The sequence below is a fragment of the Oncorhynchus mykiss genome, chromosome 12 (genome assembly GCF_057628025.1).
Source record: "Oncorhynchus mykiss isolate SJ-2025 chromosome 12, ASM5762802v1, whole genome shotgun sequence".
NCBI classification, from domain to species: domain Eukaryota; kingdom Metazoa; phylum Chordata; class Actinopteri; order Salmoniformes; family Salmonidae; genus Oncorhynchus; species Oncorhynchus mykiss.
In genome coordinates, this window is record NC_143033.1 from 63,026,918 (window position 1) to 63,083,984 (window position 57,067).

General features: G+C 41.1%; 2 protein-coding genes and 2 pseudogenes across 6 annotated transcripts; all 4 read left to right on the top strand.

Annotated features, from left to right (window-relative positions):
• Window positions 1-8,331: 8,331 nt before the first annotated feature.
• atp6v0ca (ATPase H+ transporting V0 subunit ca) lies at window positions 8,332-22,304 on the top strand. Its single transcript, XM_021624346.3, has 3 exons — window positions 8,332-8,900; window positions 20,128-20,311; window positions 20,667-22,304. The coding sequence occupies exons 1-3, from the start codon at window positions 8,828-8,830 to the stop codon at window positions 20,869-20,871; spliced, it is 462 nt and encodes a 153-aa protein (XP_021480021.1). The 5' UTR covers window positions 8,332-8,827; the 3' UTR covers window positions 20,872-22,304.
• A 314-nt stretch (window positions 22,305-22,618) lies between these two features.
• Window positions 22,619-28,472, top strand: LOC110537889 (uncharacterized; annotated as a pseudogene). Its single transcript, XR_002475686.3, has 3 exons — window positions 22,619-22,648; window positions 26,698-27,357; window positions 27,745-28,472. The product of XR_002475686.3 is annotated as an uncharacterized LOC110537889 (transcript).
• Window positions 28,473-30,424: 1,952 nt separating this feature from the next.
• spsb3a (splA/ryanodine receptor domain and SOCS box containing 3a) lies at window positions 30,425-46,651 on the top strand. 4 transcript variants are annotated; one of them, XR_016485172.1, is made up of 7 exons: window positions 30,425-30,692; window positions 38,763-38,901; window positions 39,233-39,410; window positions 39,694-39,881; window positions 40,247-40,349; window positions 42,046-43,240; window positions 43,800-46,651. XR_016485172.1 is itself a non-coding variant. In XM_021624335.3 (7 exons), the coding sequence occupies exons 2-7, from the start codon at window positions 38,776-38,778 to the stop codon at window positions 44,207-44,209; spliced, it is 1,131 nt and encodes a 376-aa protein (XP_021480010.2). In that variant the 5' UTR covers window positions 30,425-30,692; window positions 38,763-38,775; the 3' UTR covers window positions 44,210-46,651. The 4 variants fall into 4 exon arrangements, 3 of the variants coding, with proteins under 3 accessions (XP_021480010.2, XP_021480012.2, XP_090049037.1); XM_021624335.3 differs by having other exon boundaries at window positions 42,046-42,171; XM_021624337.3 differs by having other exon boundaries at window positions 30,482-31,040; window positions 42,046-42,171.
• Window positions 46,652-52,148: 5,497 nt separating this feature from the next.
• On the top strand, window positions 52,149-52,964 carry LOC149979239 (zinc finger BED domain-containing protein 4-like; annotated as a pseudogene).
• The last annotated feature ends 4,103 nt before the right edge of the window (window positions 52,965-57,067 follow it).

Consider the following 57,067-nt stretch of genomic DNA (forward strand, 5'->3'; position numbering starts at 1 on the left):
TGCTGTATTCGTTGACAGTCTTTCTTTAAAAGTTTATAAATGTCACAGTATCAACTTTGCTGTAGCTTTCTTTAATGTCTGCTACAGTATGTTACTGCAGACACGGTAATCTGAGCCATCTGATTGGCCAGTGGTAGGTCTACATGCACTTGATTTGCTCCGCCCAGGCCCTCTGGGAAGGCAGTTTGTACCTTGAGAACAGCTGTTGGTGACCACTGCTCTACAGAGAGGATGGAGTCCATCCAAATCATCATGATGCCTGTCCTCGCATTTCAAGGCTGCACTGAGACATTGATTTATCAACATCCCAAGTCCTGCTCAGGTAATCCTAAACATAAATTACCAGCATTATCATCATACTGCAGGCCGGCAAACAGGATATTATCATTGACTCTTGTTTTAACCCACGTCCTCGCTCAAGGCATAGCCCCAATGGTACAGTTCTGTTCTGGACTGATTCATGTAAATGCCATTAGTTTGATCTCGAAAATTGACTTTATTATAACCTCTCAAACTAATATGTACATTCTGGTAATATCTGATTATAATTATGTGCAGGATACTGATGTGTCTCTGACTGGTTCTAATGTTTTTAGATCTGACAGAGTTGGCAGAGGTGGAGGTGTCACCATATTTACAAAGGACAACTTAAAGATGTTCAAATAAAATACAATTTTATTGGCTACATACACAAGATTAGCAAATGTTAATGCAAGTGTAGCGAAATACTTGTGATTCTAGTTCCCGACAGTTCAGTAATATCTAACAAGTAATCTAACAATTAACCAACAACTACTGTACCTAATACACACAAATCTAAAAAGGGGTGAATGAGAATATGTACATATAAATATATGGATGAAAGATGGATGAGCGGCATAGGCAAGGTGCAATAGAAGGTATAAAATACAGTATATACATATGATATGAGTAATGTAGGATATGTGAACATGGGTAAAATGGCATTATTTAAAGTGATTAGTGATCCATTTATTAAAGTGGCCAGTGATTTGGTCTCAATGTAGGCAGCAGCCTCTGTGAGTTAGTGATTGCTGTTTAGCAGTCTGAAGGCCTTGAGATAGAAGCTGTTTTTCAGTCTCTCGATCCCAGCTTTGATGCACCTGTACTGACCTCGCCTTCTAGATGGTAGCGGTGTGAACAGGCAGTGGCTCGGGTGCTTGTTGTCCTTGATGATCTTTTTAGCCTTCCTGTGACATCGGGTGCTGTAGGTGTCATGGAGGGCAAGTAGTTTGCCCCCGGTGTTGCGTTGTGCAGACCGCACCACCCTCTGGAGAGCCTTGCGGTTGAGGGCGGTGCAGTTGCCATACCAGGCTGTGATAGAGGCAGACAGGATGCTCTCGATTGTGCATCTGTAAAAGTTTGTCAGGGTATTGGGTGACAAGCCAAATTTCTTCAGCTTCCAGAGGTTGTTCAAGGCGCTGTTGCTCCTTCTTCACCACACTGTCTGTCTGGGTGGACCATTTCAGTTTGTCTGTGAAGTGTACGCTGAGGAACTTTCCAAATTCTCCACTACTGTTCCTTCGATGTGGATAGGGGGGTGCTCCCTCTGCGGTTTCCTGAAGTCCACGATCATCTCCTTTGTTTTGTTGATGTTAAGTGAGAGGTTGTTTTCCTGCCCTCACCTCCTCCCTGTAGGCTGTCTTGTCGTTGTTGGTAATCAAGCCTACTACCGTTGCGTCGTCTGCAAACTTGATGATTGAGTTGGAGGCGTGCATGGCTACGCAGTCGTGGGTGAACAGGGAGTAAAGGAGGGGGCTGAGCACGCACCCTTGTGGGGCCCCAGTGTGAGGGTCAGCGAAGTGGAGATGTTGTTTCCTGCCTTCACCACCTTGGGGGCGGCCCGTCAAAGTCCAGGACCCAATTACACAGGGCGGTGTTAAGACCCAAGGGCCTCCAGCTTGATGATGAGCTTGGAGGGTACTATGGTGTTGAATGCTGAGCTGTAGTCAATGAACAGCATTCTTTCATAGGTATTCCTCTTGTCCAGATGGGATAGGGCAGTGTGTAGTTTGATGGTGATTGCATCGTCTGTGGACTTGTTGGGGCGGTATGCAAACTGAAGTGGGTCTAGGGTGGCCGGTAAGGTGGAGGTGATTTGATCCTTGACTCAAAGCACTTCATGATGACAGAAGTGATTTCTACGGGACGGTTGTCATTTAGTTCAGTTATCTTTTTATTCTTGGGTACAGGAACAATGGTGGCCATCTTGAAGCATTTGGGGACAGCAGACTGGTATAGGGAGCGATTGAATATGTCCGTAAACACACCAGCCAGCTGGTCTGCGCATGCTCTGAGGACGCGGCTAGGGATGCCATCTGGGACAGCAGTCTTGCGAGAATTAACACGTTTAAATGTTTTACCCCCGCGGCCACGGCGAAGGAGTGGTCATAGTCCTTTATCCGGCTCCAGTATGCTGACAATGGTGTTTGGTATGGTGGGCTGTGGAAGCTGAGACTCCTTGTGCTTATGGCGAATGGTCTTGTCCGAAAGGAATGGTCCGGTGTACAGCCAGCTGACCTTAACCATGAACTGTTTGGACCTCTTGCAGAAGATTTATTCCAACAAAGGTGTGTTGCCCTACGTCCCTTCCACAAAAAGTGTAAAATAGTAACACCACAACCATGTCTTTCCAGGAGACGTGCAGTGCCAGCAAGTGTCAACAGATTCGGACCTAAGTGTTTATAAACAGACTAGAGTATTGCTTAGGGATAATGAGGGATATTGGGAGCTGCTTTTGAGAGGAAAGATCAGTCAACCAAGTGAATGGGCTAAGGGGCTGCAGAAGGTGTGAAAAGTCTTAGGATGGCAGTTCTTACACAGCATAAATTGTTGTGTATGGAACAATACAACAATACATTTACTGTAGCTCAATAAGGTCAATAACAAAAGTTTATCTCAATCTGGGATTTTTGCTCACCGTTCTTGTGATCATTTTGACCCCACGGGGTGAGATCTTGCGTGGAGCCCCAGATCGAGGGAGATTATCAGTGGTCTTGTATGTCTTCCATTTCCTAATAATTGCTCCCACAGTTGATTTCTTCAAACCAAGCTGCTTACCTATTGCAGATTCAGTCTTCCCAGCCTGGTGCAGGTCTACAATTTTGTTTCTGGTGTCCTTTGACAGCTCTTTGATCTTGGCCATAGTGGAGTTTGGAGTGTGACTGTTTGAGGTTGTGGACAGGTGTATTTTATACTGATAACAAGTTCAAACAGGTGCCATTAATACAGGTAACGAGTGGAGGACAGAGGAGCCTCTCAAAGAAGAAGTTACAGGTCTGTGAGAGCCAGAAATCTTGCTTGTTTGTAGGTGACCAAATACTTATTTTCCACCATAATTTGCAAATAAATTCAGTAAAAATCCTACAATGTGAATTTCTGGATTTTTTTCCTCATTTTGTCTGTCATGGTTGAAGTGTACCTATGATGAAAATTACAGGCCTCTCTCATCTTTTTAAGTGGGAGAACTTGCACAATTGGTGGCTGACTAAATACTTTTTTGCCCCACTGTATAGGGGCCGATTCCGACCCGAGTAACACGCGCTGTACTTAAGCATGAGAATATCATGCTATTCACCTGCTAATCGTTCGGGGTGGAGATCCAAGAAATGAAGGTGTGGCGGCGGTGTGTATTCAGATATGCTGTATTCTGACCTTGACTTAATTCACTAAATTTAAAATCACATCAACATGGCATGATATGTATTGCGTCCCTTTTTCCACAGTGAAGTAGGCTATAAATAGTTGTGCCGTTCTCCAGCATTTTATTTGTGTGCCCTCATAATTTGCGTGGAGGAAATTTGGAGAGGCTTCTGTAGGGCTGAACCTGCCGGGTTGATGTATGCGCTTTAGAATGTTTTAATTATATACCCAGGCTTTTCTCGGTTTTATTTTACAATTTGTATCTTGTTAAATATTAGCTACTATTGGGAGCCACTGTCAGTAATACACACATACATTTATGACTGTCACTTTAGTATTTGTAGCTTCAATTTTGCATCATTTCATTCCATTATGTTTACCTTTTTTTCCTCTGTCAGATTTGTGTAGTTGTTCCTGAGGGTCGCTAGCGTTAGTGGATTTAATTAGGCTAACGTTGTGAAATAATTTGGAAAATTGTAGCCTATTTGAATCATTATGGAACTCAGACCACAAGTAGCAGGTTAAACCTGGAGCCTGGCACACGGTTCACGACACCTGGACCGTTGTCATACAGTTCCATGGATTAGGGTAGATTTATAGTACTATTGTTCACCCTTATTGTACACCTTTTTCCACCTTCCAACTTTTAGGATTAATCAAACCACTTTATTTTTGATTCATCAATATATTTCATGGGTGAAGGCTCTCCAGACCTATTTTTTTATGATTCATACATACTTTCCTAACAAAAATATTTTCCTAAATAATCTACAAGATCAGAGTATTTTTAAATTGACTAGTTGGTGCTGAAATGGATGGCTTTTGTGATGGAAATGTTATTGTGTGTATGTTTAGTTTAGCACAATGCTGCTTTTGTAATAACCTGTATTGGTTGGGTTCATGCGAGTGGCGAGTTGACTGTGCAAAGGATTAAAGCAATTTGGCAGTATGCCCAGCACATTGCTCTGGTAACTAGAAGGAGTGATACAATGTCTCGGTTTCAAAGTAAGAAACCTGATGTGGTATCAGTCAGGACCCAACCACATGCAGGACCCAACCATGCTTATATGACTTGTTTGTGTCACAGTATAAAGGAACTGAAAGGGAACCTCCCCTTTGGAGTTTTCATTAAGCTTGTATTGAGTTTGTGAACCGCGATATTAAAGATTGCTTCATTTACTTTGAGTCCTTAGTGGTGAATTTCCACAACACTTTCTTTCGTTGATCCCAATATTCTGAACCCATTCTCCCTGTGTATTCTCTAGATAAAATTATATTTAAAGGTACATTGTATTTAAAAGGATGGCTTAAGATAAATTTACTGAAAATCCTATTGAATGAAGAGAGAAAATCGGTTGGCCAGCAAGTGGGTTTCCAGCGGTTGAATTGAATGTATTTTTATTGAGACCTACAGTATATTTGGAAAATATTCAGACCCATTCACTTTTTCACCATTTTGTTATGTTACAGCTGTTGGGTTTTGAGAATGTGAAATATACTTATTCATGTCACTGTTTGAGTGCTAAGGTTTAGAGGGTCTACACCAGAAGTTAAGGGTTAGAGGAGGAAGGTATATAGTGTGTGCAACTAAGCTTGGAATGTGTTGAGTTCAGGGAAGCGATTACATGTGGCAGACATTGATAAGGGGAGACGGGTGGAGATCTTAGAAACTAACAATGTCACTGAGGGATAGAGGGTAATGTATAACGTTTACATTATGTCAGGATATGTTATTGTTAGCCATCAGGGATCCTCTGGGAGGAGAAGAGACACAGTCTGGTATCAATAACCATGACAGCCTTGAGTTAGGGAGGAGTAAGCACTTTGGGGTAGAGGTCAGGTTAGATGAAGTGAGGAAGAACAGTGTCACGTTCGTGATAAAAGACGGACCAAGGCACAGCGTGATTAGTGTTCCACATCTATTATTTAAGTGAAACTTCTACAAAACAATAATCCAACAACGAAATGTGAAAGTAGTGGTGTAACATGCACATACACAAAACAATATCCCACAAAGCAGGTGGGAACAGGGACACCTTAAGTATGATTCCCATTAGAGACAATGAACATCAGCTGCCTCTAATTGGGAACCATACCAAGAGCACCAACATAGAAATGAAAAGACTAGAACACCCCCTAGTCACGCCCTGACCTACAACACCATAGAGAACCAAGGGCTCTCTATGGTCAGGGTGTGAGACAGATATCACTATGGTCTAGCAACAGAGATAAATTGACTGTTCAGTTGTGGAGGAGGAGACTCAGCCTAGGAGAACGGGTTAAATATCAGTGCTTGTGTGAAATGTCGGTTGTCTGAATTACAGCTGTATCGACCCTTTGGGAAGAATTAAGCTTGGTTAAGCTTCTCTAGTGCCCGTGAGTTATTTACTATGAAAATTAGAACCTAACATAGCCTTATTTTAAAATTGATTAAATAAAGTTGTTTTCCCTCATCAAGCTACACACAATACCACATAATGACAAAGAAAAAACAGGTTAAAAAAAATAATAATCATAATAACTGAAATAACCTTATTTACATAAGTATTCAGACCATTTGCTATGAGACTCAAAATCGCGTCTTGTTTCCATTGATAATCCTTGAGCTGTTTCTACAACTTGATTGGAGTTCAACTGTGGTCTATTCAATTGATTGGGCATGATTTGGAAAGGTACATAACTGTCTATATACGTTCCCACATTTGACAGTGAATGAGGTCTAAGGAATTGTCAGTAGAGCTCTGAGACAGGATTGTGTCGAGGCACATATCTGGGGAAGGGTACCAAAAAATGTCTGCAGCATTGAAGGTCCCCAGAACACAGCGGCCTACATCATTCTTAAATGGAAGAAGTTTTAAACCACCAAGACTCTTCCTAGAGCTGGCCACCCGGCCAAACTGAGCAATCGGGGGAGAAGGGTCTTGGTCAGCGTGGTAACCAAGAACCCTATGATCATTCTGACAGAGCTCCAGTGTTCCTCTCTCTGCAGCACTCCACCAATCAGGCCTTTATGGTAGAGTGGCCAGACGGAAGCCACTCCTCAGTAAAAGGCACATGACAGCTAGCTTGGAGTTTTTCCAAAAGGAGTTTTTCCAAAAGATTCTCTGGTCTGATGAAACCAAGATTGAACTCTTTGGCCTGAATGCCAAGTGTCACGTTTGGAGGAAACCAGGCACCGCTCATCACCTGGTCAATACCATCCCTATAGTGAAGCATGGTGGTGGCAGCATCATGCTGTGGGGTTGTTTTTAAGTGGCAGGGACTGGCAGAACTTAATAAGATCTGCAGAGAAGAATGGGAGAAACTCTCCAAATACAGGTGTGCCAAGCTTGTAGCGTCACACCCAAGAAGACTCTAGGCTGTAATCGCTGCCATTTGCTTATTTGCCTCAATCACTGTACACAACCGGCGCTTATTAGGGGCTGGCTTCTATTTGAGCCAGGCATCTATTTCCTTAATGCACACAGATTTTGCTCAATAAAATATTGAAAAGACTACCACACTGTTTATTGTGACCAGTATTGTGACATTATAACACCAAATCCATCGCATATCAGACTTACACACCTGATTTTGCGCTTCTGCACTATTCTCTCAGTCTTTGCGCCTTGTATCCCTGTTGTTGCTAGGAGATCACAACAGATAGATCTCAGTATTCAACGTTTGTCTAGATGCCTTCAATACCATCCACGAGGGGCAACATGAGCACGTATTAATTTCTGCTTAAGAGTTAAGATTTTTATGTTTTAACAACCTTAACTTATCCTATCCCGCGGCTCAACTTACCCCATACCCAGACACCACTTGGCACAACTTGAATGAATTCTGATTATTTCCATGGATACACAGCATCCTAACATATACTCTATGTAGATATCTTTGTTAGAGAGAATAATATATTTCCCTTGACGGAGTGATGCTGAATGTAGAAGTGTCTAAACTTACTCCACTCTCCCCTACCTACTTTCATGTCACCCATAGACATGTATCCCTCAGAAGAGTCTTTCTATGGAAGCCTTCACCCTGTGCGTGCGGCTGGCCACCGAGCTGGTACGGCTGGCCACCGAGCTGGTACAGGCAGCCGTGAGATCATCCTGTTCACCTACCGCACAGAGTACTATGACAGCCTCAACGTGTGGAGAAAGGCTGACGGCACCTACGGTCTGTGCATGAGTGAGGCCGGGCATCCAGTACTAGGAAGGTGGTTCGTGGTTCCAAACTTCTTCATTTTGAGAATGATGGAGGCCATTGTGTTGTTGGGGACCTTGAATGCCGCAGAAATGTTAAATAAGGTATTTGTGTTTTATTTGCTCAAAAACATTTTTATCTTTGTCATTATGGGGTATTGTGTGTAGGTTGCTGATTTAAATAAAATAAAACATATCTATATTTTAAAATAAGGCTGTAACGTAACAAAATGTGGAAAAAGTCAAGGGGTCTGAATACTTTCCGAAGGCACTCTGTGTCCTTCAATCGATTACTTTAAAATCACACACAGACGAAGTCGCTAATGGCAGCCTGCAGTACCTCGGTCGGCCTTCAATTTGATATACTCAATAAGACGGGGCAGCACTGACCTAGCCTGCAACGTCACTTCCTAAAGTAGCTCAAACTGTGCATGCGATGAATCCAAAAACTCCTCCTTTTAGCAAGATGACACGCTGAAACGATACTTCATTGATCTTCAGATGCGCCACTGAGCCTTCTCATAGTAAACAATGGGGCAGGCATGAACCTGGCAGGCATAGAACATAGACAGCCTTCAGCGGACCATACCACTATTAAGATCAAATGAGGGATATCATCTAATTTAATTTATTTTGGGTGTTCTGCCATCTTTAGTCTCTTCTTTCACACTAACTGGTACATTTTGTACCTTTCTTGGCAACAAATTATATTATTTTAATTCTTACGTGAACGAAATGGACATGAAATGACACGCAGGATGTTTTGGATGCCCCCTACATTGACATAATGGGACATGCCCAGTGGACTGATCATGTGACATTTTCCATGTCGCCATTTTCTACCGCTACACCACTGTTCCTGTAAAGAGGTGGATTCTTCGACTGTCGTCCTTGTGCTGCATGAAAGGGCCTTGCAATTGACAGTGTTGAGAATCGACAGAAACATTTACGCTTTCTCTGTCAGTAGCTTTCCTGTAAGAATGTCGTCAGAAAGCCCCGAATACTCCCCGTTCTTCGCAGTGATGGGAGCCTCTGCGGCTATGGTCTTCAGCGGTAACGTTAACTATCACAACACCCTCGTTCAGTCATATGTCTTGTTCAATCATAAAGTGTGTGTGTGTGTGTGTGTGTGTGTGTGTGTGTGTGTGTGTGTGTGTGTGTGTGTGTGTGTGTGTGTGTGTGTGTGTGTGTGTGTGTGTGTGTGTGTGTGTGTGTGTGTGTGTGTGTGTGTGTGTGTGTGTGTGTGTGTGTGTGTGTGTGTGTGTGTGTGTGTGTGTGTGTGTGTGTGTGTGTGTGTTTTACACTCGCCCGAAATGTCTACTACTAAGGAATTTTGTGTTGAATATAGAGCGGGCAAGTCAAAAAAGCCTAGAGGATGCGGTTGCATGTTAGATAACTGATGTGAGAGACCGTGGCGGTTCTAGACCATTTAATCTCGGGGAGGGGGGGCAGTTACAATATACGTTATTTTTTGTCATATCGTTTTCTTCACACAAAATACCATGTTCATAATCATCATCATTGCCACTGTCTAATAACGGATGTAAAAAAAGAACAATAGCAAAAACGTGTTATGTAAAACTGATTTCATACTCTACAATTAGGGAGCCACAAGGGGGTCCAAAATTGCCTTGAGATTTCCATCGTAACATGTGACGTTGCCATTGACGTAAGAAGCTGGCCAATTTCTATGGATACAGTTTGATGTAGGTATTTATGTGTTAACTAATAGTTCAATGGAGACATTCGATACATTAAATAATGACGTTTGGCGCATGAGGTTGGTCATCATGTCGACTAGCAGCAAGATGCCTAACTTTAACTAGCTTGCTCACCTAGGCTACTCAACCACAGATAGAACAATGTGCCATATGTTTCACCGGATGTATACATCTGAAGCTTCCAGTTATAATTTCCTCTCACAACCAAATATGGTGATTAAAAAATATATATTTTAAATCAATTTTATTTAACCTGCACTTTATCAGGTAGTCAAACTTGGACCAATGTCTATTTTACAGATGAGCCCAGAATTACAGGAAATGCATATCAATATAAATACAAAATGCATGCCGAAAGAACATGGTCATAAAATAACACATTCATCAGTAATAAGGTCCTCAATCAGCCTTTTGAATTGCACCATAACATCAAATTTGAAGAAAATTGAGGATTGTTTCACAAATATGATCAAATCAAATTTGACATGTGTTGTCACCTTACAGTGAAATGCTTACTTACAAGCCCTTAACCTTTCTAGCGGAACCCCTCGACAACATTCCGCTGAAAAGGCAGTGCACGAAATTCAAAAATATTTTTACGGAATATGTAACTTTCACACATTAACAAGTCCAATACAGCAAATGAAAGATAAACATCTTGTTAATCTACCCATCGTGTCCGATTTCAAAAATGCTTTACAGCTAAAGCACAACATATGATTGTTAGATCACCGCCAAGTCGAAAAAACACAGCCATTTTTCCAGATAAAGATAGGAGTCACAAAAAGCAGAAATATAGATACAATTAATCACTAACCTTTGATCTTCATCAGATGACACTCATAGGACATTGTGTTACACAATACATGTATGGTTTGTTCGATAATGCGCATATTTATATCCAAAAATCTGTTTAGATTGGATGTTTGATTCCAAAACATCCTGTGATTTTGCAGAAATACTCATAATAAACATTGATAAAAGATATGAGTGTTATTCACAGAATTAAAGATAGACTTCTCCTTAATGCAACCACTGTGTCAGATTTTAAAAAAACTTTACGGAAAAAGCATAATCTGAGAACGGTGCTCAGAACCCAAATCAGCTAGAGGAATATCCGCCATTTCGAAATCAGCAAAGTTAGAAACAACACCATAAATATTCACTTACCTTTGATCTTCATCAGAAGGCACTTCCAGGAATCCCAGTTCGACAAGAAATGACTGATCTGTTCCATAAAGTTCCATCATTTATGTCCAAATAGCCACTTGTTGTTAGCGTGTTCAGCCCAGTAATCCATCTTCATGAGGCGCAGGCACTTCATCCAGACAAAAACTTGAAAAGTTTCGTTACATCGTTTGACATGTTTCTAAAGGACTGTATGGAATCAATCTTTAGGATGTTTTTAACATAAAACATCAATGTTCCAACCGGAGAATTCCTTTGTCTTCAGAAAAGCACTGCAACGCGAGGTAACTCTGTTGGGAGCACGTGTCATGAGACCAAGGCTCTCTGCCAGACCACTGACTGAGGTCTCATGAGCCCCTCCTTTATAGTAGAATCCTCATTCAAGTTTCAAAAGACTGTGACATCATACAGATGTCATAGTATATAGTATAGGACAGATGGGAACATAGTATAGGACAGATAGGAACATGGACTGAATCAATCATCTACTTTCTAGTATTTAGCGAGAGGCAGGACCTATTTCTATAGAAGAAGCCCATTTTTATTCTCAGGTTCTTCACTCATGAATATGCTTTTTAAAAGACAGCTTTTCATCTAACCAGATGCCCAGATATTTGTAAGCAGGGACACAATCAATATGGACAACATCCAAAGTACATATGCTTAAATCATCAGACTTATTTTTATGCACTCTAGAGAACATAGTTTTACATTTGTGGTGCACCAATATGACATTTTTGGTCAATACCGATATAAAATATTTTCCTTGCCAAAAAACCCGATATCCGATATTTACCATTTTAGCGGCCTTTTAAGCATTCTTCTATAGTTAACACACATACGGACACAGCGGTCTATGGCACTGTATCTCAGTGCAAGAGGTGTCACTACAGTCCCTGGTTCGAATCCGTATCACATCCGGCCGTGATTGGGAGTCCCATAGGGCGGCGGACAATTGCCCCAGCGTTGTCCGGGTTTGGCCGGGGTAGGCCGTCATTGTAAATAGGAATTTGTTCTTGACTGACTTGCCTAGTCAAATAAAGGTCACACACACCACACTGATTAAAAAGTTATTTTGATGGCATTTACATATGTCCCCATTACCAGTAAAACATAATCAAAACCAATTTCTTTCACTTACTTGCTGTTTCGTTGTTCATTTGTTCAGTCGTTTCATTCTCATGCAGGATTTCTATGGAACGCTGTTTGGGTCTTTGCATGTCAAAAAAGATACACGTCAAATAACACTATTTGCCGTGTCAAATAAGCTTGTTGACCAATCAGGACCTGATAATGACTGCATGTCACATAATAATTGTAACTCGTTCATACATTTTTAGTAGTAGTAGTTATTACACATTGATTACACTATCACTCGTATTTCGTATGTCACAATGATTCATCGATACGTATGCTATGATGCTGGTAAGTTGTCTTGCACATCTACAGTGCTGGTCATAAAAAAAGCTAGCTAGCTCATGGATGCAAACAATGTTCTTCCCCAAAAACGTAGCAAAACAACAATCTGTTTCAGTTAGCTAGCTACTATATAGCTAGGTCATCATCTAAAATAACCTTAATTTATAAGACAGTTCTTATTTGATTAGTGGTGGTAAGTTGTGGTAAGTTGTCTTGCGCATCTACAGTGCTGGTCATTAAAAAAGCTAGCTAGCTCATGGATGCAAACAATGTTCTTCCCCAAAAACGTAGCAAAACAACAATCTGTTTCAGTTAGCTAGCTAACTATATAGCTAGGTCATCATCTAAAATAACCTTAATTTATAAGACAGTTCTTATTTGATTAGGGGTGGTTGGACCCATCTATGTGAAGTTTGCCACTATGGATTAGCCACAATAGTGGACTTTGGTTAACCTTCAAAATGAAAGTATGTCATTGACAGTGATTCAAATTAATACAAATAGTAGAATTATGCAATAATTAAATAGGTCATGCTAAACGAGTGTGGAATGTTATATAAAATCAACAAAAGACTAATTTGTTAATTTGACTAATCGGTTGAAATCACACTGATGTATTATACTTTAGAATTGCATTGGGGCCATACTTATTTCACTGGTACAGCCTTTACGCATGGATTGTGGATCAATGACATGGCATCAGTCTACTCAGTGACACCAAGAGTACATTAGCATTGCAGCTCTTATTGCGGGACTGTGAATTGAGCCACATTTGTCAAACTATGTGAATTGAACACTATTCCTGAGGAAAAACGGTACTGCGTGGATGTTGTGGAGTCTAACTCTGAGGACGTTGGGGAAAAATATATTGGGTATTGAGTAGACTGATAACCCATTTCATTGATCCCCAATCCTTAGGTAAAGCTGTACAGTGCAATTTGAATGTCAATACACACAATAGGTTGACCGGAGAGGTGATTTCAGTCACAGTCCCGCGATAAGAGCTACAAGACACATTTTTGCATAAACTTCACAGTTGTGTTCTGTGGGTGTCACCGAGTAGACTGATACCCCATTTCATTGCTTTACATTTCAATCTTGTTTAACATTATTTAGTCTAAATATGGCATGATTCCACCAATTGTAACCTTCTGCAGCACTTTCAAGAGGTACTTTTATTTTGAGGGCAAACTGAAAATCCCACTATTGTGCCTTATCCTTATTGTGGCTAGCTTCACAACACATAACCTGGTCAGGTCGAGCCTCACTAGCCAGATGAAGCTAGCTGGCTGCTTATAACGTTAGCTTTTGGCAACAGGGTTAAGTAGCTGGCTAGCTATTTATTTTCATGAAGTTCAATTTCAATAGGCAAACAAATGGCTACCTAGCTAATAATTACTCACAAGGATTCCTAAATCATTGTTAAGAATAGTGAAAATGACTGCAGTTTCTACTGGTCATTGTTTTCAGGCTGGTTCTATTGGTGCTAGCTTGGTACCTAGCTTAAGCTAGCTAGCTACTCCAGAAGTTGCTGTCGAACAAATAATGCTTTATTACCAATGTGGTATTGTAAACACATCGTTCGTGGCCGGTGTTTGTTTGTTAGCAGACTTCTTTGTACAGCTTTGACATTGCTACTGATAGTAGTGGTGGCGCTTGGCTTGCACATGCAAATTCAGAACATACAACATTCTATAATAGAACAGTGTTATTTGACGTGTCATATTAAAAGCTCATTTAACGCATCAAATAGTGTTATTTGACGTGTTTTTTTTGACAAGCAAAGACCCAAACTGCCTTCCATAGTATGTCATGAAGCTAATAGCAGTGACGTTGTTACTGTGTAACTCCGGTAGAGAAACATTTGAACAATAGTGTACTTGGTAACGTTAGTGTGTACCGGTGCTCGACCAGTCGCGAAAACATCACCCACGACAGAGAAGGGTTGATTGTCAAGGGCAATGAATCCCATTATCTAGGCGTTAACCTCTTGCATCTACCCATCACGGATCCGGGAGAATTGTCATCAACTGACACTAAGTAGCATAACGCAACGGACAAAAAATCTTACTAGAAAGTATTCATATTCATGAATTCACATTTGAAATATATTCAAACACAGCTTAGCCTTTTGTTAATCACCCTGTCATCTCAGATTTCGAAAATATGCTTTACAGCCAAAGCAAGACAAGCATTTGTGTAAGTTTATCGATAGCCTAGCATAGCATTATGCCTAGCTAGCAGCAGGCAATCTGTTCACGAAAATCAGAAAAGCAATCAAATTAAATCGTTTACCTTTGATGAGCTTCGGATGTTTTCACTCACGAGACTCCCAGTTAGATAGCAAATGTTCCTTTTTTCCAAAAAAAATATTTTTGTAGCCAAAAATAGCTCCGTTAGTTCTTCATGTTTGGCTGAGAAAACGGCCGCAAATTGCGGTCACGACAACTCCGAAAAATATTCCAAATTAGCTCCATAATATGGACAGAAACATGGCAAACGTTGTTTATAATCAATCCTCAGGGTGTTTTTCAAATATCTATTCGATAATATATCAACCGGGACAGGTGGCTTCTTAGTAGGAAAGAGAGAAACAATGGCCGCATTTGTCTTATACGCACGCACAAAACACTTTGAGAGCCACCAGCTGACCACTGATGCAATGTTGACGTTCAGCCTCATTTTTCAAAATAAAAGCCTGAAACTATGCACTGTGACACTAGACACTAGGGAAGCCATAGAAAAAGGAACCTGGTTGAGATCTCATTCACTGCTCAATAGGGACGCATAGGAACGCAGAGCTTTCAAAACATGAGTCAATTCCCGGATTGGATTTTTCTCAGGCTTTCGCCTGCAATATCAGTTCTGTTATACTCACAGACAATATTTTTACAGTTTTGGAGACGTTAGAGTGTTTTCTATCCTAAGCTGTCAATTATATGCATATTCTAGCATCTTGTCCTGACAAAATAGCCTGTTTACTTTGGGAATGTTATTTTTCCAAAAATGAAAATAATGCCCCCTAGATTCAACAGGTTAATGGATTTTGCCTTTCAGTTGTTTCGCTGAAATGTTCTTACTCTTTCAAATGACTGCACGACTTGTTGACTCCTCGATCCACACAGCAGACATTGTGGGCTAGGTTAGGAATGCTGTGTTGCACGTGTAGCGCAACATTTTACGTGGCATCATTACGTCATGTACCTACGTTTATATAGGTATCCACGTCAGCCTCGACATCGGCGTTAAACTAGATGGGCCGATACCTATGTTGGTATATTTAGCTAATATCGGACAATTCCGATATGTTCACCAATATATCGTTCCCTAGTGGAAAGTCCCTGGCCGCCGTTAAGCTTATGAGTCCTATGACTGCGGGTGAATGACTGGTTCTGGCGAGTGGGTCAAAGGCAACAGGGAGGTCAAGGCAACAGGGAGCTCAAAGTTCCCAAATCATGACATCAGTAATCTTCACGTCGGAAAGTCGGAGCTCTAGAAAGATGCCAGAGTTTCTGACTTGGATGAACGTTCCAATATATATTTTTATGAGTTCACATTTGTCTTGAGTGCTCGGAAGTCTGAGATATCAGAGTTCAGTTGTTTTGAACGTGGCAGAAGGGCAACGTTATAAACCATCTTTGGTGTTGTCGTATACAGAGGCCTTTTTTGGTTAATGCTACAATGTTCCATCGCTGACCTTGGAAAATAAAGTGTTGTAGATTTACATTTGAGTCATTTAGCAGACACTTTTATCCAGAGCGACTTACAGTAGAGTGCATACATTTTTGTACTTTTCACAAAGTCTGCTGCCTTAGTGTCTAGATATTTTTGTCAGATGTTACTATGGAATACTGAAGTATAATTACAAGCATTTCATACGTGTCAAAGGCTTTTATTGACAATTACATGAAGTTGTTGCAAAGAGTCAATATTTGCAGTGTAGACCCCTCTTTTTCAAGACCTCTGCAATCTGCTCTGGCATGCTGTCAATTAACTTCTGATTCACACTGATGGCAGCCCATTCTCGCATAATCAATGCTTGGAGTTTGTCAGAATTTGTGGGTTTTTGTTTGTCCACCTGCCTCTTGAGGATTGACCACAAGTTCTCAATGGGATTAAGGTCTGGGAAGTTTCCTGGCCATGGACCCAAAATATCGATGTTTTGTTCCCCGAGCCACTTAGTTATAGTTTTTACCTTATGGCAAGGTGCTCCATCATGCTGGAAAATGCATTGTTCGTCACCAAACTGTTCCTGGATGGTTGGGAGAAGTTGCTCTCGGAGGATGTGTTGGTACCATTCTTTATTCATGGCTGTGTTCTTAAGGACAAAATTGTGAGTGAGCCCACTCCCTTGGCTGAGAAGCAACCCCACACATGAATGGTCTCAGGATGCTTTACTGTTAGCATGACACAGGACTGATGGTAGCACTCACCTTGTCTTCTCCGGACAAGCTTTTTTCCGGATGCTCCAAACAACCGTAAAGGTGATTCATCAGAGATAGTGACCTTACCCCAGTCCTCAGCAATCCAATCCCTGTACCTTTTGCAGAATATCAGTCTGTCCCTGATGTTTTTTCTGGAGAGAAGTGGCTTATTTGCTGCCCTTCTTGACACCAGGCCATCCTCCAAAAGTCTTTGCCTCACTGTGTGTGCAGATTAGAGGTTGGCCGATTTATGGTTTTTCAACGGCGATACAGATTATTGGAGGACCAAAAAAGCCGATACCGATTGATCAGACGATTTTATTTTAATTTTTAACATTTGCAATAATGACAATTACAACAATACTGAATTAACACATATTTTAACTTAATATAAAACATCAATAAAATAAATTTAGCCTCAAATAAATGAAACGTGTTCAATTTGGTTTAAATAATGCAAAAACAAAGTGTTGGAGAAGAAAGTAATATGTGCCATGTAAAAATATGTGCCATGTAAAAAAGCTAACGTTTAAGTTTCTTGCTCAGAACATGAGAACATATAAAAGTTGGTGGTTCCTTTTAACATGAGACTTCAATATTCCAAGGTAAGAGGTTTTAGGTTGTAGTTAATATGGTATTTATAGGACTATTTCTCTCTATACCATTTGTATTTCATATACCTTTGACTATTGGATGTTCTTATAGGCACTATAATATTGCCAGTGTAACAGTATAGCTTCTGTCCCTCTCCTCGCTCCTCCCTGGGCTCCAACCAGCAACACAACGACAACAGCCACCATCGAAGCATCGTTACCCATGCAGAGCAAGGGGAACAACTACTAGAAGGCTCAGAGCGAGTGACGTTTGAAACGCTATTAGCGCGCGCTAACTAGCTACCCATTTCACTTCGGTTACACCAGCCTCATCTCGGGAGTTGATAGGCTTGAAGTCATAAACAGCGCAATGCTTGACGCACAACGAAGAGCTGCTTGCAAAACGCACGAAAGTGCTGTTTGAATGAATGTTTACACGCCTGCTTCTGCCTACCACCGCTCAGTTCGATACTTGAATGCTTAGTCAGATTATATGCAACGCAGGACACGCTAGGTAATATCTAGTAATATCATCAACCATGTGTAGTTAACTGGTGATTATAATTGTTTTTTATAAGATAAGTTTAATGCTAGCTAGCAACTTACCTTGGCTTACTGCATTCGCGTAACAGGCAGTCTCCTTGTGAAGTGCAACGAGAGAGAGGCAGGTCGTTATTGCGTTGGACTAGTTAACTGTAAGGTTGCAAGATTGGATCCCCCGAGCTGACAAGGTGAACATCTGTCGTTCTGCCCCTGAACGAGGCAGTTAACCTTCCGTTCCTAGGCCGTCATTGAAAATACGAATGTGTTCTTACCCGACTTGCCTAGTTAAATAAAAGGTATTTAAAAAAATAAATAATAATAATCGGAAATCGGCGCCCAAAAATACCGATTTCCGATTGTTATGAAAACTTGAAATCGGCCCTAATTAATCGGCCATTCCAATTAATCGGTCGACCTCTAATGTGAAGAGCTGAGTTGAAAGATTCATTTTTAGAAGCGTTGCACACAGGCATAAAAGTTTATCTAATTTACTTAAAACAAAACTCTTCTGAAGGGAGACTTTGTCCTTTTGTGGCTATTTACACTGAAAAAAAATATAAATGCAACATGCAATGTGTTTGTCCCATGTTTCATGAGCTGAAATACAAGATCCCAGAAATGTTCCATATGCACAAAAAGCTTGTTTCTCTCAAATTTTGGGCACAAATGTGTTTGTCATTTCTAAGTCTTTTCTAGGTAAAGCCCTGCTTTATCTCAGCTTACTTGTCACCATAGCACACGCTCCAGCAGGTATATTTCACTGGTTATCCCCAAAGCCAACATTTCCTTTGGCTGTCTTTCCTTCCAGTTCTCTGCTGCCAATGACTGGAACGAATTGCAAAAATCACTGAAGCTCGAGAGTCATATGTCCCTCTCTAACTTTAAGCATCAGCTGTCAGAGCAGCTCACTGATCACTGTACCTGTATACAGCCAATCTGTAAATAGCACACACAACTACCTCATCCCCATATTATTACTTACCCTCTTGCTCTTTTGCACCCCAGTATCTCTACTTGCACATCATCATCTGCACATCTATCACTCCAGTGTTAATGCTAAATTGTAATTATTTCGCCTCTATGGCCTATTTATTGCCTACCTCCCTACTCTTCTACATTTGCATACACTGTACATAAATAGAAAAATCTTTCTCTATTGTGTTATTGACTGTACGCTTGTTTGTAACTCTGTTGTTTTTGTCGCACTGCTTTGCTTTATCCTGGACAGGTAGCAGTTGTAAATGAGAACTTGTTCTCAACTGGCCTACCTGGTTAAATAAAGGTGAAAAAATAAATGTCCCTGTTAGTGAGAGGCCACTTTTGTCACACAACACAATGCCACAGATGTCTCCGGTTTAATTGAATGTTAATTTCTCTACCATAATACTTTTTTTTAAATCCCCAATTTCGTGATATCCAATTTCAATTGACTGATTTCCTTCTATGAACTGTAACTCAGTAAAATCTTTGAAGTTGTTACATTTATTTTTGTTCAGTTTACCTCTTTCCCATGCCTCTTAAGACGATGCTCCTTTTTAAATGTTTTTCCTTAAATCCTCGCTGAAAGAACGGACCAGGTGAAAGCCATCCTAATGATGAGCTGAATTGTTTACCTGTCAACTCTTTGGCAATCAGTACAGTTGAAGGGGAGAAAATGACTGATTTTTAAGCTATTAAGGTAGCCATATAGGCTCTCAAGAATTTGGGAACCTTTGCAATCACAGATGGGTGTGAGCCTCAGAGTTAAAGGGATAGTTTGGGATGTTGGCAAGGAAGCCCTTTATCTACTTCCCCAAAGTCAGATGAACTTGTGGATATCATTTTTATGTCTCTGCATTCAGTTTGAAGGGAGTTGTTAACTAGCGTTAGACTTAACATTAGTTACCAATTATGCTATGGGAACAGTCATTCCAGTCATTGCACTAACGCTAGTTAGCATTGGCTCGTGACTGTACCTTCATACTGGATGCAGAGACATAAAAATGATATCCACATGTAAATCTGACTCTGAGGAAGTAATTAAAGGGCTTCTTTGCCAAAATCCCAAACTATCCCTTTAAACGCACACAAACTCCTGAAACCATTGTGATGGGCATTACCATTGTGCTAATGCATTTGTTGATCTATTGAGTTCTCCTCATAGATTTCAGTTTTTCCTAGAGCTACGAAGCATTGAAAGGGAGGCTTACCTGTGACAAACGGGCTTTGATCAATAAGCTCACACTGTACTGTCAACTCCATTGCTTTTAATACCCCCACGCTCTATAACAATCTAATCTCTGGTTCTCATGTTTTTGTTTTTTTCATGTTTCAAGTGTGTTCTGTTGACCAACTAGGATGGTCTTGGAATTCTGTGTTTTTGAAATTCAAAATGCAAAATTCTCTCCTCCAGCATTGGGGGCGGCCTATGGCACGGCTAAGAGCGGAACGGGCATCGCTGCCATGTCGGTGATGCGGCCGGAGCTCATCATGAAGTCTATCATTCCTGTGGTCATGGCGGGTATCATCGCCATCTACGGGCTGGTGGTGGCGGTGCTCATCGCCAACAACATTTCAGAGAAAGTCACCCTCTACAAGTAAGAGCGCAGACATTGCAGATGCTAGTTACCCATTCTCAAGTCTACCGCTAGGCACTGCGTGTCTGAAACAATCTGATTGGTAGTAATATGGTATTGGCTCCACTTGATAGTGGTGGATTTTTCACTATTGTTTTTTTAGAAGTATTTTAGTGATGTACTACATCTGTAAACTGATGGTCTGCCATCTCTTTGGGATGCTATGACTGCAATTGTTTTGAATAAATCTTCCTCTCTTTCCCTCCCCATCTCTTTCTCCATCTCTCCCAACCATCCATCTCTCCCATCTTTCTATCCCTCCTCACTTTTTCTACCCTCTCTCCATCTTTCTCTATCCCTCACCTCTCTCCTGTAGGAGTTTCCTCCACCTGGGTGCTGGGCTGAGTGTGGGGCTGAGTGGGCTGGCGGCTGGTTTCGCCATCGGCATTGTGGGCGATGCAGGTGTTCGGGGCACGGCCCAGCAGCCCAGGCTCTTCGTGGGCATGATCCTCATCCTGATCTTTGCAGAGGTCCTGGGGCTCTACGGTCTTATTGTGGCTCTCATCCTCTCCACAAAATAGAGAGAGCAAAGTCCATCTGTCCGTCTGTGTACGTCGAGTCAACGCTACGTCATCCATTCCATATATAAACATCTAAGAAATAAAGAACAAATTGGAGAGCATGCCTTTACGCCTGGTTCCAAATCGACTCCCTTTAGCCACTTCTTTCCTAGTGACACTACCGAGTCCTTTGTAGATCTAATAGGTTTGAATGAGTGTTAGCCATCTCTTGGTCTGCCATCTCTTTGGGACGCCAGGGTAGCCTAGTGGTTAGAGCGTTGGGCTAGTAACCGGAAGGTTGCAAGTTCAAATCCCCGAGCTGACAAGGTACAAATCTGCCCTGAACAGGCAGTTAACCCAGTTAACCCTAGGCCGTCATTGAAAATAAGAATTTGTATCTATCTGACTTGCCTGGTTAAATAAAGGTTAAAAAAATATATAAAAAAATAAAATGGTAAAGCCACTCCTACATTCATGCCTGTCAGATCTACGAGGGAGGCATCTTGAGGTGTTAAGGGCTGTGTCCCAAATGGCACCATATTCTTCTCTAAATAGTGCACTATTGACCAGAGTTATATTGTGCTCTGGTCAAACTCAAGATTTGGGACACGGCGTGATTTGAGATTGGGCGTGAAGTGAAAAGCGTCTCCTATTCCAGTCTTTTCCTGTACAGTCGTCAACTAGCCAAACCCTTATAAATGCGCTTTGTAAATGTAGTGACGCTTTCGTCCTGTGTGTGCTTGAGTATTGGTTTACCTCCTTCCTCCCAATTTCCTCTCATTTATGTGTCTGCTAAATGGCTTTTATTATTATTGTTCCTTTTGTTTGTTTTTTTCTTTAAATGTCCGAAGAACGGACTGTTGGACAAATAATTTTATTTTTCTGGGGACCATTTTCACATTAAAGGACCTAACTAATACGAGGACATGGATAACTCTTTTTTTTGGTTTGGTTGTTTTTTTCACTAATTATTTATGAAGATTTTGAAATGTTAATAAAACTGTTTTATCGAGTTCCCAATGAGATGGAGAGGTGTGTGCGTGTGTATATATATCTCTATCTAATAAATATCTGTATAGCTAGATTAATTGCACTGTGGGTAATTGTTCTAAGGGCTTTGAATTCCTCTGGATGCATGTGTCCAGTGGAGACTGTCTCTGATGTGCAGATGTTGGAGTGGGAGTTAACTCTTTATGGTGGCTGGCATGTAAAAGTGTGTGTCTGTTAACTCTAAGACATCATTCTCATTTGTACTGTTGACCTGTAGTACTGGGGTGTAATCAATATTCCAAATGAAAACTAGACAGATTCTATTGGACAGATTCAGGTAGGTCCCCCATTTGATTCGTAAATTGTTTCCATTGCAAGATGTAATGAGTAAACCCCAGCCATGTGGTTGCAGTTGCTCACTGGCGGGCCTCGTCTGTCTAATATCCAATTAAATCTCAACCTCATCTTTTGTTGCATTATTTAATGATTTTCTGAAACAATGTCAGAATAGCTCTATCCATTTGCACTTTATCCATTCTGTTCTCGTACTCAACCTGGAAGCAGCACAGGGTTAATTGCGTTCACCATCTTCACATCTATACAACTGCTCTATAGTTGGAGGGGAAAACATGTCACGGCAGTTGCATGACAATACAAGTGTCTAATCGTTGGTGCGGCTAGGGTTTGACAATGTATTGTTTTATGTCAGTGTCCTGAAAGTAAATCATGATCGTGAAAGACAGAACAATGAGCCAGAAATTGCACCGGATGTATAAATATGAAGCATTTCCGCTCACTACTCAACAAGGTAATGAGAAGGTGTAGCGAGATGGATTTGGGCCGAAATTCTTCACATTTTCTCATTGATGAAACATTTCATCTCCATACAGTTTTCTGTTTCCAAAACTAAAATATGTAAGAGTGGACTGCGTTTTGCAGGCTTGACCCTTTTCAAGTTTCAAAAAATTGGTTTAGGAGTGCCAAGGCGAATCGAGTTGCTGCACACGCGCACTTCAGAGTGGGCGTCCCCTAACGGAAAAATTGAAATACGTGCTAGAACGCGCCAGTAGGATTTCACTAGCTGATGCTTGGCTCTGCCCATCTCTTTGCTTGTTCCGCTCACTCGGATTAATTTATTCCCATTGGACACGACAGGCTCTGGTCTATCTTGATGTAGCTATAAAAAATCTTAGGTATGAAGTTGGGCAGAAACTGAAAGGGCTTGTGAAGAAAAATGTTATTGCAAGAACTGGGAGCTCTTTACATTTGAGGTGTCCAAATACCTTAGAAAATGTGGTAGTAATCTTGCTAAAACCAGAAGAGCTGAGGAGGAAAAGGTGATCATTAAGATAACTTCCCTTTCTCAGAGGTCCCCAGCTGACCTCTCGGGGAGGAGAAGCTGGAACTAATTGAGTTCCAAAATAAACTGGATAATATATAGAAATTAAAAGCAGACAGAGCCTTTATTAGATTGAGGAAAAAATGGATTGAGGAGGGAGAACAGAATTCATCCTATTTCTTTAGACTTGAGAAATTTCACTCTAAAAATAACACTATCCATCAATTAAACATTGATGGTGTTATTACAGATTACCAAAAATGAATCTCTAAATACTGTAGCAATTTTTACAGAAAATTGTATAGCTCTACTTACTGTCAGGAATCCACAGATATGTTTTTTTTAACTCACTGAATAATGTTCACTCTATCAGTTATATAGAATCTTAACAGTGTGATGAACCCATCAAAGTTGAAGAGATTATAGAGTCTATCAAACATCTAAAGAAAAATAAATCACCAGGTGTTGATGGAATTACATCAGAATTTGACAAATTATTTTCTGAACAAGGTGCTCCCTTCCTATTTGAAGTCTTTTTTAGAGAGTATTAAAAACAATGTTCTCCCTCCTACAATGAGTCAGGGGTTAATAACACTGATACCTAAGCATAAAAAATAAGTGCTGCTCATCGATAACTGCCGTAATTGTCTTTTAATAATGACTATAAGATTACTACTTGCAACAAGAATTAAAGTCCTGGATGCAATCATTGATGAAACACAGTCTGGCTTCATGAGGAACATACATATTTCTAACAATGTCAGACTAGTATTAGACATACTTGACTACTCAGACCTAATAACTGAGGATAGCTTCATATTATTTTTAGATTTTTATAAAGCATTTGACACAGTAGAGCATCAGTTTCTCTTCCACTCCTTTGAGAGACTTGGCTTTGGGGATTTTTTCTGTAAGGCTATTAAGACTCTCTATGCAAATGGTAACAGCTCTATCAAATTGAAATATGGCACCTCACCTAGATTTGAGTTCAAGAGAGGAATTAGGCAAGGTTGTCCTGTCTCTCCGTACCGGTTTTTATTAATCACCCAACTTCTTGCAAATTCTTTAAATAATAGTCCTGTAGAAGGTATTTCCATAGCTGGTAAAGAAATTACTATAAGCCATGGCTGATGATACTACACTTTTTCTGAAAGACGCTAACCAAATTCCCATATCGATCAATGTGATACAATCCTTTTCCAAAGCGTCTGGTCTATATTTGAAAATTAATAAATGTGAACTCTTAGCTGTCAAAGATTGTGTGACACCTTCATATTATGGTATTCCAGTAAAAGAAGAACTTACATATTTAGGCATAACCATTACAAAGGATCAAAAGTCTAGAGGCTTACTAAATTTGAACCCTCTTATTAAAAATACCCAGAAGAAGCTAAATCAATGGCTACAGAGGGACTTATCTTTAAAAGGTAGAGTCCTAATAACCAAGGCCGAATGTATCTCTAGACTAACATATGGCGCTCTGTCTTTATATCTTGACAGTAAAATAAGCAAGGAGATAGACCAGATGCTTTTCAACTTACTTTGGAGAAACCATACCCATTACATTAGGAAAACTGTTGTAATGAACACTTATGAGAATGGTGGACTGAATTTTCTGGACTTTACTACTTTAGATAATAGTTTTAAGATCAATTGGATAAAACAATTCCGAAGAAGACCCACTTCTATCTGGAATTGTATTCCTCATCATGTCTTCTCTACTTTTGGTGGCCTTAACTTCATGTTGTTTTGCAGTTATAATATTGACATGATTCCAGTGAAACTTTCTGCTTTTCATCGGCAGGTTTTCTTGTCATGGTCATTAATTTATAAACACTATTTTTCTCCACACAGATATTATATATGGAATAATCTGGATATATTGTATAAAAATACTTCTTTGTTTTTAGAATATTGGTCCCGAAATAATATCCTATTGGTGAGCCAACTGGTAAATGCAGAGGGTCTTTTACTCAGTTATAAGGAATTCTTATCACTTTACATGGTACCTGTAACACCTAAACATTTTGCAATTGTTTTAGACGCCATTCCCTCAGGTGTTGCTCTGTTATTCAGGAATGTGTCAAGACCTGACCCTCAGAGCCTACCTCCCATTACCCCTGTTGACTCATCCGTAGGAAAGATTTGTTTCTCTTTTGGTCCATTCAACAACAGAGCGATACGAACCATGTTATGTCATGCCTTATTGGAATGGATTTATTGATAATATCTGTTGGGAAAAAGTTTGGATGTAGCCACACACATACCTACTTGTTAACAAAATTAAGGAAGTGTCCTTTAAAATTATTCATAAATATTATCCTGCCAACCACTATATGAAGAAGTTTAAGGAAAACATAAACTCAAATTGCTCCTTTTGTAATGACCACCCAGAAACAGTGTTGCATCTTTTTTTGGCATTGTATTCATGTAAGAAAACTGTGGCAAGACATCAGTAGATTTATAATTGAACACATTTATGAAGATTTTACACTATTGTGGAGAGATGTACTGCTTGGATTCTTTACATACGATAGAAATAAGCTGAAACATTTTTATGTAATTAATGTAATTATTCTTTTGGCCAAATTTCATATACACAAATATAAATTTACAAACAAAAAAACACATTTTCTTACCCTACAAAAAGAAATTGAACTGCATTTTAAGACAGTTAAATACTCGCCCCCCCCAAAAAGCTGTTAGAATTGTAAGTGTATGTATGTCCCTTAAGGTCCTTGTGTAATTGTAATGTGATATTGTACCCCCTAGCTCGATTGTTTATAATCTATATATACTTGTGTTCCCTCATGTACTTTCTGTATTGATTTGTTGTTAATAAAAAAAGTTTAAAAAAAAAGTTGGGCAGAGACTGCTTCTCCTATAGAAATCCCGGATCACACTTGTAGGGATGTCGTGGCGACGTTGGCATGCGTAGGAACACGGCATCGAACACACCGACTGCGTCGTTGCATCACTGCAGCATAACATTTTGCGCAGCTAGGCAACTATACTGATGCAAGTACCTTTTGCAAATGGTCGCATGCAGTTGGACACATGGAGGAGAGAATCATTTTTGCAGTATCCTCAAAACCGTGTCTTTTTGACACAACTGCTGACAGCTACAGGGACATAAACACAAAAAATGCTACTTGGAGACAAGTGTCCACGATAGTAGGATTGCCAGGTCAGTTTAGTAGTGAGCTTGTGCTAGATGTGGCTAGTTAGCGTTAGCTAGCTAACTAACCTAGCCAAGAGGTGTGTGTGAAATAAATAGTAAAATAAATTTTGCTAGCTACTACCCTTTAACTTTCCCAAATAATCATGTTTGAAAGAGTGTGAATGTCAGATAAATAGTAATATAAATGGTAGATACTACTGTACCCTGATAATTTGGTCAGATAACCGTGTGTGTGTGTGTGTGTATGTGTACAGTAGGCGACATGTCCATGATAGCTATCTAATAACTATAGTTATGCTAGGTAATGGTTTGGCTTATCATGTTCATGTCTATGTAGAAGAAGACTGTAGGAGGAGGTGGAGAGGACTCAGGGACAGGTATCAGAGAGAGAGAAGGGCAGAGAAAGATAAGAGGTCTGGGTCATCAGCTTCAGGCCACCAGCCTTCTGCCACATTCTTTCTTTTCTGGATCCATTTATTGTGCCTAGGGCAACGAGTGGCAATTTTACAGCCAGACTACGTCATCCACAAGTGTTGTCGCCACTGGTGCATCAAGACCCTCAACGTCACCTACAAATGCGACCATCACCTCCACCGGTGGAGTGAGACCCTCTACAACATCATCCACGAGTATGACCACTACCGGTGCAGCCATGGAAGATGATGAAATGGAGGAAGCACCTCTAGATCTAGGACCACCTGAGATTATTATGAACCTCACGGAAGTGACCACTGAGGACCTCGTTGAACAGGATGTGGCCGTGGAGAGAAACAGAGAGAGAAACGAAGAGGAACAACGTCACACCAGGCGTCATCGGAGGTACCAGCCCCCAGATCCACTCAACTCATTTCAGCCCAACCTGATGCTAACAGGAAGGAGGATGAAGAGACCCTCTTTGCCATGAGCCTGGTGCCAACACTGAAGAGGCTGCCTCAGCAAAGAAAAGCAGCAGTCAAGGTTAAAATGTATCAGCTGCTTTTCGAAGCCGAGTTCAATGGTAGGTTTTTTTTCTCTCCACATCACAGGTAGTGTCATAAGTGTGCGACAGTGAAGTAAAGTAGGTCATTTTTACAGTATAGTCATGTGGGTTAATTGGTATTTCAGATCAAAGTATTAATATGAGGCAAATGTATAGCTGTTGTTTCTGGGTTAGAAAATATTCTAAAACAGTTTGCTGTCGAAATATCTGCCTGTCATATTCATCTTTTGATCTGAAATACAAATTATATGAGTAAACAGCAAGTATTACCAACTTTACCACACTGTTCCTATATTTATGCCACTAACTACACTATGCAAGCAGTATTTAGTTAACATAAATCTCACCTTTTATTGTGTCATATTATGTTAAGTTTGTATGTGTTGTCTTTCTCTTCCCTTTCAGAAATGGAGTCAATTTAGCTGACCAGCTCACAGGAAGGACAGGAAGAGGAGAGGAGTTGTCTAGTTGTTGTTTTGACCTCCCTCATTGTACCTTTCTTTTCACACACGTCAGTTCCGTTTAAATTCAGTCAATTCATAAAGTCATTTGTTTATAAAGTCTTAGGATAGCATTCATTATTAGTGTTACATAGATTTCTGAATTGAAACTCATACGGAGTTTTCACAGATGCTCTTGGTCTCTTACGAGACTAAAGGTCAATATATTTCTTTCATTTAAAACCACTTGAAAACCAGGGTGTTGAAACTTTTTGTGAAGTTATGTTCCATCGACTGGTCCATGACGTCCAGGGGCCATTTGTTTGTTTAGCTGTGTTATGGCTACATATTATTCCCTTTTTCTCAGAGACAGAGATACACACACACCTCTTCGTACCTCAGATCTCCAGTGCCCTGCCCTCTCTCTCTTTATGGTCATATCTGAAGTTCCCCTACTACGTCTAGGCTTTATGAGTAGTCCCTGTATCGGTCTGCAGTTGTACCAAAAATACATGCTCTTGCTGTTCTCTTACAGATTACAGGCTACACATTAATTAAAAAAAAATAATAATAATTTACACGCACGCACACACCTATTTCAATAGTTTTATTTTTTAAAACATTTTTACAACACACATACCTGTCATGTTCTTTCCTGTACTTGAATACTTATTAAATTATAATGTTTTCATAGTCAGTTGTTTATTAATATCTAATTTAGACTTAATCTGCTTATTTCTTCCCTACACCTTTGCTGATCTAAGACAAGATGAAAGTAAAAACACACATTCTCTTCCTAATTAGTTTTTTTTCCACCTGTATTTTGTCAGGCCAGTGAACATGGTGGTAAACTGTACTATTTGTATGGACCCTAGGTTACCCTTTCCCTTTGTTATCATACTAACTGTATGTCGTATAACCTTAATTAGTGCTCCCGCTCACCTGACGTACCATGCCAGGTGTGTATAATACTGACGTTAATGTCAGTGCCTGTCTGGGGGCGTTGTTGGCACCTGCCCTGGTAACATCAGGAAGGTGACCATTTGGCGTGCCCATCTCCATCCGGAGCGGCTCCTGGAATGACCTCCGCAGGTAGTTGTGGAGAACACATGTGGCCTTCACGCAGGCATCAACATTTGAGGGGCTGAGACCAAGCACTCTCCAATACATTCTCCATCGGGCTGCCAGAATCCCAAAGGCGCATTCAACAACTAACCTTGCCCTGGACAGTCGTTTGTTAAAGATCCTTACGGGCTTTGGCAATGGCAGCTGGCGTCCAGCGTAGGGCCTCATGAGGTTGGGTCTTAAAGGGAAGGCCTCATCACCGACGAAGACGTGGTGAACAGGTCCCAGGTCTTCAGCCCCAGGGAGTGATGCAGGTAGTGGAATATCCAGGGTGCCATCCTGAAGTGCCTGGCCAAAGGCAGTCTCGGAGGGTCACGACATCACTTCACTTGCCGTAAGCACCAACATCGACAACACGGAAACAGTAGATGGCATCTACTACAGCCAAGAGTACAACTGAATATGTACCCTTGTAGTTGTAGAACTGCGAACCTGAGCACGGTGGAGCCTGGATTACTACATGTTTCCCGTCAATGGAGCCAAGACAGTTGGGGAAATTCCACCTCCAGGAACTCGGCAGCGATGGCCCTCCAGTCTTCCTCCTTGGGGACAGGCATGTTTTCACCAACCAGACAGTCCCAAATGGCTTGTGCCACAGAGGGGACAATGCCTGCCACCGTGGACCGTCCAACTCGGAAGCTGAATCCTATGGTCCTGTAGGAGTCCCCTGTCGTCAAGAATCTAAAATATAATTCAAAATAATGATCAATATTGTGTATAACTTGAATTCCACCCACATATTATATCTACTCATATAGCTACCTCATTACTGTTTATTATGCTTTACTAATTATATTGTAATACTCATCAACCATCATTAACAATGCCTTGAAACAGTACAATTCAGTCTATGACTATATCAATAAACTGTAGTCCAGGCCAACTCTACTCTTAGAAAGAATGGTACTATCTACTTAAAAGGGTTCTCTGGCTGTCCCCATAGGAAATCCCTTTTAGGTTCCAGGTAGTACCCCTTTTGGTTCCAAGTAGAACCCTATTGGGTTCCATGTATTAAGTATTATACCTGGAACTAAAAATGGTTATCCTATGGGGAAAGCAGAAGGACACTTTTGGAACCTTTTTCACTAAGAGTGTATGCGAGTCCAATAAGAATGTCATGAATGACTAACTGTCTTGAACAACAATGGGTCCTGGAGAAGACTAGCCTACCTTTATCAGGGCAGGAGGCACCTTTCTTTTCATTTGGTAACATTTTATATTTCAAAAAGGATTATAAACCAATTTTGGGAAAAGTTATAGTCCCAATGAACATTCTGTAAAAGTACATCTAATGTCAAATATGGACTATTAACTAGAGCCCTTTAGCTAGTTAGGTTGCACATAAAAACAATGCATCAAATATCAATCAATTATGGTATCAAAGGCTTTAAAAATGTACTAGAGTGTAGTTTACCGGAGACAAAAGGCCAGGCGTTCAACTGGGCTGATGGACTCCCGGTAGTTGGTGTCCATCCGGGTGAGTCGGAGTGTTCGAAGCGTAAGGGGGAAAAAATGTACGTATCCCATTGTAGTCTCAAACCCAGGCCTGGTCTGTTTTGCAAGTGTTCCCGGAAGTCTCGCGATGTTGCGCCTCTGGGCTGAGAAACTCTTATTACTCTGTTGGCCGACTAGCATGTACTGAACTGCAAATGTACTGTACTTAACTGCAAATGTTTGATTAAGATGTTGACGTATTCAGTCCTGTGATGTTTAACGAAAACCGAGGGATTATTTTTAAGTGTAAGACAGGAAGCGGACGACTGGCAAGCTGGTAACGTTACAGTACAGGTACATTAGCAATCGCGCTAACGCTATCCAGCTAGGTACTTGCTAGCTAACGTCAACAAAAACATGTTGGAGAAAGGTTACTAACTGTAGATATGTAACTAGTTATGATGCATATTATTTCCACAATTTTTGCCATGATGTATTTGTAGTTCTTGACCAAGGAGGCACAGCTAGCCGGTTAACGTTAGTTAAATTGACAACATGTTGCAGCACGTTATGGCTGTTCCGCTAGCCGGCTAACGTTAGGCCCAAAACGTACCCGACGAAATGCACGAGATGATTGATTGCATGATCTAATCAGTGGCCTCGTCACTTAATTTGATCAGATATTTTATGCACAGCAACTAGGTAAGTAAAATATGTGCATGTGTGTGAAGTGTACAGTAGGCAGGGTTGCCAGGTGAAGCTAAAATGTTTAGCCCAATTACCACTCAAATCCCATCCAAAAGGCTTGGAAAACGAATCCACATTTTTTCCACCCAGCAAGAGAGTTGCCAAATTTCGACGACAAACCATTTTTCCATAACGTTATCGAGACAATTAGGAGGATTGTCATAGTAACGTGAAACGACGTTAGAAGCATAATTCGTGTTTCCTCAAAATAATTATCGGAAGTTATGATATTGCTTAATCATAGCAGTCAAACCGACATCCATTGGTGGAAAATGATCTGCCGAGTTTAATAAGGGTTAATTATATTTTCTCTTGCCACATTCAAATTCCTTTATTATGTCATAAGGTATGGTATATGGCCAATATACCATGGCCAAGGGCTGTTCTTACGCACTAAACAACGGGGAGTGCCTGCAGACAGCCGTTAGCCATGGTATATTGGCCAAATACCACAAACCCTCAGAGTGCCTTATTGCTATTATAAACTGGTTACCACTTATTAGAACAGTAAAAAGTAATGTTTTGTCATACCTGTGGTATAGGGTATGATATACCACAGCTTTCAGCCAATCAGCATTCAGGCCTTGAACCTGGTTTATTTTATGTAAATAAATCCCCTTTTTGCATGTGCGTAACTATAGATTAATCCGACAGGAGAGTTTGAGTGATGAAAGTTAGACAGAGGATCTCAATCTCTGAGCAAGAAACACTTGGATGAACATAAAACAACTGTTAGACTATTTTCTGGCAATTGTGCTTTTATGTGCCAAATATTAAGACTGCAAACCATTATAAATGGCCCATTTGCGAGATTGACTTGTCATTTCAATAGGCATAGGCTACAGACACAAATCTGGATTTATGAATGCAATGACAGTTTGCTTAGCTAAAGGCTGGTATCCTATAGCCCCGTATAGGCCTACATCTAATTTCAGATAGTCTACAGTATACTAGATAAGATGTAGGCAAGCTGTAAACTGAACGATTTAGCAGTTTACTAAATTCAAATTAAGACTAATTAATGAATAGCGAGGCGATTTCGTCATAAGTGCTTGTTTCCCAAATAGCCTGCTGGTATAGGCTACTGAGGATGGGTCATAATTTCAATCACTCAGTTAAATATGAACAATATGCATATGAACTGAATATACTTGTCAACAACAGCCAGTGTTTCATTTTTATTTGTTTTACCTGTAGCCTAATCTGACAACTGTTACCGTCAATCAAATGTGTTCATAATAACACAAGGCTACATCAACAAACTGAAGTCATAGGCTATTTATTAAATTGCTTTGCCAGGTCCAGGTAGGCTACACAAGTGGCACAAATTGATTTGCAATGACTCCAGTGATATCGTCATTTAATTTCAGCATATTTATTGTATCAAATGGTAGCCTACGATGGCATATACATGAATAGGGTACTTGATGGCCAACAGAGGCAAATTTGTAATTCTCCACATTTAGCTCAAGTCAGTTTCAATGAGAACTTTTCCCCATAAAAGGAACCACATGAGGGAGTTTCATAACTTCCATTTCAAATTTCCACTCGGGTAGCCCCCGAGACCCAAGAACTGAGCATGCATAAAGCACTGCGCTTGATACCTTTTTCTTTAAGTAGTCAACGTTGGAATGGAGTTTAAACCACCTCCGAGTGAATTTATGTAATGCGCTCTAGTGCGTTTTCCACTACTTTTGTAACAGGTTCTGTACTGGTACCTTTTTGCGTTGTGTTCTGGTATTTTTCGTAGCTGTCTACTTACCACAACAGACCGATGCTGGCACAAATTCAATGAGCTGTATACCAGCATAAGCAAACAGGAAAACGCTCATCCAGCGGCGGCGCTCCTAGTGGCCGGGGACTTTAATGTAGGGAAACTCAAATTCATTTTACCTAATTTCTATCAGCATGTTAAATGTGCAACCAGATGGGAAAACATTTCTAGACCACATTTACTCCACACACAGATGTGTACAAAGCTCTCCCTCGCCCTCCATTTGGCAAATATGGCTGTAATTCTATCCTCCTGATTCCTGCTTATAAGCAAAAATGAAAGCAGGAAGCACCAGTGACTCGGTCAATAAACAAGTGGTCAGATTAAGCAGATGCTAAACTACAGGACCGTTTTGCTAGCACAGACTGGATTATGTTCCGGGATTCTTCCAATGGCATTGAGGAATACACCACCTCAGTCACTGGCTTCATCAATAAGTGCATCGATGACGTCGTCCCCACAGGGACCTCAACCAGATGTCATGGATTCCAGGCAACATTCGCACTGAGCTAAAGGGTAGAGCTGCCACTTTCAAGGAGCGGAACTCCTTGAAGCTTATAAGAAATCACGCTATGCCCTCCGACAAACCATCAAACAGGCAAAGCGTCAATACATGATTAAGATCGAATCATACTACACCGACTCCAATGCTCGTCGGATCTGGCATGGCTTGCAAACTATTACAGACTACAAAGGGAAGCACAGTCGAGAGCTGCCCAGTGACACTAGCTTACCAGACGAGCTAAATAACTTCTATGCTCGTTTCGAGGCAAGTAACACTGAAACATGCATAAGAGTATCAGCTATTCCGGATGACTGTGTGATCACGCTCTCTGCAGCGGATGTGAGTAAGATCTTTAAACAGGACAACGTTCACAAGGCAGCAGTGCCAGACGGATTACCAGGACGTGTACTCCGAGCATGTGCTGACCAACTGGCAAGTGTCTTCACTGACATTTTCAACCTCTACATGTTTGTCCGTCATACCAACATGGTTCAAGCAGACTACCATAGTCCCTGTGTCCAAGAGCACTATGGTAACCTGCCTAAATGACTACCGACCTGTAGCACTCACATCTGTAGCCATGAAATGCTTTGAAAGGCTGGTCATGGCTCACATCAACACCATTTTCCCAGAAACCCTAGACCCACTAAGCTAAGGACCCTGGGACTAAACACCTCCCTCTGCAACTGGATCCTGGATTCCTGATGGGCAGCCCCCAGGTGGTAAGAGTAGGTAACAACACATCTGCCACACAGATCCTCAACACGGGGGCCCCTCAGGTGCGTGCTCAGTCTCCTCCTGTACTCCCTGTTCACTCATGACTGCATAGCCAACCACGACTCCAACACCATCATTAAAGTTTGCAGATGACAAAACAGTGGTAGGCCTAATCACAGACAATGATGAGACAACCTATAGAGAGGTGGTCAGAGACCTGACCGCGTGGTGCAAGGACAACAACCTTTCAATGTGACCAAGACAAAGATTATTGTGGACTACAGGAAAATGGGGACCGAGCATGACCCCATTCTCATCGACGGAGCTGTAGTGGAGAAGATTGAGAGCTTCAAGTTCCTTGGCGTCCACATCACCAACAAACTAACATGGTCCTAACGCACCAAGACAGTCATGAAGTAGGCACAACAAAACCTATTCCCCCCTCAGGAGACTGAAAAGATTTGGCATGGGTCCTCAGATCCTCAAAAGGTTTTACAGCTGCACCATCGAGAGCATCCTGACGGTTTGCATCTCTGCCTGGTATGGCAACTGCTCAGCCTCCGACCGCAAGGCACTTCAGAGGGTAGTGCGTACAGCCCAGTACATCACCGGGGCCAAGCTTCCTGCCATCCAGGACCTCTATACTTGGCGGTGTCAGAGGATGACCCTATAAATTGTCAGAAAGACTCCAGCCAAGTCATAGACTGTTCTCTATGCTACCGCACGGGAAACGGTACCGGAGTGCCAAGTCTAGGTACAAAGAGGTTTCTATAAACAGCTTCTACCCCCAAGCCATAAAACTCCTGAACATCTAATCAAATGTCTACCCAGACTATTTGCATTGCCCCCTCCCTTCTTCGCCGCTGCTACACTCTTATCTATGCATAGTCACTTTAATAATTACCTACATGTACATATTACCTCAATTACCTCGTCACCGGTGTTATTCTGTACCGGTATCCCCTGTATAAAGCCCCGCTATTGTTATTTACTGCTGCTACTCTTTTTAATTATTTGTTATTCTTATCTCTTACTTTTTTTTGGGGGGGGGGGTATTTTCTTATCTGCATTGTTGGTTAAGGGCTTGTAAGTAAGCATTTCACTGTAAGGTCTACACCTGTGGCAAATACAATTTGATTTGAAGGTGGGAGGGAAATGAAAGCTCTGGACACAATTCTGCGGTTTGTCTCTTTTAATGACTGCATGGAATGCAAACGTTAATGCTGCCGTCTGGACTCATGCACAAGTGTAATTGCCTCTCCTCAACACGCTTTGAGAAAACTCACATCAACAAAAAAAATACATTGTACATTATATTATACATGTTAATATTTTCAAAAGACTAAAATTTCATTTAATAAATGTTGTACACTAATAATTTTCTAATATGTGCAAAATATTTATTTTAATGTACTATTATACCCGAGGCATACTAATGAGGCAACAATGCCATATACCCTGATGGGGACAGCTTGGCTGTCGAAACGTTGGTATTAAGTTTTTGCATCTGAGCTCCTAGAGTGTGCGGCTCTCTTTTATTTTCAACAATGCCATTCCTGGCGTGACCGGACAGGTAACAAAATGAACGACAGCTAACTAGGCACAACATGAAATACAAAAACCTCACATTTCACAACATACCTGCGTGGAATGGCTACAAATCCAAGGCAAACGTTAATGCTGCCGTCAGCAAAGAGACTCTCTCCCGCACCCTAAGCTAACGGTAGCTGGGCTAGCCTTGTAAAGTTGCACACAAATTATCCCCATTCATGCTAATATATATTCCTACCGACAGTAGTGCAACAACATTTGTGAACATTTGCTAACATGTACATTCAACACATACCTCTCCTCATCACACTTTGAGCAAACTGAGGAGTAAAAGCATGGCTCCTGTTGATGACATCACAACATCACAATTTAGAAAATAAATACAATATAAAATGGTTCACTCTTGAAAGTAGTGTAATGCATCTCAAAATAGCTTTAAGATAAATTATGAATTTTTGGTGAAAATATATTTTACACCTGTTGCACTTTGTCTCCATTATTTCTTGATGTGCATTCTAGCGTATTATTATATGATTATGGATAAAGGGATAGAAATTGCTGTCTCCATGACAATCTAAATGGCCTACCTACAACTGGTAAAAAGTTGTCACAACGTACACACGTGCTGCTCTCTCCTTTCGCACTACATGACTGTAGTGCTCTCTCAACAAACAAACATACAACCTCCTCTGGCCCTCCCCACCAATCACTCACTCCGCATCAGCCTGACTCATTGCCTAACAGCCAGCAACAGGTCACACTGAAATATATATATATATATATTTTTTTTAAGAGAAATGCCTGAAGATGAAACAACCGCTCTAGTAATAGGGCTATAATAGGGCTACGACCGAATAGGGCTATAACATGGCAAAGAACAGGTTTATCAGTGTAGTGCACTGCATCATCCCATGGGATCTGTCAAGGCTGCACACAGATAAATATCACAGAAATATTCTAGTTCCTACACATCACCTTATATATTCAAACAAAATGGGACTTTTATAGGCAAGTGGGCAGCATCATGCTCATGTCAGTCCTCTAGAACGCAAATGTAATCTTCCTAGTAAGGACTGCAATCATTTTGGGAGTCGAGCAAGAGTTGACTACATTCGACTCCAAAAATCCTGGAGTCGTGTACTACTAGTTTTGCAATGGGAGTAAAATAGTTATAGTGGGCAGAACAAGCAAGGAGGTGGGCAGAGCCAAGCACAAGCTAATGAGATCCTATTGCCGCGTTCTAGCATTTTATTTGCACATTTATGTTGGGGAACGGCCTACTCGGAAGTGCGTGTGCAATAAGTAAATTCGCTCTTGTACTTCTAAACAATGCAATTTTTTAAAACTCTGGCAAAGGGTGAAGTCTACAAAACAGTCTATTCTGTTAAAGATTTTAGTTTTGGAAACAAAGCTGTATGGTGATCAAATGTTTAATCGATGAGAAAATTAGCAGAATGATGGCCAAAATCCATCTTGCGCCATCTTCTCACACTGCTGGCCACTGGACTTCCTCTCATCACCATATTTGGTAGTGAGTGGAAACAGCAACTGGATGCTTCATATTTATACAGCCGGTGAAATATCTGGCTCATCATTCTATCCGTTGCATTGGTGCCCCTTTAGCAAACCGGAACTGTGACAATTTGTTTAAAACTTAAACGGCCTGAATGGGAAATCTTAATTTATGCATTATGTTTGGTGTGGCTAGACATCAGTTAGCCCTAGATGTACTGTTAACCCCCCTAGTCGATTGATGCACCCGTGCATCAGTCTAACATAATAAAAATGTCCCCATCAAAATCTGTCTAAGATAAACATGTTTGTTTTTTAAAATTTTACATAGGCTCAATCCACCACATCCACCTATGTCGGCCTTCTGCATCTGCTGTGAAATGTGGCAGAGCTACATCACTGTTTGTCAGACCAGGAGAAATCCAGAAAATCGGTCTTCTCACAAAGACATGCGTCTGTAGCATCCAAACGGTTTGGCCTACAAACTAATAGACGGGTTGGTTGTTTAGCAACAAAACCAACACGTGCGCAACTATGAGGCAAAACAGAAAGGGTTGGCTTAGATTGTTGACAACATGTAAACTGTATTTCGTCTCCAATGTTTGTTAAAAACATAAATACATTTGCACAATGAGCACCTGTTGTCTCACATGGTTACGATTGTTGGTTAGCTAGCTAGCAAATTTTTGCAGTCTGCAAATCCACCCAAGAAAAAAATCTTCCCACGGCTGAATCTATTTGATGATCCCTGGCTTAGACTTTGAGGTTAAGGAGCCTACCGTTACTCCTTAAGGTCCAAGGACCTTCACAGTATCTTAAGAGGTAGACTGGCTTTGGCAGCCAAAACAGCCAAATACTCTTATCTAAACCTGAATTTATTCTAAATTGCGATATGGTTCTAGAAACATAAAGCCCTTTACTTTGGTATCGCGTCAGTATCATTTCACAAATGCGAAGTATACACTTTTAACTGGCTTTATCACAGTTGCAGCCTCCAGTGTTTTTCAGTGACAACACGTTTCTGGCGGCCTTCTTCCATTACACACATGTTAGGAGCATACTAGAGAGCTAATTAGCACAGGTGGTCCCTCTGTCTTCCGTAAACACACTGTAACATGGAGATGGCGGTGTGGAAACACTAACCCTATAAAGACGTGTGTGTGTATCAATTTGTCCTTTTATGTTTTTTGAAAATTATTTCTCCCTGATATGAAATATAAAGTCCTTATGCTTCCAAAACCATACCACAAGCGATGCGTGTTAATGTTCAGACCGAGCGTCGGGGCTCTCAAAGTACTGAGTAAAGGATCTGAATACTTATGTAAATGTGATATTTCAAACTGTTTTTGCTATGTCATTATGGGGTATTGTGTGTAGATTGATGAGGTGGGGAAACTATTTATTAAATTTTAGAAAAAGGCTGTAACGTAATAAAATGTGGAAAATGTGAAGTGTTCTGAATACTTAGCAAATGCACTGCATTTCACATTTTTGCCTACTTTATAAAAATGTCAACTTCTGGAGCTCATAGGGCTGGTCAAAAGTAATGCACTGAATAGGGTGCCATTTTGGACGCAGCCTTTGTCCATCCAACTCTCCTGACTCCTCCCTCCCCCAGGTGTCCTGCTGCAATGTCAAGGCGGAGCAGGAACAGCCGGGCATGGCGTTACGTATGGAGTGGAATACGGCGAGACGCTGATTCCCGAGTGCAGGTACTGGCCTCAGAGAGTCAGGAGTGGGGCTACGAACGCTTACAGGTAAGGGTCGGTTTGTGACGGACGTAGACCAGGGGTGTGAAACTCATTGCATGGAGGGCGGATTGTCTTCTGGTTTTTGTTATTTCCTTTCAATTTGTGTCCAATTAAGACCAGGTCAGGGGAGTTCCTAACTAATCAGGGACCTAAGGCTAGTTGATCAATCAAGTACAAGGGAGGAGTGAAAATCCGCAAACAATTGGCCTTCCATGGAATGAGTTTGACACCTCTGACGTAGATGGTTCCATTGTGCCAGAAATGCGGAGTCAAGCACAGCTGACATATTTGAGCACTGTTAGGTACTGTTTGTAAATTGTGTTTGTACCCTCTGCAGTACAGTGACTCAGACTCTGAGCCAGACTACCGGCACATGGTGCCACCGGTCCCCAGTGCCGTGCCCGTTACCGGAGAGTCGTACTGCACCTGTGACTCCCAGGCCGAGCCCAGCTACAACCCACGTCTCCGGGGCTTCCACCGCATCAAAGACTGCCACTGTGGAGAGGAAGACCAGTGTGAGGATGGGAGGGGCAGGGTGGAGAAACTAAGGTGGTGTTCAGAAGGGCACACCGTAGCAAAACGTTTTGAAGTGGAATAGTGTTTTTTATTGGTCAAATTCAGGTAGTCCCTTCAGGTATTTCACACGGTTTCTGAGGGTTTTCATCTGTTTCATGCCCAAGCTGTATCAGGGTGTTCCCAAAGTTAAACTCTCACCATTATTTGCTTATTAAAATATCTAAGTGTCTGAGATGTTGCAGGTCAACTGTCATTGGATCCACTGACCTCTTGACATTGCAGACTTCGACTGGGTGTGGGACGACAGTAACCGCTCCACGGCCACGTTGATGACCTGCGACAACCGCAAAGTCAACTTCCACACAGAGTACAGCTGTGGCACAGCAGCCATCAGAGGTTCCAAGGAGCTGGCAGATGGCCAGCACTTCTGGGAGATCAAGATGACATCACCAGTGTACGGGACCGATATGGTGAGGCTCCATCCATCATTTCTCAGGAGACCGGATTATAATGATCAGTCTGGTGTCACTTTAAAGAGTCTGATGTCACTTTAAATAGGAGGACGGGCATATTTAATGGAATGAATGGAGCTGTTTTCATTCCATTCCAGCCATTACTATGAGCCTGTCCTCTAATTTCTCTCTTCACCAGCCTCCACTGCTGGGGGTTGGGGCTTAGGCTTGTAAGACCTTAGGAAGTTTAGTGGTTTCTCTTTCCTAAAGCTTATTTTGTGAACCTTTTGCATTTTGTATGATGGTAAGCATGTTGATTACTGTTCTATTTTTAGATGTGATTAAGGTGAACATGTTGAATGAAGACTTTTGATGTTGTGTAGATGGTAGGCATCGGAACCTGTGACGTGAACCTGGATAAGTACAGACATACCTTCTGCAGCCTGTTGGGGAAAGATGATGACAGCTGGGGTCTCTCCTACACTGGTAAAACCATATAATCCATCAGATAGTACTTATCACAAGCATTCCTGGGTTCATATAGTATTAGTTTCTTTCACATATGTTCAGCGTTTGATTGAGTGGTGCCTGCTTTGCTGGACAGGGTTTTCACTTTTGGAGCTATCGTATTTGTGCCAGGCAAGCTCAATCAAGCATAGCTCAAAAAACAAATACTATTTGAACCCATGCCCTTGATTACAAAACATACACAGTGAAATCATCACCCTGTGTTGCCTGTTTTTTTTGTTTTCTTTAAAAAGAAAAGGAAAGCCACACACTATCTAGTAACTCCTATGCAGGGTTGTCAAACACTGCGGTTTGCAAGTGTGTGGAGCGATGGGTAATAATGCCTCGAGGGTGGCTGTTCTCGATGTGTTCCTGGTTCGAGCCCAGGTAGGGGCAAGGAGAGGGACGGAAGCTATACTGTTACACTGGCAATACTAAAGTGCCTATAAGAACATCCAATAGTCAAAAGGTATATGAAATACAAAGGGTATAAGAGAGAAATAGTCCTACTACAAATAGTCCCACTACAACCTAAAGCCTCTTACCTTGGAATATTGAAGTCTCATGTTAAAAGGAACCACCAACTTTCATATGTTCTCATGTTCTGAGCAAGGAACTTAAACGTTAGCTTTTTTACATGGCACATATTGCACTTTTACTTTCTTCTCCAACACTTTGTTTTTGCATTATTTAAACCAAATTGAACATGTTTCATTATTTATTTGAGGCTACATTGATTTTTATTGATGTATTATATTAAGTTAAAATAAGTGTTCATTCAGTATTGTTGTAATTGTCATTATTTGAAATACATTTTTAAAAAATCGGCCGATTTAATCGGTATTGGCTTTTTTTGGTCCTCCAATAATCGGTATTTTATGTTTATCTCAGTGTTTCATTTGAAGTCGGATTTGGCTTTTTTTTTAATTATTTTGATTCTGGGAAGCGGGTGACAGCTATCAGCCTTCAGCAAACTGTTATGATCAGTGGGTTTCTTGTAAAGGTCTGTGTATAGAACATTAACCTCACAAATAATCAAAATATCAAGTAAACTGATTTGATGTGTGTAAGATTGCATAATGAATCTTTGGTCCCCCAAACAAGAGTTTAAGGGATACTTCGGATGTTGGCAATGAAGACCTTTTATCTACTTCCCCAGAGTCAGATTAACTTGTGGATATAATTTGTATGTCTCTTCTTCCAGTATGGTTTTGACTAGAAGGAATACAGCTTCTGTCCAATTTGACTTTTTGTAGCAGGTTAGGAGATTTGGGTTAACTAAAATGCAAAAACATCACTTTTGATGTCAATTTGACAAAAGCTGTTAAGCCATGACCATCCAGTATGAAGGTAGGTCGGAAAGCTGTTCCCATAGACTTCCTGTCATTGCTCTAACGCTAGTTGGCATTTGATGAGCTAACTGGAATGGAAAATTCCAGAATGGAACCAAGATATCAATGTACCATTTCCAAATAATGTTGTGCAAAAAATCTTCTCTTTTTTTTAGCGTTGAGAATGGACTGTAACCCACATACAAATTAGCATAATTAGGAGCCACAGGGGATCCCATAATAGTACCCTTCATCTGGATAAAGACATTTTGAAACATGAAATAATTTTGTGTGAGCCTGTTTTGTTTTCCCCTTATAATGCTAATATGGTCGTCTTCTTCTAGGTCTGTTGCATCATAAAGGAGACAAGGTGAACTTCTCCTCACGTTTCGGCCAGGGCTCAATCATCGGAGTGCACCTGGACACATGGCACGGAACACTCACCTTCTTTAAGAACCGCAAGTGCATAGGTAATTACCGGGGTCACAGGTCAAGGGGACCAGGTGGGGTGAGTAGTGATCTACACATAGTAATTTAATTATGTTTTGCAGTAGCTTGGTACTAGTTGAACTAAATTCAAATCTTGGTAGCGTTTTGAGTAGTTAATAACTTTTTTGCCATGTAGCGTTGTAGCTAACTACTGGAACTACACTACTTTTTTGGGCAAAAAGATAAGAAAATATGGATGAGGCATCAGACATGCCTAATTCTCACTTGAAACAGTTTTTGTTAACATTTGACTGTTGCAATTTATAGTCTGACATTTTAGATTAAGATATCATTTATCACAAAGTAGTTTGGATGTGCTGAACTACTTTGTCAAATTAACTTTAGTTAAGTAAACTAAACTCAGCAAACTGCATTTGTCAACTGCATTTTTTTCAGCAAACTTAAGATGTGTAAATCTTTGTATGAACATAACAAGATTCAACAACTGAGACATACAATGAAAAGTTCCACAGGCATGTGACTAACAGAAATTGAATAATATGTCCCTGAACAAAGGTGGAGGGGGTCAAAAGTAACATTCAGTATCTGGTGTGACCTCCAGCTGCATTTACTGCAGTGCATCTCCTCCTCATGGACTGCACCAGATTGTCCAGTTCTTGCTGTGAGATGTTACCCCACTCTTCCACCAAGGCACCTGCAAGTTCCCAGACATTTATGGGAGGAATGGCCATAGACCTCACCCTCCAATCCAACAGGTCCCAGACGTGCTCAATGGGATTGGGATTGAGATCCGGGCTCTTCGCTGGCCATGGCAGAATACTGACATTCCTGTCTTGTAGGAAATCATGCACAGAACAAGCAGTATGGCTGGTGGCATTGCCATGCTGGAAGGTCATGTCAGGATGAGCCTGCTGGAAGGGTACCACATGAGAGAGGAGGATGTTTTCCCTGTAAAGCACAGCGTTGAGATTGCCTGCATTGACAACAATCTCAGTCCGATGATGCAGTGACACACCGCCCTAGACCATGACAGACCCTCCACCTCCAAATCGATCCCAACGATAAATAAGAATCCGACCATCACCCCTGGTGAGACAAAACCGCAACTCGTCAGTTTACAGACGGTGGGCAATTAAGGTCACAGTTATGAAAAATTAGGACACAAAAGATGCCTTTCTAAACACCAAAAGAAAGATGCCCAGGGTCCCTGCTCATCTGCGTGAACGTGTCTTAGGCATGCTGCAATTGGTAGCTTGATAAACTATATTTTCAGGGTAGCTTCCCCAACACTGCATGTTAGATGGGTGGTTAGGCAGCATGTAACTAGATGGGCATTAGGGGCCAGTTTCCCAGACACTGATTTAAGCTTAGTCCTGGGTTACATTGCATGCTCTAAGGAAAATTTCCATTCAAAGTGATTGGACTAGGCTTGATCTGGGATGGGAAAACTGGCGCTATAAATCACTTCTAGACCTAATTAACATGGAACGTACCTAGGATTTCTCATATTCCCCCTCTGCATGTACCCAGCTATTTACCCCTGTGCTGCGCCTAGCATTTTGCTTGTGTGTGACGTTGGGTAATGTGATAGAAAATGGAAACATTTCCATTCTAAACTGGACAGTAAAGTGTGTATTCTATTCTGCAGGCGTGGCGGCTACGGCGCTACAGAACAAGCGTTTCTACCCCATGGTGTGTTCCACAGCAGCCAAGAGCAGCATGAAGATGATCCGCTCCTGCTTCACGCCCACTTCCCTGCAGTACCTGTGCTGTGCCCGCCTCCGCCAGCTCCTCCCTGAGTGCCCAGACACCCTGAGCGTCCTGCCGCTGCCCCCTGGCCTGCGCCACCTGCTGCACAATAAGCTGGGCTGGGTCCTCAGCCTCAACAACGGCCTCCTGGGGGCCCCAGAGGGGGAAGAAGGGAGGGTGGGGGGCTTGGGGTCTGACTCAACCCCTACGCCCCCCTTGGCCGGGGCCTTGTCCTCTGAAAGCGATGACTCTGAGGGGTGTTCGTCGGACCCTGAGGCATGTCAGAGGAAGAGGTGTCGTTGGACGTGACGGGAATCCGACTTGACCCCCAATGTAAACAATGTAAACACACGCCACGTGTGTCCTAAATGACACCCTATTCCCTATATAGTGCACTACTGGTCAAAGGCCCATAGGACTCTTGTCAATAGGGTGCCATTTGGATTCAGCCATGAACTGGACTGAATCCCTGCCCCCTCCCTGAGACACACTCACAATCCCTTACACACATACGCACTCACACACGTTACCGTTAATGGGTGAACCCAGGAACGGGGGACAGTGTTGTGGAAACATTTTAATCAAGATCAAACAAAGACCTATGGCCAAACTTCAGTGTACATTAACAGTATATGCAACAAGAAGAATGACATGGAATCAATGAAAAGAGACCAAGTGCAGCATTATGTGAATTGTCACCATGCTTTCTCCTTGTATATGAAAAGCTGGTTGGATTGCTATAGGAGTGGCCCGTAAGGCCATATTTTAAGTTTCTGTTTTAGCTGACCGAAGAACGAAAGTTGAGTTGTCAAAATGTCGTCTCCAGGACATTTACTTGTTACATTTATATGTTCTTGCTCTGCAGGTAATACACAGTTCAAGTAATCAGTTTGACAGTTATGAATACTCAGTGAAACAAAGTTATTTTGTTGTTAATCAACACATTTGTTTCGGAGCAGGAGCAAACTTTTATTCTTTCTTTTATTTAGATCAGCTTGACAATGTATTCCCCTGAATTATTTTTGTCATATCAACAACTTTTTTATTTATTTTTTTAACACGTTTTAGGGGGGGAGGGGGGGGGGGGGGTTCTGATTCATTTTTCACTCAATACTGCTGTCGTATTAGATATTGGTTGGGGGAGTGATGACTATTATACACATGTTGAACTGTGTTGAACTGTGAGTTGTCATGCACCGTTCTTATACCGACCTCCCTGTTATGCTCTCCTTCTGCTTGATGGTAGACTCGTGTCTGTTAGTCACACAGACATTTGATTTAGTTGTCACCCCTGTGCATCCAATGGTTGGGCTGTAGACAGTTTACTGAATAAAGAAGGCAAAGGGGGTAGAAAAGGGGTGTCCACATATTATAATAAATATATGTGTATTTTTCAGTGTACAATGTTTATTTTATGCATCAAAGCACTTGTATATACCATGCATTTGGAAACTATTCAGACCCCTTGACTTTTTCCACATTTTATTACATTAGCCTTATTCTAAAATGGATTCAATTGTTATTTTTTCTCATCAATCTATACACAATACCCCATAATGACAAAGCAAAAACAGGTTTATAGAAATGTTAACTTAAAAAAAAAAAAATTATATAAATTTGCGATCACATTCAGAGGTTTTCATAAAGGATCACACTATACTTTGCTTAGTTTCTTTCCCTCAATTCTGACTACTCTCCCAGTCCCTGCCGCTGAAAAACATCCCTCCAGAATGCTGCCACCACCATACATAAAGGCCTGATTGGTGGAGTGCTGCAGAGATGGTTGTCCTTCTGGAAGGTTATCCAATCTCCACAGAGGAACTCTTGAGCTCTATCAGGGTTCTTGGGTCTTGGTGGTTCCAAACTTCTTCCATTTAAGAATGGAGGCCGCTGTGTTCTTGGGGACCTTCAATGCTGTAGAAATGTTTTGGTACCCTTCCCCAGATCTGTGCCTCGACACAATCCTGTCTTGGAAGTCGATGGACAATTCCTTCGACCTCATGGTTTTTGCTCTGATATGCACTGTCAACTGTGGGACCTTTATATATACAGGTGTGGGCCTTTCCAAATCATGTCCAATCCACAGGTGGACTCCAATCAAGTTGTAGAAACATCTCAAAGATGAGATGAATGGAAACGGGATGCACCTGAGCTCAATTTCGAGTCTCCTATCATAGGGTCTGAATACTTATGTATAAGGTATTTGTTTTTTATTTTGAATACATTTGCTAAAATTTCTAAAACAACTCTGTAATGTTACAAACTGGAAAAAGTGAAGGAGTCTAAATACTTTCCCAATGCACTGTATAAACGGGATATATAAATGGATCTTCTATGCTCATGTTCATACTGTATGTGTAGGCCTTTATTCTTATCTTGATCTCTGTCAATCTTTCTCTCCAATAATGTATATCTAAAGCATGGCCTTTGACTGAAACTAAGATGAATAGGTGAAATATGCACAGAACTATCGCTGTATTGGCAAGGTTTTTTGTTTTTTTTTGGTCAAATTATCTGTGCTTTTTGCCTTTTTTCCCCCTGGTTCCAGCAAATGTTTAATCTTTAAAAATCATTTACATTCAGTATTCTCTGTTAGGTTGCAATAACAATATAAATCTTGTGTTTGCACACCAATGTTCCTCCCAAGAACTAAGGATTAAGTAAGTAATGTTTGCTGGTCTAAAGAACCTACAATGGCACAATGCAAATACCTTGGCATATCAACATCAAATAAAATACAAATCAACCTTTCTTTGCAAAACAAATGTCACTTTCAGAGTACAGACAGCGGTATCAGCTGAGGCAGCTCTGGCCAAAAAATACATTTTTGTGATCTGAAAATCATATTGACAAAAACATTCTACTGGTATTCGTAGTCTAAGCAGAGGTCGCTTTCCAACCTAGCAGGTGACATGACAACAGATGGCCATAGATGTGGAAAAGGAGTCAATGGAACTCAGACCATTCCATTGCTCAGATTAGTGTACATTCAACAAATCTGATCTATCAGAGTGAATATTTTTTTTCCTTTATTTAACCAGGTAGGTCAGTTGAGAGCAAGTTCTCATTTACAACTGCGACCTGGCCAAGATAAAGCAAAGCCGTGCGACAACAACAACAGTTACACATGGGATAAACAAACGTACAGTCAATAATACAATAGAAAAATCTATGTATAGTGTGTGCAAATGTAAGATTAGGGAGGTAAGACAATAAATAGGCCATAGTGGCAAAATAAATACAATGTAGCATTAACCCTGGAATGATAGATGTGCAGATGATGATGTGCAAGTAGAGATACTGGGGTGCAAAAATAAATAATTTGGGGAATGAGGTAGTTGGGTGGGCTATTTACAGATGGGCTGTCTACAGGTGCAGTGATCGGTAAGCTGCTCTAACTGCTGATGCTTAAGTTAGTGAGGGAGATTTAAGTCTCCAGGTTCAGTGATTTTTGCAATTCGTTCCAGTCATTGGCCGCAGAGAACTAGAAGGAAAGTAAGTGTTGGCTTTGGGGATGACCAGTGAAATATACCTGCTGGAGCGCGTGCTATGGGTGGGTGTTTCTATGGTGAACAGTGAGCTGAGATAAGGCGGGGCTTTACCTAGCAAAGACTTGTAGATTACCTGGAGCCAGTGGGTTTGGCGACGAATATGAAGCGAGGGCCAGCCAACGAGAGCATACAGGTCGCGGTGGTAGGTAGTATATGGGGATTTGGTGACAAAACGGATGGCACTGTGATAGACTACATCTAATTTGCTGAGTAGAGTGTTGGAGGCTATTTTGTAAATAACATCTCCGAAGTTAAAGATCGGTAGGATAGTTTTACGAGCGTATGTTTAGCAGCATGAGTGAAGGAGGCTTTGTTTTGCGAAAATAGGAAGCCGATTCTAAATGTAATTTTGGATTGGAGATGCTTAATGTGAGTCTGGAAGGAGAGTTTACAGTCTAACCAGACACATAGGTATTTGTAGTTGTCCACATATTCTAAGTCAGAACCGTCCAGAGTAGTGATGCTAGTCGGCGGGTAGGTGCGGGCAGCGATCAGTTGAAAAGCATGCATTTAGTTTTATTAGCATTTAATAGCAGTTGGAGGCCACGGAAGTAGTGTTGTATGGCATTGAAGCTCGTCTGGAGGTTTGTTAACACTGTCCAAAGAAGGGCCACAAGTATACAGAATGATGTCGTCTGCGTAGAGGTGGATCAGAGAATCCCCAGCAGCAAGAGCAACGGCATTGATATATACAAAGAAAAGAGTCGGCCCGAGCATTGAACCCTGAGGCACCCCCATAGAGACTGCCAGAGGTCTGGACAACAGGCCCTCCAATTTGACACACTGAACTCTGTCTGAGAAGTAGTTGGTGAACCAGGCAAGGCAGTCATTTGAGAAGCCAAGGCTGTTGAGTCTGCCGATAAGAATGCGGTCATTGACAGAGTCGAAAGCCTTGGCCATGTCGATGAAGGTCGTTGCACAGTACTGTCTTTTATCGATGGCGGTTATGATATCGTTTAGTACCTTGAGCGTGGCTGAGGTGCACCCATGACCAGCTCGGAAACCAGATTGCATAGCAGAGAAGGTACAGTGGGATTCGAAATGGTAGGTGATCTGTTTATTAACTTGGCTTTCGAAGATTTTAGAAAGGCAGGGCAGGATGCATATAGGTCTATAACAGGTTGTGTCTTGAGTGTCTCCCCCTTTGAAGAGGGGGATGACCACGGCAGCTTTCCAATCTTTGGGGATCTCAGACGATACGAAAGAGAGGTTGAACAGGCTAGTAATAGGGGTTGCAACAATTGCAGCGGATAATTTTAGAAAGAGAGAGTCCAGATTGTCTAGCCCAGCTGATTTATAGGGGTCCAGATTTTGCAGCTCTTTCAGAACATCAACTATCTGGATTTGGATGAATGAGAAGTGTGGGGGGGGGGGGGCTTGGGCAAGTTGCTGCCGGGGGTGCAAAACTGTTGGTCGGGGTAGGGGTAACCAAGTGGAAAGCATGGCCAGCCGTAGAAAAATGCTTGTTGAAATTCTCGATTATCGTGGATTTATCGGTGGTGACAGTGTTTCCTAGCCTCAGTGCAGTGGGCAGCTGGGAGGAGGTGCTCTTATTCTCCATTGACATTACAGTGTCTTAAAACCTTTTGGAATTTGTGCTACAGGATGCAAATTACTGTTTAAAAAAGCTAGCATTTGCTTTCCTAACTGACTGTGTATATTGGTTCCTAACTGTAAATTGAGGGCCTTAAGTAAAATGACTGCCATAAATATTTGCACATGGGAGAGATATGGAGAACCTGCAACTCCATATTTGGAAGCGTTTAGGTCACGTGACTTTTGGCAGGGATTTGAAGACAAGAAAAAGACTAAGTTCTCACACATAGACAAGATGTTCTCATGGTAGAAGGCGATTTGTTGTCGTAGAAAAAAAGTATTGCCATAGATTTTCAAGCAGATTTAAGTCAACTAACTTTGCCACTCAGGAACATTCACTCTCTTCGTGGTAAACAACTGCAGTGTAGATTTGGCCTTGTGTTGTAGGTCATTGTTCTGCTGAAAGGGGAATTCCTCTCCCTCTCTGGTGTAAAACACACTGAAGCAGCTTTTCTAGGATTTTGCATGTGCTTAGCTCCATCCTGTTTCTTTTTACCCTGAAAAACTCCCCAGTATTGTTGATCCATCCTCAGTTTTCTACCATCACAGATTGAACTCTATAAATGTTTTAAAATCACCAATGGCCACATGTTAACGTCCCTGAGCAATTTCATTCCTGTCCTGCAGCTCAGTTCAGAAGGGCGACTATCTTTTATGTGTCCGGCTATGTTTAAGAATATAATGCACAGCATAACTATTAACCTGCTCAAAAAGATATGTTTGATTTGTTATTTTTAACTATCAACCAATCACTGCCTTTCGTTGAGGCTTTTGAAAAGCTCCCTGGTCTTTGTAGTCGAATCTGTGCTTGAAATTCAAAACTTGACCGAGGGACTCTTTTTTTTACAAATTGTGTTACATTACAACCTTATTCTAAAATGGATTAAATAAAATGTTTTCCTCATCAATCTACACACAATACCCCATAGTGAAAACAGGTTCTTAGAAATGTATGCACATTTATTAAAAATAAAAAACATAACGTAAGTATTCATACCCTTTGCTGTGAGACTTAAAATTAAGCTCAGGTGCATCCTGTTTCTATTGAACATCATTGAGATGTTTCTACAACTTGGAGTCCACCTGTGGTAAATTCAATTAATTAGACATGATTTGGAAAGGCATGCACCTGTCTATATAAGGTCCCACCAAGAGATATAAGAAATGTATTTGTAATATTAAATATAATTGCATTTATTCCTGTTATCAATCAAGGTGAGACTGAACATGGACAAGGCAGAGAATCAAGAAGGGAACCAAGTGCTTCGACATACGGGCAAATTACTTGGTTTGGAAGAAGGATGAAAGGAAGGCGAGAGCTGGGAAACCTCGCCGCTCTTTAGCTCCTAGCTGGGGTCACCATCTGTTAAGGTGAATTTTAAAAAATCACAGATAAAAACTATTTGCATTTGCACACAAAATAACCTTAAAGTAGTTTCAGTTTCCCTATCACTGATATTTTTCTCTTCATCTTCCTAGGGTTACCTCGGTGGAAGCCAACAATCTTCTCCAGTTGGAGCAGTTGGACGATCGACCACTGAAAGCCCTGACGCCCTACACTTCGGTGAAGCTCAATAGACAAAGTATGTTATGCTTTGGTTGACATTTGAGAATGCAAAAAATGGTAGTTATGCTGAGCTTATAAGAATGTACTTATTCAATTTACCTCTCCAAATGACTTTAGGACAATCGACTGTCTGAGCCCCCCATGAGGTTTCCGATCCACCAGAGCCAGTGAGTTCAGATCAGTCGGATTCTTTGTGCTCTGAGTTGGAGGGGGACCTTCTTGAGGTAGGCTATACCTTCCAAAACTGTTGCAAAGTACATATCAACCATTTATAACACTGCACTAATCCATCAAATTTTCTCACAGTAAAGTATAACCTGTATGTTTTGTCTCTTTCTTCTACCCTGTTCCCTTTTAACTCTGCTCCTGTTCTCCAGGACATAGGGGTTCTGCTCAACACCCAGATGTGGATCCAACCAGCCTCCAATTTTTCATTACATCATCTACAGCTACTGTTGTCATTATCTGCTAATTAACATTTCTTGCTCTCATACTGGGCACATAATATGTGAGATACACAGATTAACTAAAAACAGTAGCACTGCAAACACTCAGAACAAAGAGAGCAGTAGGGCTGGGCGATAAATCAATAATTATTGAGGTAATTACTTCCCTCAATAACGATATAAAAACGTTTAGATTCATTTTCGATAATGTTGATATAGAATAATTAGGTACAGCAGTCTATTTCACCTCTGTGACGCAGCAGGAACGTGGGGAGAAGTGACAATATGCATGTGGGGAGATATACGCCCACTACAAACCACCTCGAGTGATGGAGTAGCTATTATTAACCACAGAAATTAGTGATGTAGGCGAAAACAGTGGCAGTGATAACCATGGAGAAGGAGGTTCAACTGTTTCAGTTATTTGGATGGGGTTTGGCTTTTTGAAGTCCGCTCAAGACAGATTTTACGTATTTTGCTACTACTACCAATCTGTGGTCTAGTTACACGTCAGAGCCTTATATTAGCCTCACTGTCCACTATATTGACAAAGAGTGGAATCTTCAAAAGAAATGCCTTCAAACATCATACTTTCCCGACGACCACACGGGTGAAGCTATAGCAGAGGGGCTCATTGAAGCTCTCGCCTCCTGGGGACTCAGTTAAGACAGACCAGTCTGCATTATTACAACAGATAGTGGTGTGAACGTGGTGAAGGCCGCTCAAATCAACAAATGGACCCGACTGCAATGTTTTGGACATCGTCATTGGTAAGAAACCTAGTCAATTGTATATATTGAAGTGCTAAATGTGATTTTTTTTTTCATCAACTGATGAAGTTAAATATTACATTTGTACATAACTAAAGGGATTATTGTGATTAACATTTTATTAAAATCTTTTGATTTCTCTAAGTGGGTAGAGACAAACGGGTGGATTGAGCAATTGGAGTGTGAAAGAAAGTGGTAGGTGCCTTTTCCTATTATTGGAAAAATAAGGGAGACCTGGCAGTTGCTCAAAAAGAACACAACCTACCCCTGCACAAGTTGGTGACAGAGTCGCCTACCAGGTGGGGATCATGTCAAAAGATGGTGCAAAGAATACTGGAGCAGGACAAGGCCATTTCGCAGGTCTTGTCCAGTGACATGAAGACCCAGCACTTAGCTCCCACCTATACAGATATAGTTGTTCTTGAGTCCATCATCCAGGCATTGACCCCACTCCTAGAATTTGCAGATGCTCTGTCTGGTTAGTCTTATGTCAGTGTGTCTTACCTGAAGCCAGTACTACACCTGTTCAATACAGAGGTCATGAAACCTGATGATGGTGAAACAGAGCTCACCCAAATCAAAACGATAGTCATGGCCTCTGAATGAGAAATAAGATGACTTCCTGGAAATAGCCTCTTTGGCCGACCCTAGATTTAAAACACATTACATCAAAGAGGAGAAGGAGGGCCACATAAAAGCACGAGCTGTCTCTGATGGTCAATGAGGGACATGAAAACCCAAGCCCAGCACAGGGAGACGTTGCTGCTGCTTCACCACAACTGCCAGCTAAAAAGAGAAAGTCACTGGGCAGTTTTTTTCAAAAAGTCATGCTCCACCACCACAGGTCTTACTGAAATTCAGCTGGTAGAAAAGGAACTCAGCTGCTACCTTCAGACTCCTGATGCTGACCGTGAAACCAATCCACTAGACTGGTGGAAGATCCACCCCCAAAAACTTTCCCCAAGTCAGCAACCTGGCAATGCGCTACCTGTGCATTCCTGTGACCTGCTCCCCCTCAGAGCGTGTTTTTAGCACAGGTGGCAACATGGTGACCTGCCATAGGGTAGCTTTAAAGCCAGAGACCGTAGATAGACTTGTCTTTCTTTCTTAAGACAACAACTACCCCAACTTCAACTGTGATGTGCCATTAGGCTAACAGTTATAATGCATATTGACTTGCATAATATGTTTTTATTTTATTTCTTGTTGATAACTTGTAAGGATTTACAGCTATAACCTCTTTGGGCTGAGATCCCTCTAACGGGATCGATATGACAATAGCCAGTGAAAGTGCGCCACATTCAAAACAACAAATCTCATAATTAAAATTCCTCAAACATGCAAGTATTTTACACCATTTTAAAGATACACTTCTAGTTAATCACACCACAGTGTCTGATTTCAAAAAGGCTTTACGAAAGCAAACCAAACCATTATGTTTGGTGAGTGCCTAGTCACAGAAAAACAGCCATTTTTCCAGCCAAAGAGAGGAGTCACAAAAAGCAGAAATGGAGATAAATTAATCACTAAACTTTGATGATCTTCATCAGATGACATTCATAGGACTTCATGTTACACAATACATGTATGTTTTGTTTGATAAAGTTCATATTTATATCCAAAAATCTCAGTATACATTGGCACGTTATGTTCAGTAGTTCCAAAACATCCGGTGATTTTGCAGAGAGCCAGATCAATTTACAGAAATACTCATAATAAACATTGATAAGTGTTATGCATGGAATTAAAGATAGACTTCTCCTTAATGCAACTGCTGTGTCAGATTTCAAAAAAGCTTTACCGAGAAAGCACACCATGCAATAATCTGAGCACAGCGCTCAGAGACCAAAACAACCCAAACAGATATCCGCCATGTTGTGTAGTCAACAGAAGTCATAAATAGCATTATAAATATTCACTTACCTTTGATCTTCATCAGAAGAATGCACTCCCAGGAATCCCAGTTCCACAATAAATGTTTGATTTGTTCGATAAAGTCCATAATATATGTCTAAATACCTCCTTTTTGTTTGCACGTTTAGCCCAGTAATCCAAATTCATGACGCGCGATCACTAGGTGCAGACAAAGTCAAATAGTTCCGTTACAGTCTGTAGAAACATGTCAAATGATGTATAGAATCAATCTTTAGGATGTTTTTAACATAAATCTTCGATAATGTTCCAACCGGAGAATTCCTTTGTCTGTAGAATTGCAATGGAACTGAAGCTAACTATCACGTGAAAGCACGTGGTCAGCTCATGCCTCTCTCATTCGCCCCCACTTCACAGAAGGAAGCATCAAACAAATACTGTTGACATCTAGTGGAAGCCTTAGGAAGTGCAATTTGACCCCATAGACACTGTGTATTCGATAGGCAAAGAGTTGAAAAACTACAAACCTCAGATTTCCCACTTCCTGGTTGGATTCTTTTCTCAGGTTTTTGCCTGCCATATGAGTTCTGTTATACTCACAGACATCATTGAAACAGTTTTAGATACTTCAGAGTGTTTTATATCCAAATCTACTAATACTATGCACATATTAGCAACTGGGCCTGAGTAGCAGACAGTTTACTCTGGGCACCTTATTCATCCAAGCTACTCAATACTGCGCCCAGCCATAACAAGTTAAAAAAGGAGTTAATGTTATTTGCGAGTTCTTCTACTTCTGACAATAAATAAGAAACATTAAAGCCTTCGATTTGTTCAGGCAGGCTTGAGTCTGAAGCAGAAATGACCCTTTTAAACATTATTTGATAAATATTGTGATAATTATCATTAAAACTAGAGACAGTAGACAGACTTGTCTTTCTTACTTGTAAGGTAAGACAACTACCCCAATATAAACGGTGATGTGCCATTAGGCTAACAGTTATAATGAATATTGACTTGCACTATTTTATTTAAAAAATATATATTTATTGCTCATGACTTGTAAGGGTTTACAGCTTTTTTTTAATGGAGTTAAAATGTTATTTGTGAGTTCTACTTCTGACAAATAAGAAACATTAAAGCCTTTCGTTTGTTCAGGTATTCTTGAGTCTGAAGCAGATATGCAACTTTGAAACACTATTTGATTAATATCCTGATGATTATCATTATCGAATGAAAATATATATATACAGTTGAAGCCGGAAGTTTACATACACCTTAGCCAAATACATTTAAACTCAGTTGGTCACAATTCCTGACATTTAATCAAAGTAAAAATTCCCTGTCTTAGGTCAGTTAGGATAACCACATTATTTTAAGAATGGGAAATGTCAGAATAATAGTAGAGAGATATTTATTTAGCCTCCAACACTCTACTCAACAAATTCGATGCAGTCTATCACAGTGCCATCCGTTTTGTCACCAAAGTCCCATACACTACCCACCACTGTGACCTGTATGATCTCGTTGGCTGGCCCTCACTTCATACTCGTCGCCAAACCCACTGGCTACAGGTTATCTACAAGTCTATGCTAGGTAAAGCCCCGCCTTATCTCAGCTCATTGGTCACCATAGCAGCACCCACTCGTAGCACGTGCTCCAGCAGGTACATCTCACTGGTCACCCCCAAAGCCAATTCCTCCTTTGGTCGTCTTTCCTTCCAGTTCTCTGCTGCCAATGACTGGAACGAACTGCAAAAATATCTGAAGCTGGAGACTCATATCTCCCTCACTAGGTTTAAGCACCAGTTGTCAGAGCGGCTCACAGATCACTGCACCTATACATAGCCCATCTGTAAACAGCCCATCTACCTACCTCTTCCCCATACTGTATATATTTATTTATCTTGCTCCTTTGCACCCCAGTATCTCTACTTGCACATTCATCTTCTGCACATCTACCATTCCAGTGTTTAATTGCTATATTGTAATTACTTCACCACCATGGACTATTTATTGCCTTAACTCCCTTATCTTACCTCATTTGCACTCAATGTATATAGACGTTTTGTTTTCTTTTGTTCTACTGTATTATTGACTGTATGTTTTGTTTATTCCATGTGTAACTCTGTGTTGTTGTATGTGTCGAATTGCTATGCTTTATCTTGGCCAGGCCGCAGTTGCAAATGAGAACTTGTTCTCAACTAGCCTACCTGGTTAAATAAAGGTGAAATAAAAAATGAATAAATAACATTTTCTGCTTTAATTTTTTTCATCACATTCCCATCACATTTGGCCCATCCCTCCTGACAGTGCTGGAGTAACTGAGTCAGGTTTGTAGGCCTCCTTGCTCGCACACGCTTTTTCAGTTCTGCTGAAAAGTATGCTTGGGGTCATTGTCCATTTGGAAGACCCATTTGCGACCAAGCTTTAACATCCTGACTGATGTCTTGAGATGTTGCTTCAATATATCCACATACTTTTCTTTCCTCATGATGCCACCTATTTTGTGAAGTGCACCAGTTCCTCCTGTAGCAAAGCACCCCCACATCATGATGCTGCCACCCCCACAACATGATGCTGCCACCCCCATGCTTCACGGTTGGGATGGTGTTCTTCGGGTTGCAAACATCACCCATTTTCCTCCAAACTTAACGATGGTCATTATGTCCAAACAGTTCTATTTTTGTTTCATTAGACCAGAGGACATTTCTCCAAAAAGTACGATCTTTGTCTCCATGTGCAGTTGCAAATCGTAGTCTGGCTTTATTATGGCTGTTTTGGAGTAGTGGCTTCTTCCTTGCTGAGCGGCCTTTCGGGTTATGTCGATGTAGGGCTCGTTTTACTGTGGATATAGACACTTTTGTACCTGTTTCCTCCAGCATCTTCACAGAGTCCTTTGGCTGTTCTTCTGGGATTGATTTGCACTTTTCGCAACAAAATACGTTCATCTCTAGGAGACAGAACGCGTACTATTGTTTGTACAGTGGAACGTGGTACCTTCAGCCGTTTGGAAATTCCTGCCAAGGATGAGCCAGACTTGTGGAGGTCTACAAAAAAATGTTCTGACGTCTTGGCGGATTTCTTTTGATTTTCCCATGATGTCAAACAAAGACGCATTGAGTTGGAAGGTAGGCCTTGAAATGCATCCACAGGTACACCTCCAATTGACTAAAATGATGTCAATTAGCCTATCAGAAGCTTCTAAAGCCATGACATAATTTTCTGGAATTTTCCAAGCTGTTTAAAGGCACAGTCAACTTAGTGTATGTAAACTTCTGTCCCACTGGAATTCTGATACAGTGAATTAGAAGTGAAATAATCTGTCTGTAACAATTGTTGGAAAAATTACTTGTGTCATGCACA

Bases quoted from the DNA above. Each gene is read 5' to 3' on its own strand.
- spsb3a (XM_090192911.1), top strand. From the start codon at position 37,498: ATGTCGGCCTTCTGCATCTGCTGTGAAATGTGGCAGAGCTACATCACT. The intron at 37,578-38,762 runs GTCTTCTCACAA...TCCCTCCCCCAG, and splicing joins AGGAGAAATCCAGAAAATCG to GTGTCCTGCTGCAATGTCAA. The intron at 38,902-39,232 runs GTAAGGGTCGGT...TACCCTCTGCAG, and splicing joins GGGGCTACGAACGCTTACAG to TACAGTGACTCAGACTCTGA.
- atp6v0ca (XM_021624346.3), top strand. From the start codon at position 8,828: ATGTCGTCAGAAAGCCCCGAATACTCCCCGTTCTTCGCAGTGATGGGA. The intron at 8,901-20,127 runs GTAACGTTAACT...TCTCTCCTCCAG, and splicing joins TGCGGCTATGGTCTTCAGCG to CATTGGGGGCGGCCTATGGC. The intron at 20,312-20,666 runs GTAAGAGCGCAG...TCTCTCCTGTAG, and splicing joins GAGAAAGTCACCCTCTACAA to GAGTTTCCTCCACCTGGGTG.